Below are 69,107 nucleotides of genomic sequence, written 5' to 3'. Positions count from 1 at the left end.
TTATGTGAGTTTGGCAAGAGAGCTTGCTTTTCACACACATGTTTCAGGGGGTTTTTTAGTCTAGAAATGCTTGTTGTCTGTTTTTTCATGTTATGTTATCTTGGTTCTAAGTGTTGTTGAGGTAATTATATATATATAGAGAGAGATAGATAGATAGATCCCTTTTCTTTACTCACCTTTGTCACTCACTGTGTGTTTGTACACTACTCTGCATAATCATTAGTTATTATTTACCCTTCCTCCCATCACCCCTAATCAGTTGAGGCAAATGGCCGCCCCTCCCTGAGCCTGGTTCTGCTGGAGGTTTCTTCCTGTTAAAAGGGGGTTTTTCCTTCCCACTGTCACCAAGTGCTTGCTCAAATAGGGTTGTTTGATTTAGGGTTTCTCTCTCTTATTGTAGGGGGTTTACCTTACAATATAAAGCACCTTGAGGTGCCTGCTGTTGTGATTTGCTGCTATATAAATAAAACTGAACTGCATTGAAAACTGAATTGAATTTTCCTGCATAAATATAACTGTAGTTTCTTTTAAGCAAGATCACAGTCATTCCCTCACCGAGAGGAGCAAGAGGTTGGGTGGTTAAACTTACTTGTACTTGGACCAAAAGCATCATAAATATGTTAAAGAGTTATCATACATGTTGAGTAAGGCACTGACAAACGCTCATTAAGTGAAATGCATTTTCAAATTTTTGCATAAATATGTAAAAAGCCATTTTGGCTTAAAAACCCATAAAATATAAAAAGTCCCCTTATTTGTCATTTGTCCCCTCAGACTGTCTGTACAAGCCATTCAGATTCAGACGCAGTGTTAGGTGGTTACATCTCCCAGCAGGATTAAGTACACATAGCTCAATATGAGTAGCCAACAGTGTGTAACATAAGAAGCTAAAATGTACAGAATAACTTAATTCTTTTGTCCTAAAGAGGAGTTGGAAATTTGATTTGACTGTAGCTAAAAGTTACAATGGGTGTGACCTTGTCTAATATTTTCTCATCAGTGTTTATAACAGGACTCTTGTTCTTGTTGCAATATATTAGATAAGGATATAAAAACTGTACTAAAATTATGCTCAGTCTTTATTGCTGATGTGCCAAAAAATGATGTGTTTATTTGTAGTGGATGAAACATTTTAGTTTTCAGTGTATCTGAACATGTTCTATGTTTTGGCTCGCTCTCTCTCTCTCTCTCTCTGAGTGTTTTTCAGTGTGTGATGTTAGTCTGAAATTAACGTTTTCTGACCACATAAAAGCCACACCATTGACCGATGAGTGTTCTGACAGCCGTGGGAAGCTTACATTATGTGGTGTCACATTGCGATGCATTTCGCGTGATGTGATTTGATAGCACATTGTGACGAGCTGTCTTCTAGATTTGCATTTTCCTTGTGATCAGAGATCTGCGCCTTTTCTCAGCTGCCACGATTAATATCATTTTTGAATTTTTGCTAAACACAGATGTCATCATGTGCCATATACAAATGTGAAGGGCAAAAAATGCCTTCATGTCATCAAGAGGAACGATTTAAACAGAGAAATTTTAAAAAGATAAAACAAAGATAATTCAGCTTATCTTAAATCTATTGCATTCCTTTTCTTGTGTTAACTTTTTAATTTAATTCAGGTAGTTTTCAAAATTTATACTACTAAACAATTTTTCTTACCAAAGGACATTTATACAATATTTTTGGGGGGTGTGAGTGGGGTTTGCTTTTCTAAGTTGGTCAAACTTAAAGTGATTTGAGGTGTTTAGCTTCCAAACATTTCACAGAAATCAGAAAGCTGTTCATAATGTAATGATGATCGATTGGAATCTCCACTCAACATGTTATATATTTTTTTAATGATGCTTTTTTGGCAAGATAGGCAGATCGCCACATATTTACCTTTACCTTTTCAACCACCGACGTTTTTTTGCATACAGAGCTGAGAAAGCAAGCTTGTTTTGACCTCTGGTTTTTCACTTGTCTGTAGCAGTTTTGTGTCCAGGTGTGACATTTTATCTTTCTCTGACAGAAATCCCCATATTACACATTGTTTAAATATTTGGATATTAATATTAATACGACTTGCCTATGATACAGGATTGTTTAGTCTGTAATTTTAGTCTATTGTTAGCTTGTTGCCTCTTTGTGAGCCAGATTTACTTTTCAAATGGTCAGACAGCATGTACCATAACCCTAACTACTTTTTTATCAAGGATTAGCCAACGTATATTTTCCAGCACAATAGAAGAATTTGGTGAAGCAATTTGTCAGTCTGTCAGCTTCAGACAAGATTTCTGAGACCAGAGGTTTTCTGGCTTCACTTTATAGTCTACTAAAAATAATCTGAGTTCTATCGACCAGTTAGTTTGGTACTATGCTTGTAACAGAATATGTGGAGGGCAGAAGTGAAATTGCATCAGTGATATAACTTAGTACAAACCCTTTTTTTCTAAAATATCTAAGTTCAAATACAACAACTGACCTACACACACATCTGTTATTGGTACTAGCTACTGGAACAACAGGAAGATGCAAAAAATTAGTTGTTGTACCCAGAGGCGCAAAAGGATTCTTAGATTGGTTTAAAACACACCGATATTCATCTCATACGGCTTAAAGCTAAAATCTATTGGTATTGATTACATTCATTTGTTTCATTGATTGACTACAGTGTATTGACTTTGTGTGCATCCAAAGGAAGTTATGGAAAGGAGTACGCCTGTGAATGCTGACTATGTGAGCTTGTCTTGGTTGGTCTGCATAAGGAAATGATTATACGTTGCCTGTACTGGGGAAAAAATGGGATGTATTGGGTTAAGTTTGAATTGATGGATGTGAAGGAATGAAAGTCTGGAAAGAGATAAGAGCATCAGTCAGAAGTGAATTTTTAAAAAAAAGACCAGAAAGAAAAGAAATCTGGTGTGACCTGAGTGGACTTAGAGAGCTACGAGAAGAGCAGAGTCAGAAAACACCTTTATCTAACATACAGTATTAATGAGCCCTTTGGCCTGGGGCTGTGAGTGACAGAACTCATTAGTACAAGTGACACGCATCAGTTCTCACTTCCAAATCAGCCACTGGCTTTCCTCTTGAACCAAGGATATAATCAAGATGAACAATGTGGAGGTCTGCACTGCGGCTGTTTTAGAACAACTATTCAAGTTATTCAAATTTTAAGACTTCCACAGTATGTATTAAATAACACTTCAACATGTCATGAGATCTAGATGCTGAAAGCTATGTTTTTGTCTGCTTTTGACTGACACCTGAAATAGCGTGCCCACATTTTCTGAATTTGGAAAAACTCACGTGATCAAATGGGGAAAAAACACAAATCTTGTATGGAAAACATGCCCATTTTTTTTAAAAACTCATCGATCACACAGCTTCAGAAGTTTGGAAAATATCCTTGAGTAAAGCAGCAAGTTAACACAAACATTGTAGAGTTTAAAAGAAGTACTGCAGGGTGTAATCAATAGATTCCATCAATGAAGAAATGCAGCAGAGCATCCTAATGAAAACAGGCCGAGATGGATGTTGCTGCAAAACTCAACCTGTTCAAAGCATGGCACTCATTGCTCTCACCATTAGACATCATATTCCCAGTAGAATTTCAGTGGGCGCACAATAGGCTGACTAGAAATCAGGGAATTATAAGATGTGGATTAGTAAGAACATGAGCACTGCTGCCACCCAGCTTTTGGCAACAGTGTGTGGGTCTTATTTGGTTAATTAAAGTTTTGAAAGACTCTCGTATATTTGCAAACCCACACATACACACACAATCTGGAATAGAGGCCCAGCAGAGACCCACCAATGACAGTCAAGGACACACTGCCACCAACTCGACATGATTATCCTGTAACTATTCTGCTGTAAGGGAGGACTGCTAATGAACAGAAACACCATGTCTCTGTTTCTCTCCATCTTTGTTTCTCCCTCCTCTTTCTCTCATGCAAATATTGCCTTTTTTCCATGGTCTCACTGACTCGCAGTGGCTATAAATCTTATAAACAAGTTGCACTTGCTCTTTTCAAGCCAAATCCCCAGTTGAATATAGCACATATACCACAGTATATATGCTGTAAATATAGATGTGCTCAATCCTTTTCAACCTCGTTTCTTTTCATTAATAGCCTCATGATTTCTGTTGACTTCTCCATCTTTCTTCTTTCCCCTGATCACCTCCGAAGCCACATTTCACAGCATCCCTATCATCTGGGGCATATACAAGTAATTCTCAACTCCACATTGTGATAAATGATGTGTTTCATTGGGGTTTGATTATCTCAGGCAGTACCAACATATCAGTACTTTGTTTATATGCGTCTCTCTGGGCTGTTTTCACTGTGTTATGAATATCAGAGCTGCAATCTTAAACAAGTTACAAACTCCTCCAAAGATGTTTCAAATGTTTTTAGAGCAACATTCATATCGCTGCAAAGAGAATATCAAATCACGTTGCACCTTAAACTTGAGGCACTTTGGAAGACGACTGCAACCAAGGCAACGAGCGAAGCTAGAGCCAAAGAGGAAGCAGAGCAGTGTGGTTTGATGGCATGTATTTGTGCTGTTCCTCTTCAGCTAGTTATTGTGGAAGTTGATGTGACCTTGTTCTGACTTTGAGCAGGCTCTGAGTTCCTCTCATATGCCGATGTTTGTGTTATGACAGGACCAGACCGTCTGTTAGTAGAAAGAGGTCACCTCCTGCCAGCAGCATCTGGGAGGAGAGCATGAAGCATGAGCTGTTAGACACACACACGCAGCACATTTGGAAGATGCACATATACATTTCGCTTCATACATCCATTGATTTCTGTGTGGACACTGATGCTAAGAAATGCCATGATGCAAGCATGTTGACAGACATGAGTCAGGTATTCAAAACAAGTTGCACAGGCTGTCAGAAAGATTTAATTTTTCACCTTAAACACGTCTTTGTAGTGCAATGTCAACATTTTGTGTGTGTGTGTCCAACACTTTATAACTTGGCCCATGACTACAAGTGTAGTTCCCCTGTAGTTAAATAGAATTTCAGTACATTTCATTTGAAATTATAATGTAATTATACTTACCTACAAATCCTTAAGGTTAGGTACACTAGAATAAGCGGGTAACAAGTCCTTTTTTTTACAGGAAACAAAGAAATAATTATTCTGTTAAGTAGTTTCCAAGGAATTTTATATAACGTGTGAATAACTTTAGCTAGTACATGAGTCATTTTTATTTGTGCAACTTTATGTGTTTTACAGGAAAGAAATGATAATTACATCAGAGGTCATTTTAAGTGGAGGCTAAACTGTAGGTATTTTACAGGGAATGACACAAAAATTATACCCTAAGTAATTTTAAGTACAAAACAAACACATTTCCCACATCTTACATTGTAAGTACGCTGTCCTGTTTGGGGCCCGGGCTCTATTATCGAGTGCATTAACCTTGCCTAGCTTCCAGGCATTTTACATGAAAGGTAACATTTCTTTCCCGTACACTCCTTTTGAAAGTCATGTCTGAACAGTGAAAAGGAAAGAAAAATAACTGAAATAACTTGGCTCCATTATTATAAGGTCACAAGGCTTGTAAATTTTGATGACATTTATTTTTTCTTTTAAGTTGGTAAGGAAAAACAGCCCTCATCACATTGCTAAATAAGGACATTTGAATAATAGAACATTTCACATACACATGGATGCTTGACAGAGACTCAGGCAGGAGTCTACGTTGGATATGATGTTTGCACACTCAACACTGTGACCTGTAGTGAGAGTAGGGAGCAAGCGGAAGAGAGTCTGGAGAGGTGGAGGTATGCACTGGAGAGAAGAATGAATGTCAATAGAAGCAGATGGAAGGAGATGGAAAGGTGAATGATTTGTAGACAAAGTTGGGGAGGCAAGGCTGAAGTGGTTTGTATATGTGCAAAGGAGGTATAGTGAATATATCAGACAAAGGACGCTGAAGACAGAGCTGCGAGGAAGCAAATATAATGTGCAGATGGTTGAAGTTACAGAAGAGGAGAATGTTATGTTGTCACGAGCATCTGAAAAAAGAAGTGTGTGTGTGCACGTCTGGGTCACTTTTATGTGTTTATTTCCAAAAAACTTCTCTTTCTTCATGTTTTTGGGTGATTCTCTCTTTAGTCACTGTAAGGCTGAGGACTGAGCAGACATGTAAAATTGCACAGCCGTTCAGTGTTCTTCTTCCAGTGAGTCAAGAAGAAAGAAGAAACTGTGTTCAGCAAAACCCCAAAACAAGCTTGTGCATGTAAATCATGCATGATGTTGCAACGTAAGCATGGATCTGCTGACCTACGTTCTATGTAAAATAATATCTACAGTATTATACAGAGTTGGAACAAGGATTAACATCAGCTATATGTATAAATATCACCTGTATCTACATTATTTTTCCTATATCCACTAAAAGGTTTGCCAAGATAAACGTTAAATTAAATACTGCATTAAGTGCTATAGCATATATGAATACTTGTGTATGCAATACACATGCACATGCACAAGAGTTGACAAACACAATCGAAATACTAGTTCGCTCAAACAGTTTTTTATTATATTTGAATGATACTAACAAATGCGGCTTAGCATTACTTCAAGCTGACCACAAAGTCAGTCTAAGCTGTCCTCCCAGCATATTGGATAATTTCAGTGCCAGCTAACATCAATTGATTGCTTCCTTGATGCCTTTATGAATCCAAATTCTGCCATATAGAGGTATTACACATTACACTTACACAAATATGTAAGTTGTCAGGCCACAGGAATAGACACAATATGCCCTGGTGAGTAAATATAACATCATTTAAACTCCACAGGGTCATTTTGACATTTGAGATTTTGATTTGATTTGATTTGAGATTTCTTCTGATTAGTAGTATGTATGAAGTAGTACATGAAAACACCTTTTTCTTCCAGGCAGCTCACCATATCTTGTAACTGATAAAATTCTGTTAATGACTGACAGCTATTTATCCAGCTTTAAATACCAGTTTTGTTTGTAGTTATTTTAGTTAAGTGATACTGTTTGGCCTCTCTTCATCGCATTTCCTCATTTTGTGGTGATGTTTCCTCCATGAGGTCAGTTATTTCTACTTTTCTAATACCATGTTGTTGTTGTTTTGCTTGTTTTGGCATTAATTCAAATCATTGCGTACAGGTGGCCATACATCCTTGGCCACCTGTCTGTCTAAAAATTGTTGAATGAAACAGTTTACTGTCCTCCATGTTTTCTCCCTTCCCGTGTCAGAGGTCTCGTCAAAGCTTTGTTCAGCCCATCCTCCCTCACTGTGCCCCCATATCTGAGCCAAAATTTCTTATGATGCTCAAGCGCAGTGTGCAAAACATTTCAGCCCTCTCCACGAACCCCTTTTGCTTTACATGTCACTGTGCAGCTCATGTGTGTATAACTTGGTTCAGTCAGGGATTGACTCTACTAACTCTTTAGATCCAAAGATTCCCTCCCTCTCACCCCCATTTTTGTGACTTTCATCCACAGCTCATGCTTTGTGCTTCCCAGTAGACTTTGATCACCATGCACATTTTTTCCTCCATCGCCAGTTTCTTTCTGTCTTTCTCATTTCTCCTTCATTCTGTTTGTTTAATCAGGTCGCAGATTGCCCTGTGATGTGTGGACTGAATAGAAAAGCTGTCACAAGAACTCAGTTCTGGATCAGTACCTCCTTCTCCCACTCTCTGTTTTTTCCCTCTTTCCTACACAACTATAATTGTACACTCCCACTCCCACAAGCCATAGCATTGCATCACACTTGAAGGCTGAGACACTGGAAAAATAATGATAAGAACCAAAAATCTTTAAACAATTTGCACTGGAATTGTTTTAAATTCAGGAAGACATCTGTAAATAAAACTGAATTGCATAATGTATTCAGGCGGTAGCAAAATTAGGGCTGGGAATAGATAAGGATTTAGCATTCTGATTCCATTATCGATTCTCATAGGGTTGGCTCTACTTAGAGAGTCACGACCATCGCTAAGCAGCATATCAAAGACATTACATTTGTACAAACTAATTGCATGCTGTGTGGCCAAATGTTTATGCCTGTTGGAGGTATCTCCCCTCGTTGTTGTGATCAGAGTTGGGGTCATTACTCAAAAAAGAAATGTATTGCACATATTACACAAAACACATTACATAATGAGAAAACACATGCAATCTTTCTCTTAAGCCAGCAGCTCAGGCCAAAAATAAAACCCCACACAAAGAGACTAAAGTAAATCTACTGTTAAAAAAAAAAAATGTACAGGTACAGAGGTGCAGCCTGACTGCTCATCAGTTTGTTACCTGTTGAAGTTCAGAGTCTGGCTGCTGGACTGAGGTGAGCAAACACTCAACTTTAATGTCACTCTGGGTTCTTGTCTAGCTTAGAGTTAGCATGCTGTCTGTGGAGTTGCTTGCAAAGAGCTGAAGCTGTGTTAGCAGCATAATACAGTTGTTTTCACTTTACCATTGCACTCTGATCCTTTTGTACAATAAAAATAAAGGTAATGTCCATATCCACACTCAAGACTGCACTGAACTGAAATTTACGGAGCCCCTCTGATGACATGGTCCAAAAAACAAATAAATTGTGGCCACAAAATACTACTTAGTAGGCACGAAATGGGTATAATGTGCCCACGAAATACTTATTTGTGCCCACGAAATACTATTTCGAGGGCATGAAATAGGTATAACGTGCGCACGAAATGCTAATTTGTGGGCACGAAACACTTGACCGATAACCGTGATCCTTCCCAGGCCCTTGCAGTTGGTTGACATTAAAATCTATCCCGGCGTCCAGGTCGTACTTACATCTGTAAAGCAACTGGGTTCCCAATATCCTGTTTAAATGTCTCTCCGTAATAGTGGTTCCTTGCATTGCCAGGCTTTTCAAAATGCATTTGTAGCTCATTCCCAGCCTAAAATAAAACTCAATCATTCTGTCTCTGTCCATGGTGTATAGGTTTAGCCTACTCTTATGCTTATGTCTCTACGCAGCTGTCCAGGAATTGTATCAATATGATGTGCGCACGTTATCTATTTCGTTGCCACAAATGCATAATTCGTTGCCACGTTATACCCAATTCGTGCCCACAAATTAGCAGGCACGAAGTAGTATTTTGTGGCCACAATTTATTTATTTTTTTGGACCATGTCATCAGAGGGGCTCCGTAGAAATTTTTTAGCGGAGGAACAAAATTGAACCAATAAGCAAGGAGACAAAAAATTCCAAGAAATTGGTTAACTGGGAACTGGTACTCTGGGGAAAAAAAAAAACAGTTCTCGATTTCTATCCCTCAACAAAATATTACTCTTATAGTGACAACTATAAAATCCAAGCGATCAAAATACAAAATAAGATTCTATTCATCATCTATACATTATTTTCTTCTTACTATGCAAGTATCTCCATGCCATCACTGGAAGAAATGCCAAGCTGCAACACACAATAAATATACTCATTCGAGAGTAATACGCATTAATCTGTCTATTAGATTTAATTGCTCAATATCCAAAGGTGTCCGAACGCCGTTCCAAACAGTTTTGACTCATTTTAACCTGCTGGTACCACATCCTGGTTTTGCACATTATTAAACCTCAGGTTTGCAGTATAACCGCAAGAGAAGTTTTGCACAATCAGTTTCAGCCGGTGTTTTTTTGTCCTCTGTAGCATCACAACATGGCAGTGCAGAAAAAAATGCAATAACCTCAGTGATGACTCAAATATGTTCTCCACATGAGCAAGAAATATAAAAAGGATTTTCCTTGTGATCACTGCCACTTTACTGTGTCAGCATCCAGGTGTCTTTCAACACCAATACTGTGAGGCTTTTGTGGAAGTAAAAGAAAAACGCTTCCCATGTTGAGCAGACCGAATGATGTCTGTGTTCATCTTTAGGCAGATGCAGAGTGCATACACCGGACTCAGTTCAAGCCGTGCACGTTCATACTGTGTGATGTGTTCGGTTTGTTTGCAGCAACTGTAAAGCACCACAAATAGGTGAAAATCACAGTTCTCTTCATGTTTGATGAAAAGTGTGATAGTTAATAAATTAATATTCATGGGTCACTATGGGTTATGGCCTCTCACCTGACCTGATTGCAAATGTGTATTGGTTTGGTTAATTGGCCACAGTAACCTAAAAATAAAAAAGTAACCTAAAAATCTGACATTGTTACAGCACTAGTGTCCATTTAGGGTAAGGACTAAAGCTCAAAGGCTGTTTGTGTTTGTATATCCACTTCTCTTTGTTCTTCTCTTTCCACAGTGTATTTGTATTCCATGACCTTCGCCAATGACTCCTTTCATGGTTCAGTGTTTTTTTCCCCCGTCTGTCAGGCTAATTAGCAGCCATTGTCTAGCTGCATTGTTCCGCTCAGTTCGCACCCTCCCTACCCAGAGTAACCTTTAAAAAGAGGAAGTAAAAACCTCCTATAAACACCAAACATCCTTCTTTTTCTGCTTCTTCTTATTCATTTTTGACCTGCGATTCCACCATGGGCAGTCAGTCAGATCCTTCACTTTGTCTCTCTCTTGCTCGCTTTCCTGTAATCAGACTTGTCTGTATCTCCACCTTCTCCCTTCCTCATTGATTCGTCTGTCTCCCGCTGTCCCAGTGGTGTGGCAGTTTGATAGATGGATGGTCAGGACACGTATTGATCATAAGGATTTGATGTGTTGTCAGTCACCTGTTTGCAGGGCCTACTCAGCATACTGACAGAGTATCAGTGTTAGTTATCACTCACTGATAGGGGGGAAAAAGCAGTGACTTTACTTCACCACAGGTTGCAGCGTGTTATATTTGATACATTTTAAACATCCAGCAGTACCATTTCGCTGCCTTCATGCAGGGATCAGAAATTAGAGCTCGAGGTATGAAACCTTAATTGTGGGGCTTGTTAGATGACTTATAATATTATTCTATGTTAGTTTGCACATAATTGAAAGATAGATGCATTAATCCATCCATGTTTTCTGTACAACATACAAATTTTATCAAACCAAACCAAAGTTTTTCTCTTAAGGTTACCTAACTGCCAGCGTAAACATAACTTTAAAAGTCAAATAAAATCTGCAAAGAAGAAGCAGGAATAGCAGAAAGCAAAAGTTTGCTTCCCCTGTAAGCTTTACTTAACAGTTTTGCATTTTTTACTGAAGGCACTTTAACCTGCAAAATTACATTTTTAGTTGTATAACACTGACAGGACCCTGTGACCTACTGAACCAGGACAAGAAAGAGTTTAATGTCTGTTTCCAGGTAAATGTAAATTAGTGCTTCCACTGCAATGTGCAGTCATTTGCATGGTTGCCACATACACTGTCAAAGTGTGTCTGTGTGTATATGTGCAGTTGCATATCTGCATATCTATCCAGCAAGACAGTAAAAATGACCAACTCCTCACCATTTCCTGAACAGCTTTTAATTTACGGTTTTGTACATTCTGGACGTACACTCAGGTCATCCATCGGCCTGTCAGGCTCCACTGTGCCATGACAAATGGATGAATTCTCGCCATGTAAACAGAAATCAATATATCGAGTTTTCCACAGAGGCAACACTGACCCAGTGACCTGATTTCACTCCTGTAACACGTCTGGGTTATTTTCATAGTATTTTAACTGCAGGATTCCTTGAAAACATTTTCAGCGTTGGCTGATCTTTTCTGTGTAAAAGTAATAAAAGTAAGCTGGTAAATTCCTGGTTGGACGTTCTCTTAATATAAATGTGTGGTTTTCATGACAGGAAATCTTCCCTGCGATTTCCTGTCATTCGTTTCGCAGAAGCTTTTGTGACATCGCCAACTCTTTTTTTCAACCGATTTTCCAAACCTTATGAATTTATTCCACTTTATTATGCAAAAAGTAAAAGAAATCATTTCCAAGAAGATTAAGTCAAGTAATCGATTCATTGTTTCAACTCTTCGTGATTTAGTAAAAAGAAGGGGAAAAATTAAATATCGTGTTGAATAGCGTCTTTTTCCTGGTGTTTGCATGTGTTTCCTGTGCATGCTGGAAAGCCTCCAGGTCGTCTGCTTTCCTCCCACGATTCAAAGACTTCCATGTTGGATTAACTGGTGACTAAAATGGCCACAGGTGTGACTGTGAAACTGAATAGGTGTCTGCCTCTTTTTGTTAGCCTTAAGATATACTGGTGACCTGGCACCTGCCTCCCGACTCATGAAAGCTGGGATAGGCTCCAGCCCACCACAGCTTCGCAGTCCCAGATATGGCCCACGTGTATGTCTCTGTGCTCTTCTTTTCATGGTTTGGCTTGACTTGTCACGCTCATATTCTACATTTTTATTCACATGTATTCATAGCCTCACTGTTTATATCAGCCCTTCGGATAGCACGAAAATGTTGCAGCAGATTTCATCCTTTTCAGTCTACCATTAGCTCACTCACACTCTGCCTGACCCCTTTCTCTCAACACCTTCTCTGCCAGCATTTCCATTATAGTGACTCTCACAAAACTGCACTTAGTGCTTTAATGTTGTCAGACCTCAGGTTTTATATAATGAACTCCTCCTCCTGTATCATGATAGCAGACTGTTGTGTCTGTAGGACAGAATTAAAAAGGTACCTGTAGTTCTGCAGCATGACCTTAAATTATATTAAAGTTTGTAACAGATGAGTTTGTGATCTTGCACAGGCTTATTTAAATTATTATAATTGGGGGAAAGGGGATAATAATGGGACATCCCCTTGACAGTACAGCAGTACTGTAAATGTGACAGTACAGTAAATTTATTTTAGGATGATGCATGAAAACAGGACAACGGGGCCCACTACCACCAAACAGATGGTCCTTTGATAACATTAAGCAGAAAATAGGTGAGCAGGTTTTAGAAAACAACGTCCAGGCTCACAAACCAGAGGGTGGGGCTCATCTGCGACGGGAAAGTAGCAGTGATAACATAGAGAAACTGGGCTGAAACCGTTTTTAGCATGAAACATGAAAACTCAATAAAAAGAAAAGCTCAGTGAAATATCAATCGGCTTCACTCAGTCCTCATTCTATCATTCTGCGATCAAACCAGACCCGATGTCCACCTAAAGGGACAAAAGATTAAAAGAATGATGGAGTATGTTTCTTTGAAATAAAATCTGAATATCAAAAAATGTTTTCTTCTGGTCTTATGAAAATGTGCCACCATGTCCAAAGCTTGTGTTTCTGCACTTAGCAGCAGAGTTATTGGCATTCAAAGCACTCAGCGCAAATAAGCTGCCCACCAACAACCGCCACCCCCCGCCAAACAGTACTGCTGCCTCGTCTACTTTTCGCGAGCTTCTCGTGCTCTCCTTTTCCTCCCTTGTTCTCCGCACCCTCGTACTCCCTCTCTCTATCTTCTCCACCCCCACCCTCTCCCTCTATCATTCATCTGGCTGCACTGCGAATCCCAGCAGCTGGTTGAGAATCCCCACAGAGCTGTTTCAGCTCAACATACACATTTGTTAGGTGTTAGGTTTGTGCTTTTTTTTTTAAAATACCCACAATGTGTTTGTGCATTAGAAATATAATTTGGATCCATACACCACCATATCCCCTTTTCCACCTCCTCTAATTGCTTTACTCTTGCACCTGCTTTCAGTCCATTAAACCCAGTTACAGAAACTAATGTGATGATTTTGAGCTCGATCTTCCCCTTACTAAAAAGTATTACTATAACCATTTGTGAAGGTATGTAGTTGAAACCAACCCTCTTGTCCCTAAGTATGTGCTGCTGAGGCAGGTAGACATGAATAGAATTGTAAATGGCTTCTCTGAAAAGAAGGAAAGGGGCCAACTCTCTAACAAATTGCATGTAAACAAATAGCCACAGACCACTGGCTGAGCAACTGCCAGCATCCTCGAGAAGTAAAGAGGAGAAAGAAGAAGACTATACGGTGCATTCCTTTCCCCATAATCTGATTTATTTGGCTGCTTTAATGTAAATCATATCTATTCTTCTTTTTGCCTCTTTCTGACCACCTCTCCCCTTGTTTTTCATCACTGTGTTATTCTAAGACTACATGCATGGGAGACAGAGAGAGAAGCAAAGTATGAGTCACAAAGCTCACACTGAAACACTGAAAATATGTCAACAAGCAGAAGAGAGAGTCAAAGACAGTGAGGAGGTAATAGGTCCACTGGAATTTCCTTGTAATTTTAGCAGGATTAAGATCTGGCTCAGCTGCCTGCAGCTCATGCCAAGAGCTGCTGAGTCCAGTTACCAGAACAAAACGTGGAGTGGTGAAACTTTAGCAAACACCATACAAACAGAAGCATGCACACAGATACTGTATCACCATTTTATCATTAGAGAATATAGCTTGTCTGTGTAAGGAAATACAGCCACAGGCATTTAAAAATAGAGACACAGAGGACTTGCCATCTTTCTGAAGTTGAATCAGCAGGGGTATTTTTTGTTATAGGTGGCAGTAGAGTATGATTTATGTTTAGGCTGCATGGGGAACTAGTTGGTTATATTTTAGGTAGCCAGCCAGGGAGGTTCTCATGTGTCAATAATAATAATGGTAGTTGTTGATTTGGGCCAAATGAAGCAGCATAATAAAAAAACAGCTCATCTCATCTTTCTTTTTCTTTTTTGTTAAGAAAATGTAGCCAGATAAACTGGTAGTTCAGGCTTTTTTGCTGGATCAGAATAGCACTATGACTTACAACAACAAACACTCAACACATTTTTATTCCAGGCTGTCAAAAACTGCTGTTCTGTCAGTTGCCTCTGACATCTCACAGATTTGGCCAGTGGTGCCTTCACATGCTGGTTATTTCTATATTGCACACCTAGAGATAAAATCTGTTTTAAGAGAGGAAAAAATGATCAGCTTGTTACTTGGTTAGGTTTAAAATAAACCTTGTTTTAAATTGTTAATATGACGCTTAGCCACTGCATTTAAAAATGGACCGCATATGATAATCTGGGAGTGAGAGACCCTTTCAATATTGTCATATCTCTGTGCGTCACAGAAACGACACCTAAGGGTACCTTGATTTTATCTTTGAGACACCAGAAGCTTTGACAAAACAGCAGTATTTGATTCCCTGGGAATGAGAACCGGCTAGATCAGCCCATATACTATAAAGGCTCTGAACTTTGTTATCCTACAGTCAGAAATATATGATTTTTTTCATCATTTGTTAAATATTATGCAATCTGAGCTAATTTCATTACAGTGGTGGTAAGTTTCCTTTAATCTTACTTTGGCATAAGTCCTCTTGGGGACACTGCAAATTCTTCTGTGCAGTCTACAGAGCAGACTATTGAGTTGAGTTTTAATGTAGAATTACTCAACTATTAAGAAATAAGTAACCAAAAGTAAACAACACACCAGTTTGTTTCTGTATTTCTGTCTCTTATAAGAGACTCTGAGGCAGTGGCCGACTCACAATACAAGTAAGGAGTAAAGCATGGAGTGGAAGTTGTGAGAATGATTCAGATATTCTGTGGAGCTAAGCTAATAATGGTCCACGTTATAGAGAGCCCACTCACAGGCCATTTTCCCGACATATATAGAATTTTTGGAAGTTACATAAGAGAGCAGAGGAAATGGCATGACTGGAAAAAAAATTGTTTTGTCAAATGTTAAAGCAAAAATAGTTTTAGCATAGCATCATTTTTGAGAGGATTTTCTGTGCCGCCAAGCTTTATTTCTTCACATCCCATAAATGAAATGCAAACATGTCAGTCGCCTACACTGATTTTTCTGAAGCCCAAGCCATATGAGGTATGTTGCCTACAATGGCTGTTTTGTCTGACCAGCCCCCGAAACATTCTGTTTAACAACACAGAACTGAGTAACTCAGTGAGGGGTTATTTTTCTTAAAAATTAATTTTCTATCATATAATCATTTTATTGTATCTGCTGTCTGCTCCTCTGCTCGAAAAATACATTACAGCCAAGATATTTCCTGACCTCATTAAGTGAAATGAACAACCAGTGCCTCCAGTTTCTTTTCTATCCCCTCTCTCCTTCTCACTCATGCTTCCTGTGTTAAATTTGATCTTCTTTTCCGCTATGACTAACCAGCACATCTTGTATTTTTGACCTATCTCATGCAACCTGCTGCATCACCGAATGCAAACTGTTTCAGTTTTAGTGACAACCGTCACCTTCCTCCCCCTCTTCACAGCCCACACATGCTCTGGCCTCTTCTTCACCGGGAGTCCGACTTTTAGGCAGGCCGGGCTTCATATGCAAATATAGCCTGAGTGGGCGGCAGCCTAGAGCCGAGTGTGCAGCAATGTGAGAACTCTTACAAGCCCCGCCCACAGCAGCCAGTTGCTAAGCGACCACCTGCAAGGAGGCGGGAGCGAGGAGGAGAAGGAGGAGGGGCCATGAATTCAACAACTGTTGCCCGATCTGAGCTCTCGCTGTGTGAATGCGAGTCAGCCGGCGAACAAGTGAGCGAGAGAAAGTGTGTGAGGTGCAGAGAGAGAGTGTGTGTGTGTGTTTGCGCGTGCACGCGTTTGTCAAAAGAGAGAGAGAGAGTCTGCGCTGGTGCGGGGAAAGCCAGTGCAGTGTTTTTAAAGAGAAAGACACAGCCTGCCTCGCTCCTCTGCCTCTCCGTGGACTATACCACTACCGGGGACTCACCCTTTGGACTATTCCGTCGTTTCCGCCTCCTGCCCTCACACTTGCCTTTGAAGGGAACACCTGTGCGCGTGAAAGCCAAGACAACGGACTTAGCCCTGGTAAACAGGGCGACTGGATGACTTCAGTGGAACACGGTTTGGCTGGTGGAAAGAGGGAGACTGCCGATCATGGACTCCCCGCACTAGTTAACGGGGTAAGAGACCAGGGAGTGCAGCAAGCCTGCTGAAATGTGAGGGTGATAAAAGATGACTTGACAGAATGAGAACAAAACACAGAAAGAGGTCTGCAGGGAGAAGCTGCGGTTTAATGGAAGAAAAGCAGTTTACGCGTTGGGGGAAAGACAGCTGAGTTAAAGGGGAGTTAAGGGGGGTGATGCTTCAGCGGCGGTCCATTGTCCCCCGGTTTGTGTGTTTGAATGTGAGTGTTGCACGTAGTTGACCCTGCCTCACAGCTTGCCTGTCTGTGTTGCTCAGCTATTGGTGTCATGCCTGCACACTCCTGTCTCCTCTCTTCTTTTTCCTCTCTCTGCTTTCCTGTCTCCCCCCTCCTCCTGTCATATTCCCTCTGCTTCATTTGCATCCCAGCATCTCTCCCTGAGGGTAATGGGATTAATTGGAAACTAGGGTAGCTGGAAGGAGACACGGAGAATGACAGAGAGAGGGATGAAAAAACATGTGAAGTGAATGTCCAGGTGTAGTTTATTTTAAAAAGAAAGAAAGAAAGAAACGGAAAGAACAGCAGATAAATGTGACAAAGTTTTTTTCTACAGTTGTGTTTATAAATGTATCTATCTAATCATTATCATCATCATTTTGCGGCATTTCATACTTAAAAATTCCCATCAGCTGATATGAGCCAAAGTTCATTAATAACATCCCACAAAACTACAGATTGCCTGTCACATGACCACTGCACATATACAAACTTCTCTTTTTATACATTTAAATTGTTTGCAAATGCTATGATTTATTTAAGCACGCACACTTAAAATACATGGAGAATCCTTCCTGATATTTTTTTGCACACGTTCGTGTTTGCTGTAACTTTTGAGCGTATTTATTCAACTCTCCAAAAATAGAAAGGCAAGGGGAGTTTTATTTCTATTGTCAGTGGCAACATATACATGACGTCAGACTCTGTAGTCACTTTGAATACACCTGCTGCTCTGTGACTGGACGTTACATAATGAGATTTGCCCTCTCTTAGTTGAGCAGGAAAGTTGCTGTCGATTCCACCCGGACCAAAAGAAACGAAAACATTCTCCGAAGATCTTTCTACTGAAAAGACAAATGTGTTTAAGGGCATACACTTTAACACATTTGCTTTTTACAGTAATTTGATGTTTGTTTCCATCACCAAAACCGTCTCATAGCCAAGTATTTGTACCAGTGCACCTGTATTTCTCAGGGACTAGAATAACTAGATTAACATGCAGTTCTGAGCTGTACTCGGTGAATGAAAGCTAATCTCCAGGAGTCACAGTCACTCCTCTTACACAATTTCTTCCGGGCCTTCCAACACACTGCTACTGAGAGAAAAGACACAACAATCGACAGACAAAACGAGCAATTATCTAAACAGGACCATTCATTCTGTAGCTTCTTTGTCACTGAGATCATGTACTCTAGGTTTAAAAATAAATGAAGCTCCCCTGGCTCTCACCATTTAACAGTTATAAGTGTTTTAAAGTTACTTTTTAAAAACAGATAATAGGGTTTTAATGCAACCGCCTATGACAGGGGCTAGACCACCTGCTGAGTGTCTGCCAAACAGCACGCTGAAATGCCTCCGTTCAATAGCCGACAGCAAGTGGGCTCACGAGCTGCCAGTTAAGAGAAAGACAATGCACTATGTTGAAGAAGGATGGTGTCCTTTTCCCCCCTTCTTTTCTTTGGACGCGAGTTTGATGACTCATAAAACACTCTAGACACAACACTCTCAAGCTGTGAAATAACGAACCTGAACAGTAAATTGGACAGCGAGTGTTAAGTGCTTGTGAAACTCCAAATGAGTCAGTTTTTCCTCTTTTCTGGAAAGATAACTAACTTCTCTTTTTGTTGGTGACGATGATAATTCAAGGGAAGCATTAATCAGTGGATTGCAACGCTGAGGACAAAAAGATGAAACAGTCATCAGATTTGATGGTTTATTAATTGTTTAAGTATATAATGGATAAAAATATGATTGAGAGTAATTATTTTCTCCTTTTTTTTCGTGTTTTATATCTCTGGGTTTTAGACTGATAAAGCAGTCGTTTGAATTTGCCGCATCTCTTACAGTCATTGACTGGAGTACTTACAGGAAAGCATGCGTGGTTTTGATATGACTTCTGCCAGCTAATGCCAACTCCTTTGTTTTGTTTGGCAGGAGCACATAGCACATGTCAAACCAAGGGCAAATGAGCTAATTCACAACTACCCACTTTGTGTGACAGCTTCTCATAATTGCACTTCCTCGTAACATATACCTTGGGTTAAACTTAAATGATTGTGACAGATGCTTACACAACTATTTTCATTTTAACAGTTTCATTTTTCAAGATGAAACAGACGGTCACTGGGCTTTAATCACTGCTCAAATTGGACCTGCTTTTTATATCGTTGTCATTATATATAAGATATATTTTTATTATTATTTATCATTATGAAGTGTTTGAAAACCGACACACATGCTTTATTGGTAAATATCAGTGTCACCAGCAACAGTGAGAAACAACATTTAACTAAAACTAAACTGATGTCCTTAGTTTTATGTTTTTTTTCAGTGTAGTGAAATTTATCAACTCTGCAAGCTTCAGGAGGCTTTGGTGCATGTTGAAATGAGGATGTGTACATGAGATGAAGTATTGTTTCTATTATGATATCTTATCTATCTGAACTTGTCCCTGATGCCAAACCCCCACATTATATTAAAAATAGAAAACTAACACAGAAACTGAAGATAAACCAAATTTGCACTTTTCTAGTTTCGAGCTTTGGCTTCAAGGGTCTGCTGGTACCAAGTACTGTAGGTAACCAACATGTACACAAAAGTCTTCCTGTCCAAAAAAAAAAACCCCTGCCTGATGATAAAAAAGGGATGTCAGGATACCAGGAAAGTAGTAGTTTGCACCAATACCAATTAAAACTGCACGATTTTTGATACCCAATTAAATACCGAAACCAAATGATCATTCCACGTATTTAAACATAAACTCATTTATTAATTTTGAACGTGTTGACATGGTGATGGCAGATGTTTATTTAAATTGTTGACATTGTATTTTGTTGAGTTAACACCGAGTCAAATGTTAGGATGGTTGCCGAGTAGCCTGCTGATGTTACTACAAGGTATAACATTAATTAAGTTTCCATAAGAGTTTATATACTGTTGCCCACTGCAAACATTTAAGCCTGTGGCTGTTTTCTCAATGTATCACAGTCACAAGTGTCACATTAAGTAATGTCCATTTTTTTGCCCCAGTGGACCAATTGTTAAAATAAAAGAAAAAAGAAATTTCTATAGAAAATAGTGAAAAAACAGGAACTTTTTTCAGTGTGTTAATTTTTATTGTTTATCTCTAGTTTTGGTGCAGAGTGAATGGCAATCAGGAAGGCCTTTTAAAAGTTGTAAAACTTGTGAAAATACATTGAAGTTCAATATTTGTGCCCTCCTTCACTAAAGCCATCCAGTGAACCAGACTGGAGTCTTTGCCAGACTTAATCTGGCCCCCGGGCCTTATGTTTGACAACCCTACTATATGTAGAATAAAATTGTGTTACATGGCTATAGTAAAAACTTTTCAGTCATGTTGAAACATCTGACTGAAGCTTGAAGTTAAAATGAGAGCATCTGCCAACATAAAAATAAAGTTGAGTCACTTGAAACGTCACCAAACTGCTCCTCCCTTGCTCTTAGCTTCCTTCATGTCATTTAGTCTTTCAAGTCAAAGCGATATTTAATCCAAATATCAGATCAGTGCATCTTCAACAAAAACTAAACCAAAACTAAACATTGTCAACCAAATAAATAAATACACTGAGATAAGCCAAGTCGCTCTAAAACACTTCAAACTCAACTGAATCGAAACTAAAAATTCAAAATTAAAACTAATGACAAATATAACTCTGATCAGAATCATATAGCAGTCGTTTTTACAAGCTGCTTGTCCTCACTGTTTTGTCACTTTACAGACATGCAGTTCTCAAATTTATGAACACAATGAACTCTGGCACATTAATCATGGGATGTATTTCAGGTTCTCCCTGTTTTTATTAACTGAACGTACCTTGAACCGTCTAAACTGAATCTGATTTCATCTTCATTCAGTCAATTCAGAAATACAGAAGCAAATACTGACACGTGCACAGCGTTTTAACTCTAGGGGCGTTCGCGTTTCACTGAACGTACCTCCACAGAGTCTCCAGTGTGCGTCTGCAGTCCCTCCCTACAGTGTCCTTTGTCCAGTGTGGCATTTCTTGTAACTCAAGTAGCTACCTGAAACAAACGTCTTTTTTCCCCCCCATGTTTCAGTTATGGTTATGGCCTGGTGATGAATGCGCAAGAAGACAGTGAGGCTGTAAAGAGTCTCATGGTTTCCTCATGTTTCAGCATTTCAGTTAGACGTGTGTGTATTTGTGTGTTTAATTCACACAGCATTTCAAACAGCGTTGACCTAAACAAACAGAGTTTAAACATGAGTCAGATATGATTCAGGAAGAATAATGCTTACTGTTGAATCTGAGTAAGGCAGTTACACAGGCAGAAACATGCACATTAAACACAACGAGCAGATGTTTAAGGAATACATGTAGGTGTGGCTGCAACTGTCTCTCATCAACTCAAGGAAAACCGAATGGTTATTTGCTTCATAGATTAACCTAGTGATAATTTTGTGCGCCCCCCCCCCCCCCCCCCCAAAATAAATAAATAAATGAGGCTACAAAGACGATCATCAAACAAAGGTTAAAAAAAATTTATTATTTGCTAACAAGTTATTTCACCATTTATTTATTTGTAACTGTAGCCTTTTAAGTTCTTATAAAGCCTTTTTGCACTCCATCTGTACCAGAGCTGCTTCTCTGACAGGATCAGAGGCTCAAGGTAATCAAAGTACCAGACGGCAACAGTCAAAATGCTGCATATCAAAGCGAAAGCTTAACTTTTCAGGTTTTAGGTGAATACTTTTGTGGCGCTAACAAACGAGGAGCAAATAGATGTTTGGAGAATAGAGAGTAAACTGAACAAAGAGCGAGAAATGGGGGGGGGGGGAGCCTCTGCAGAGAAACGCCTCTTATCTCTGTGGCTCAGTCTGACAAACGCAAGCAGGGAGACACTGCAGTTCTCAGTCTGGATTTCCCATCCTGCTCTTCTCCTTCAATCCCATTTTCCATTTTCTCTTCCATCTTGCCCCCTTTCATTCTGCCTCTCACTCTTCTACTTATCCTCCGGTCCTTTTACTGCTGACTCACTCTAAATCAAAGCTTCATCGGTTTGGATCGATCCACTCGACAGCAGTTCGTGCGTCTGCTCATCCAAACCCTCTTCAAAGTGGCGTAGCACTCCATCTTTGTTAAGCCTTCTCTTTGTACCGCACGACACTTGTTTTGCTCAATAAGACAACAAAAAGGTGGTTACTGTCGAACTAGTTATTCCACAAACCTGCAGCTGGAACAACACCTTTTTAAAGCCTTATTGAGACGTATAATCCCTTTAATCTGGCTTTGCTCATATGACATCCCACAAATATGTTCTTTAAATATCCTTAAAGGGTGGTACCCAGAAAAAGATCCTACTCTCTTAAAGTCATTACAAACTGCAATGTCTCCTGAATAAAATTAAACTTCAAATGATTGAAATATGTAAAGCAGTCGACTTGAATCAAGACTTATGTTTAAACCAGTCGTCGCCTTCTTTTAACATCACTTAATTCTTGAAATGCATGGCTGTCAACATAATTCTCCTCTTTACCAGAAGAGCAGATTAATGATTTGTTCAGCACTAAAATGGTATCGACCTTCAGCACTCAGCATAGACTAAATTGGCGCGAGAAGATGTGAATCTCTTTAATTGTGGTCATAATAACGTTGTAGTTGTTTTCCAACCTGCTGAATGAGAGACTGAAGTTGCTGTCACTATTTGTGTGAGTGTTTTGCATATGTGCATTGTGAGCTTTTATTATGCACAAGGATGTATTGTAGCCATGTGTTAATTATACTGAAAAAGACTCATTCAGTGTGCTTACAGCAAACTTTTTTTGGAAGAAATGTATGAGAGTGCACAGCTGCAGATGCAGAGTGAACACGCTTGATTTGGAGAATATTGTTGCCTAAGGCAAAGTGTGAATGCGCTAACGGTTTGTTTAAAATGTAACCAGTCTTTTCTTTTAACATTATAGGCAAAATAGTCCTGAAATTGCTTTAGAAAAAACATCTCAATTTTGCCATCTTGTTAGCACAAACCATCCTTGAAAGCAATTGAAATGGGAAAAGTTGCACTGTGACAGCTCTTTCTGAGGTTTAAAGAAATGTTACTAGGCTGTACACAAATTCTGAAAAGAAGGGTACTCTATCGTTCGCCTTCACTGACGCTGACACTGCTCGGGTTAAAAAGATGTAGAGACCATTCTGTGGGAGTCATCAATTTGTCCTTAATGTTCCCTCAGCTCATAACCCATAATAAGGTACCTGGACTGAGTGGTCACTTAGCAGTCTGGATTTTTGCAAAAACTTGCTAACAGCGCAAAGTCGATAATTTAGTCGATACCTCCTCAGAGAGCCGCACCTCTGCTCATGATCGGCCTGCTTGTTGTTGTTGCCTCAGGGTCCAACATAACAACACTCTGGGGTCCTCTTCAGCTACAGCAGGCATCTTTCTTCTGCTAGGCTTTACTGCCCAGGCAAAGCAAATACAGTACTTGTAGCATACCCCAAGATAGGTTTACCACCACCGGATTCCTCCTTCCTTCTTTTCTAGGACAACACCCAGATTCTGTAAAATCAAGACTGTTCAGATATCCCTATGTTCTTTATGCAAACGAGATACCAATCTCTCCCGTACGTCTTTAAAATCATTTCAAGTTCATAGGTTAAATGTATTTTTAACAAACCTGAGCTCTTTTGATCATAAAGCTTCCGTTTGTACTGGGATCCAAGACTTAGAGCTGTGAGTACATTGTTTTCTCGATAACTGAAACCAAATCATTGATTCACCGCCCGGCGTGTTGAGGTTTTCAAAGGTAAACTTAAACTTTTACTCAGCTCTTTTGCCAGCTTGAATATGTCTTCTGAAGCCTCTCTAGGACTGGGTTTGTGTTTTTTAACACCGTTTGATTGTGTACTTTAATCATGATGATTTACTATAGTTATAATTAATAGAGTTGATCTTTTTGTGCTGTACTCACTCTGTTTTATTGCCTTTATTCCCATTTTACCTGATTGAGTTGCTTTTGCATCTTGTATGTGGATGGGTCTTTTGACTTCATGTCACAACACTGGGAAAATGCTGGGTGTGAATATTAGTAGCAACACTTTGTGTAATTGTATAACAAGAACACATCTGGATGTTTCTCTCCTTTCTTATAATCTGTTACACACCCGCATTTTGTAATGAGAGATTACTGTGCACTGTTTGCCTCCCTGGTAACTAATACTCTAGTATTACAAGGGTAATGGCTGTGCAGTAATATCATTTGTATGTCACTGTTTTTTTTATTGCTTAATCTTCTGAAATGTTGCTCAACAACTCTAGCACAAAAAGCACATGACTCAGTGTTGTGAGTTTCAGGGTTGCGCACTGGCATTATGTCATGCAGTCTCAGCTGAAAAACTAATGTCACTACCAAGCTCAGCTGAAAGTTTATGATTGTAAAATTATTATGTTTATTTAAAAAAAACTCAAAAGTTTTGAAAGGAATAGCAGTGCTTATTTTAGTTGGTTTAATTTACATTTGGTTGCTCTCTATTTTTTTCCCCTTTTGTTTCTCTCAGTTTCTCTCTGCTGTTCATTTTCTGTCTTCTTATCTCTTTACTCCTCGCTGCTTAGATTGTTGCAGTGAATATAAATAATGTCTGATATTAGTGCATTCTCTTCCTTTTCTTATACATGACTGATTCTGCACAATTCTGTCTGTATTTCAAAATGTTTAGTAGCATGTAATGGCATACTTAAAAACACTACTTATTATAAATAAATGACAATCAATCGACTTTATGTTAGCACATCTACAGTGATTTGTAGTTGGCTAGTTTGTTTTCAAACCCTGTATGGTTACTAGACATGGCTTTACTAAGGGATGGCTGGATGATGAGCATACACACAAATACTGTAACACACAGGAAACTATCTTTAGCTTGCAAACAAATACACTTACTGTATAGTCTGCAGTGAACAGAAACCTCAACTAACAAAAGGCCTTGCAGGAAGGTACTGATTGTTCTCTCGCCTTCATCTCTCCATCTTGCTCTGTTGCTGATGTTGGCCTCGCTTGGGAGAAGAGCAGGAAAGGAACGATAGGACGTCTGTATTTTAACTGGGTCAGACCCCTGCAGCAACAGGCTCACGAAGAGATCAGAAAGTATTTTTCCAGTTTGATTTAAATATTGAGATCTGTGTATGACAACGTTCGTGCTGTGCAGTATTACAGCAGAAGCTGGATGCGTACAACATTGTTTAAATTGTTTTTAATGTTTATTTTTGGGGGGAGGTATTGATAATTTATGAATAATATGACTGATTTGGTCAAATCAAACATTTAATATCTGGATTTTAAAAAAGATCCTCTTTTGGCCAAATGTGCCAAATGAGATGTGAAGGCATGCCAGCCTTCAGATCGAACAGCTACATTTAAAAGTACAGCAGATCTTGGCATCCTCAGTTCGTCAGTTCAAAGCCAGTGGCAGTTCAGATGCTGTTTGGCAGGCCAGCTTTATTTTTTTATTTTTTTTTTGCTTCAGGGATTCGAGCAACTCAAAATGCTCGGTAGGCTCATGTTTTGGCAGTTGAAGCCCCCTGGCTGTTCTGGAGCAGGCGGGTATAAACAGAAGCGTTCAGTAAACGCATACAAACATGCACTCATAGGCAAAGCTCCTTCCTTAATCATCACTTTTTTAGCAGTCTCATCAGGGTAGCTCAAAGTGACATGTAGAGTACAAAGTGTTTCTGGTTGAAGAAGCAAACACTGTAGGATGTAACTGTCCAGCAGCATCTTTGTCTCGAGTTTGCAGCCCAAATGATACCACGTGATCTTCCTGGATGAACTGAATGCCGAGGATGCGTTGGCACCAAATTAATTTCATTGTGAATATTATGAATACACTCTTTAGTAGTAATACATCAGAGGGAGAGCTTGGGTTGAGCAGGTTGGAGACATGGTTAGTGAGGCGAGGCTGAGATGGTGGGGGCATGTTGAATATGGAGATGCCAAACATGGGGAAAGGTGGAAGATTGCAGATGACTTTCATGGCTGTGGTGAAGGAGGACATGAAGTCAGATGATCCACTGTTTTGGTGACCCCCCCCCCCCACAAAGATGATCTCTTGGCAAGTTTACGTTTTTCTCCCCGCAAACCAATATTTCATTATTTCATATTTAATTTGACTGTTCTGATTGGACCTTTCTGCACATTAATCAGTTACAGTTAAATCTCCCAAATGTATCCACAACTGTGGCGATGAAGTGAAATTATTTTTTTACATGTCTGTATGGAGATCTGGTGTCGGTTATATGCCGTCTTCATGCACCATATCACCTAATTAAAAGGGCAAGTCATGTGGTTTCTCTTTGTCATTTTGGCAGCTTGTATGTCTCCAAGTTACTTTCATTTCCTCTGGTCTTATCTTTAGGTTTGTATTCAGCGTATAACCCATATTGTCTCACATTTCGGTACCAAAATGAATGTAAATGACACAAAAAAGGCAGCGTGTCAAAATGTTTACTTTGGACAAAGTTTATTATTACGCCTTTATTACCACAACAATGCATGGTGTTCCGAGTAAAGTAAAGCTTTCCAGTTAATGTCAGTATAACACTGTAGTGTTGATGGTATATTCTTTGCATGGGTGTGATTTCTGACATTTCCAGCCTCTGCTGAGGAGCATTTGAAAAACCTTCTCTTGTCTCTTCACAGCAGGTGTCACGTCGCCCACTGTGTTAGCTTGTTCGGTTTTCTGAATTGTTGCAGAACAGAGTACCGAGAGTGGGGCTGCCTGCTTCCTTGCCGCACACTGTTTCTCTTTCTCTGCTGCAGGGAAGGAATGCTAAAGAGACCTTTATCCTTTTTTTTATTCTCTGTGACTCACACCCCATGTTGGCTCTTTGTGATGATGCAGTGCCTCAGTTTGTGTTGTAAATGGATAGGCTACTTTTTTTTATTTACTTCTCCATAAGCATACATGCAAAATCCTTCCTCATAATTTTATAATCATCTGAAACTTTGTTTTCCAGTGGACTTACATGCATAATTAGTCTTTGTTTATTAATGCTTTATAACAGCATTGTAATTTTCACAAGACCTTTTAAGTACAAACAGCATTTATCTTCTGTTATAGAATTGATTTACAGCATTTAAAGGAAAGTTATACAGTATGCAGTGTGATTTTAACTATTTTTCAGCTGTTAAACTCTTTGACCATCAAAATAAAACCGTTAAGCTGCTCTTGCACAGTCCATCCATCCATCCATAACGGTTATTGAGTTAGGGTCAACAGTCCATCACAGGCCTAATTTATACATTAACATAATATGCGTGCCTTTGGACTGTGGAAGAAAGCCAAAGCATCATTGAAGCACTACACAGAAAGGCTTTTGTTTGAACCTGCAGAATGCTTTGTGACAGTTATCACCACTACATCACACTTCATCAAATGAAGCAATGGAGATATTCTGTGGAAACTTTGGGTATACTGTAGCTCCTCACTATTTCTGGTTTGAATCCAAATAAGCACATAGAGTTTTTGAGAGCGAGAGAGGTGCAGAGATTCTTTAATCCTTTGTTTGCAATGTTGTTACAAACTAACCTGACTATCCTCTGCTGTGTTGCCTGTCCTCCTGTCTTGCATCTCTTTTATTCCCATGGCTCATTCTTTGACTAATCTCATCCTCATACACACTGTACTGCTAGCTCCTTTCCAGTCTCTCATTGCATTGTTGCATTATTCCTTCACCTCCCTCGTTAGCTCGTTATTCACTCTCCCACCCACTTTTCCAATTTCCTGACTCTCTAAAACATATTACTTACCCTGCTCTCTCTTCTCGTTATCCACCTCTTCACCTGCCCCTCATTCTTTGTCCTGCTCCTCCATGTTTCAGCTGTTCGGTCATGCTGAGATAAGGCTTTGTTCTCTGTTGCATTAGACCAGATTTTTGGAGGGTGAAACAAGAAGGAGTGAGACCCATGACCTCTGGCCCATCACCCTTTCACCCCCGTAGACCTCCAGACCCCCCTGGTGTGAACTTAGGATGATTCCCACAGTGAAGGAATTTACTAAGTGGGAAATCAAATGACTGAACAGCCCTGCTAAAAACAGTGAACTCAACACGAACTCCACTGTCTAATATATAAAACATTATTCAGATATAAACAACTGCAAAACATTGAATGCCTCTGGTTGCATTTGCTCATTTTTGATTCTTCCTACTTGCAGATTTATGGTATATTATCTAGATACACTATCGTGCTCTGCACTGTAAAGGAGTAAAAATATTTCCATGATTTGCCATAATATAGTCAGTTAAATTGTTTGACCTCTTTATGCCTGAAGGTGAAAATAACTGTGACAGTGGTGGTATTCGTGAGAGTTACAGCTTTAGAAGACCTGAAATGTCAGACGACCCATAAAAGCATTCAATTTTTTACAGTTTTGCCCCCTTGGGCATTGTGGCTACTAAGCAAATAGGTGAGAGCCCTCCACTGGATAATCACTGCAGTGATTCTTATGTTTTGACTGGAAACAGGTTATTTAACCTTCAGTGATGCAGTGAGTAGTTTCTCATTGTAAAGAGACATGGACATGAACATTGTCATGGAAAACCTTTTACTGTGGCTTAGACGGGTCACGTTAGTGGCCTGCGTCAGATAAAAAAAACAACTTAAAGATGTTGCTGAAACTGCATGAATATAGGTTAAGAACTGTCCGATTTAATTTTTTTAATGATCGCAATTGGAGAAAATTTTGTGAGATTAAATCAGAAAATATCAGCAGTACTGTGTTTGAGTGTGAGCATTTTCACACTTACAAAGGGAATAAACAGCTGTTTAGCCTTAAGAAAAGCACTTATCAGTCAAATTAATCAGAAAAAGGCTTCAGTTTGTCAGGGCACATTAAGATTCTACTCTGAAGGGATGGAAAAAGGTCACATGGGCAGATGAGTCCAGATTTACCCTTTTCCAGAGTGATGGGCACATTAGAGTATGACGAGAAGCAGATAATGCCTTGTCCCTGTCCTACAAGCCTGTAGGGGCAGGATTATGATCTGGCATTGTTCAGATCATAATCTAAAGTCTAATGTTATGGCCCCAAATAAACGGAGGTCAGAATACCTGAATATGGTATCACAGATGGCTTGGCCACAACAAAGTCTAGATTTTAACTCCACTGACAGTTTTGGGGATGTAGAAATATATGTTTTGACATTAGATAAGCTTATGGAAATGATGCCGGTGTGTATGCATGCATTGTCTACTTCTGATAGCTTCAAAACACAAAAGTCTCTGATACTGAGGCCTGGAGGTGGTTCAGTTGAGGTCCAAAAATGCTTTAAATTCTCTGGTACAAACTCTAAAGATCATACTTTGATGTTTTAAACTTAAGACATTTGGGATATCATTCAGGGCAAATATTTTGTTTATCTTGTCTTTCGCTACTAATAATTGTGTGGCCTTGTTCAAACTGATGCTAATCTGTGCTTGTCCCCTTCTGGCTTCTGCAGGGTGCTGAGGAGGATCAGGTTTGTCCGGTCATCATGTGCACGCGGGCCTATCCTGACCCCGTCCGTGAGTGCCAGCTGTTCCCAGAAGAGGTGGAGGAGCCTGAGGAGGAGGTGGCAGACGAAGGCAAGGAGAGGGAATCGGACAGAGACAGCGCTGTGGAAAGCACTCAGGGTTCGGAAACCTCAGACGGGCTCACCAGACTGGGAGACAAGGAAGACACGCTAGGGGATCTCTTTTTTCCCGGGGAGAAGTAAGCAGTCTTGGGTCATTTTTAACTTACACATTCTGTTTTTGTCACTGATTCGTGATCACTTCACTTTCAGGTTCATTCAGATGTCTTTTAGTTTGTTTCACAGACTTTGCTCTGTGTTGTTTCTTTGAGCTTGATGCTCCTGTTTTGTTATATTCTCTAAAATTCCTAAGTCTGACAGCCACTGCCAGTTCCTCTATTTAATGCATTTATTCTCATGAGAAATATAAGTTCTAGAGTCAAAGTAAAGTAGGATCTGTTACCATAAAAGTGCCATTATTTGCATTACTTGCATATGAAGCAGTTTTGTTTATTTGGATGCAGTTAGAGCTCCGGCAGCACTTAGCATATACAGAACGACTTTATTACTTGACCCGACTGGAGCTTTACCATCTTCAGACTATAATCTCTTCTCTGTGCACACTGGGAGAAGTGGATGAAGTTGAGCTAGAAACTTCTCCATTTCAATTTATATCGAAAATAAAGACAACTTCAGATTATGGAGCCAACATCTCCCTCTCTTTCTTCAGGTGCGGTCAGACCAGTATCTCTGTGACCTCTGACCTGTCAACACGTTCGTCGGCTTCTCTGTACGAGGAGCAGTTTGAAGACTACGGAGAAGGGGAGGAGCCAGACTACACTCCCAGCAGCCCTTGTCCGGACGACGAGGCTCGTACCAACGGTTATTCCGACCTTGGCTCATCTGTGCCCTCGAGGTGGGAGCGAGCTAAAGAAAAACATTTTTTTTCATGTTGGGGTACTCGTAACTATAAGACTACGTTCTACATTCATAACTATATTCAGTGTTAATGCTGATCCTCAATATAGTGAAAATCGTGACATTAAAAAACATACTTGTACAGTGGGGCAAAAAAGTATTTAGTCAGCCACCGATTGTGCAAGTTCCCCCACCTAAAATGATGACAGAGGTCAGTAATTTGCACCAGAGGTACACTTCAACTGTGAGAGACAGAACGTGAAAAAAAAATCCATGAATCCACATGGTAGGATTTGTAAAGAACTTATTCGTAAATCAGGGTGGAAAATAAGTATTTGGTCAATAACAAAAATACAACTCAATACTTTGTAACATAACCTTTGTTGGCAATAACAGAGGTCAAACGTTTACTATAGGTCTTTACCAGGTTTGCACACACAGTAGCTGGTATTTTGGCCCATTCCTCCATGCAGATCTTCTCGAGAGCAGTGATGTTTTGGGGCTGTCGCCGAGCAACACGGACTTTCAACTCCCGCCACAGATTTTCTATGGGGTTGAGGTCTGGAGACTGGCTAGGCCACTCCAGGACTTTCAGATGCTTCTTACGGAGCCACTCCTTTGTTGCCCGGGCGGTGTGTTTTGGCTCATTGTCATGTTGGAAGACCCAGCCTCGTTTCATCTTCAAAGTTCTCACTGATGGAAGGAGGTTTTGGCTCAAAATCTCACGATACATGGCCCCATTCATTCTGTCCTTAACACGGATCAGTCGTCCTGTCCCCTTGGCAGAAAAACAGCCCCATAGCATGATGTTTCCACCCCCATGCTTCACAGTAGGTATGGTGTTCTTGGGATGCAACTCAGTATTCTTCTTCCTCCAAACACGACGAGTTGAGTTTATACCAAAAAGTTCTACTTTGGTTTCATCTGACCACATGACATTCTCCCAATCCTCTGCTGTATCATCCATGTGCTCTCTGGCAAACTTCAGACGGGCCTGGACATGCACTGGCTGCAGCAGCGGAACACGTCTGGCACTGCGGGATTTGATTCCCTGCCGTTGTAGTGTGTTACTGATGGTGACCTTTGTTACTTTGGTCCCAGCTCTCTGCAGGTCATTCACCAGGTCCCCCCGTGTGGTTCTGGGATCTTTGCTCACCGTTCTCATGATCATTTTGACCCCACGGGATGAGATCTTGCGTGGAGCCCCAGATCGAGGGAGATTATCAGTGGTCTTGTATGTCTTCCATTTTCTGATGATTGCTCCCACAGTTGATTTTTTCACACCAAGCTGCTTGCCTATTGTAGATTCACTCTTCCCAGTCTGGTGCAGGTCTACAATACTTTTCCTGGTGTCCTTCGAAAGCTCTTTGGTCTTGGCCATGGCGGAGTTTGGAGTCTGACTGTTTGAGGCTGTGGACAGGTGTCTTTTATACAGATGATGAGTTCAAACAGGTGCCATTCATACAGGTAACGAGTGGGGGACAGAAAAGCTTCTTACAGAAGACGTTACAGGTCTGTGAGAGCCAGAGATTTTCCTTGTTTGAGGTGACCAAATACTTATTTTCCACCCTGATTTACGAATAAATTCTTTACAAATCCTACCATGTGGATTCATGGATTTTTTTTTTTCACATTCTGTCTCTCACAGTTGAAGTGTACCTCTGGTGCAAATTACTGACCTCTTTCATCATTTTAGGTGGGGGAACTTGCACAATCGGTGGCTGACTAAATACTTTTTTGCCCCACTGTAGCTATTTTGTGGATTCGGGTGTTTTCAGTCCCACTGGGACAGGTATATGAGATCAAGCACCTGACCGTGGAGTCTGCCTTTGCAAACATTTGTGAAAGAATGGGTCATTCTAAAGAGCTCTCTGAGGCATTTTGCTGTAACAGGAATCCACCATTGCTACAAGTTGGTTTGTGAAATTTCCTCCCTTCTACAGATTCCACAATCACTTGTAAGAGATATTTATTCAAAGCTGACACATTTAGGAACCACAGCAACTCGGCCACAAACTGGGAGACCACATAAAGTTACAGAGCAAGGTTGCCAAGTGCTGAGGTGCATAGTGTTTAAAAGTCGCCAACGCTGTGCTGGCTCAATAGCTTAAGAGTTCCAAACCTCCTCTGGCATTAACATCAGCACAAATACTGTGTGCTGGGAGCTTCACGGCATTAGTTTTCATGACAGAGCAGTTCCTGTAGGTGTAACGTGTAGCAGACCCATTTCTTTTATTCATTGTAGTCTATTATTCATCAGGTCCCAGTTGAATCTTATTTCAACAATTGACTGCTTTTATATGGACAGTGTTGTTTTGGACATTCATTGTGGTGGAGTTGTCTGCTAAAAGACCCGACATGTTACAATATTGGTACTGCGGGTGCTGCACAGATCTTTGCAGCGCCAGATATGACAGCACACTCTTGTATGACGCAGTGTCAAAGGTATGCAGCCAGGAACCAGTAATTTGGCTCACTTTTGTTCATGTTTGTGCTGTTGCTGGCTTTTTTAGCTTAGACCCTGTTGTGGAAAGACAACAGTGAAAGTGAAGCAGCAGGGAAAGAAGCATTCTTTTTTTCTTTTTGTGTTTTATTTTCTATTTTTGATGGGGGGTTTTTTCCACTCGTCTTTTTCTTCGTAGTGAAACCTGCCGTGGTTTCCTCTTTCCTGTTCTAGCCATCTTTTTAACCAACAAAATTCAGCTTGCGCGTAGCATGTGGCTCGTTGGCAACTTGATCTTGCTTTGTTTGAGAACTGTGTGCAAACTTGGGGTTGGTTGGATTCCTATAATCTCTGCTTTGCCTAAAATCTGTGGAAATGGGAACAAATGTGGAACCAGAAATCCTGCATCAGTCAAATGCTTGAACATTAAAACATCACAAACACGTGCTCCTGCCTGCATCATCAAAAGAAACTATAAATCTGCAAACATTGAATTAAGTCATTTTATTTGAGCTTTCTTATACTAATTGCTGCACAAACTAAAGGGTTTACCAAAACAGTGATGACAAATTGATAATTTTATGTCCTGATGTGTTTGACATAGAGTGATTCGAAAGAATTAACCCTCTGTAAGTGTCTCATTATTGCTATGATTCAGTATTCCTACTAAATCACTTGGGGCAAAGGGAACCACAGACTGGGAGGGTGCAGTCTCTGTCCTAGAATAGTACCAACTTCATATTATTCAGAGTTTTGACTGTAGCACTGTAGCTTAGGAGTTTTTGCCCTTAAGGCCACATTAATATTCATCAAAAGCCCGTGTTTAATGGGATTACGTCTCCCAGCTGAAAGACTGGCTTTACAGCACCATGCTCCTTTCACACATACCAAGCAGATAAAACTTATCAAATGGAGTTGGCAGGGAGATTTAAATTCAAAATGAGGCCCAGATTTGCAAGAACTTTTAGACAGCTCAGAACAGCAAAGACATTTGAATAACCGTCTGCAAAAAGTACAATTTCTAGTTTCTAGTCAAGATATTGATCTTAAAGTTAAAAAAAAAAAAGAAGAAGATTAGAGGAATGCTTAAAACTTAATGTCGAACTGTTTTGACTTTTTTAGGAGTAACGAACACGATTTCACAAAGTTATTCCGAACTACATGAAGATTGTGCGGTTTATGTTCAGATCAGACCTTAAAAGTGATAATCCAGCAATAGATGGGCAACAATGTTGTTATTTTTTGTTTTCGTGAGAGGTTCAATTTAATTCAGTTTTACTTATATAGCTCCAAATAACAACAACAGTTGTCAAGATGCTTTATATTGTAAGGTAAATAACCTACAATAATCCAAATAATAACTAATGATTAAATGTAAATAAGGTCCAGAGTGCATCATTCGCTATTTCTTGATAAATGGTCTGATTGGTTTCAGTAACTGTGTCTATGTTACTGTGTGTCTTTGTGTTGATAGTGCGGGTCAGACTCCTCGTAAGGTGCGTCACCATTACACCGGAGAAATGACGGATGTCTACTGTTCTCAGTGCAGTAAAAAGGTCAACCTGCTAAATGACCTGGATGCTCGCCTCAAAAACCTGAAAGCAAACAGGTAGGACACGCATAACGCATACACACAGTGATGTCATCTTATAATTTAATAATTTCCAAAAATCCTTCGTAGTCTGCAATTTTCCCAGGCAGAGTACACATTTCCCACTAGCAGAAGCTTCGAAACAAGAGCACACATGCCTTGTTTCTTTGGAAATTAGAGTTATTTATCCTGGCAGGTAATTTGTCTAAACATAGAAGACAATAATTCATTTATACAAGAGACAGGAAGGATCCACCCTACTGTTACGTGAGAAGAAACAGATGCTGTCAGCTCGTAAGTGAACTATCCCGAATTTAAAGTGTATTCATCCACTCACATTGTACTGACCCAGGAGACACTGTTATCTGTGGCTCTTTTTCTTAAACTGTCATTTAATGTGAATGATCTCACATTGTTACAGAGTCTTAAATGATTCCTCGCCTGGTTTCACACATGACTGAACACATCATCTCTCCACATGCTCACACACAAACTCTAATTGATCGTTATGTAAGGCTGTCACTCCTGAGCTTACCTCACCGCCCATTGTAATAGGGAAACTATTATTAGAAACATAATCCGCAGTGACCATTAATAACTGTACAGTCCACCTGGAAACACAAATACACACATGCACAGGCATCCAGACGCACACTTTTTAGAAAATTCAACTAAGAAAAATGTCTTAGAGTACAATTTGAAACATGGATGTTGGACTCTATGGGGGTTAGTCCCTTGTAGATACTGCAATAGAGAAGGCTTAAAAGATTTAAAGAATTACTTGTTTATATTCTTCTCCTATGGTCAGAATTCATTAAGGGTTAACCATTTAAGCACAACATAAAGTTGCTTAGACAATGTTTTATGTTTTGTAAACAGGCTCTTAAATTGTCACCCGGATAGTTTTTTCATTTGGTGTGTCAATCACCGAAGTTTAGCTGCCACGCTGGCGGGTAAATGTTTTTACCAAAATAGAAATGTAATAAAATCCAAAGCTGAAATTCTCGAATGCATTGTGAGACGTGCTGCTTCTGTTCCCTGTCGTCTGTGTCAGCGTTTGAAAAACACACCCACATCCACATACAGTTATTTTTCATGTTTTCGTGTATCCGACCCTGACAAGCACAAGCCAGTCGCAGGCAGAGTAGTGTTAGGTCTTCACAGAAGGGCTGTGTTAATAAAGGGGTATTAATTTAGAGACTGAGTTTGATGAGGTTCAGGATGGTAAAGAATTGAACAGGTTATCCAAACCTTCAGATTTTTGTCTGAGCTCTTATTATATTTAATAGCAAATACATTCAAGTAATTTAAGGCTGTAAAACATATGCTTGGATTGGTGAATGCGTTCATCTATTACCTGCTTATAATGCTATTTTGGGATTCTGTTTTATAAACAATGCTACAGATGATTGTTGTTTATTTTTCAATTTTGTACGTAAGAATGCTGGTAAATTACAGACTGAATGAGCTTTTAGATAAAGTCTCGTACTGTAACATATGTTTGCAATTTGTGTAGATAAAAAATATATAGGGAATAAATTTCAAACCTTTCACATGAATTTACATTTGTTTCTACTGAATGTAAAGTCATGGTAAATGGCCTGTATTTGTATAGCGCTTTACTTAGTCCCTATGGACCCCAAAGCGCTTTACACTACATTCAGTCATTCACCCATTCACACACACATTCACACACTGGTGTATCATGGGGGGAAAAATCTTCAAACCACTCTGTACAGTCCTGTGAAAAACTTATCATACCCTTACTTCTCCCACAGCACCTAAGAGGCAAAGTCACTGCCAGGCGCTGCTTATCAAACACACCTGATTAACTGATCACCAGGAAGTGTGAGCACCTCTGTAAAAGCAGAGGCTTTGGCACTTTGCTAGGCTGGTGCATTCAGGTCTGTGGCAGTGATGCATCTTAGTGACACAATTTTTGCTGCCCATCAATCTGAGAAGGATTTTAAAGCCATTTCCAAATCATGTCAAGTCCATTATTCTGAAAGGAGATGCATTCAAAACAGCTGCCATTCTTCCCAGGAGGGATAAATTCACCCCAAAATAAGAGGAATTGCAAAAAAATTTTTTAAAAAGACCTTAGAGCTACATCTCAGACTCTGAACAAACCACAAACGCCTCAAAACAACTGCCAAGCACAGAGGTAGAGGGATGATGGTCTGGGCTTGTTTTTCTTTTAAGAACTGGGCACCTTGGAGTCATGAGTTGGTGTGAGTTTAACTGAAACATTAGCTGTAAGGAAACAGTGCATCTTGTTCTTAAACTGTTAGCAAGGAGAAACTGTATGACATCATCACACATAAGCCCCATAGTCATACTGTAGAGACAACAGTGATCATTTTTTGCACAGAATAGGCTGTTTTTATAAAAATGGTCGAATTGCACTCTATTCTGCTGCGTTAACTTTGTTTATCCTCCAGCCTTGAAAGCCTAGTGTTTTGTGCCAGGACTTAATGATGATGTTCGCTTTATATCAGTGTCAGCTGTCAACTGGGTAACCCTGCAGTGTGTTTGCTCATTTTTATTAATCTAATGTGAATCCCAGGCACATCATACAGAAACTCTTTGGGCCTTTGTCCCCCCTCTAGAGCTGACAGAAAGCCCTGTTCACCAAGGGCTAAAATAATATTAATAGTGACCTTCAGCGATCATTTTTCCAATGCTTCCTACTCTCTCTCGCACTAAATGGCTAAAATTAGTGGTTACATCCACTGTATTGTTGAGCTATGTGTCTGGACAGATGATGATGATTGACTGAAAAGAATCTGAAATCTTGTTCTTCTCCTTGTAGCCCCAACAGGAAAATCTCCAGCACTGCTTTTGGAAGGTAGGCTTTTCACCTTTGCATTTGTGTCCACATGCATGTGCTTCTGTGCGTTACAGGCAAAGTCACTCAGTTGTCCTCTGCGTGTTTATGCATTATACAGCCCGCCCTACACGTGCTTGTTCGATCTTGTTGACATAGTGACGTACACAGAGCAAGATTATCAACTAGTGCTTCCTGATCTCTCAGCTGTCCTATCACTGCACACACTAAATAGGTTAATTTCTAACTAGTTATTCAAAGAATTATAGAGCCAAGAACACTGTACAAACTTTTGTTTTTTGTCTCAGAGCTGAGGAAACGAGTTTGACATCATCTTTTTTTAGTGGCAGGAGTGGCCCACTACATGGACTGTTGGTCTGTAGTGGGTGAGATGTTTTGTATCTAGGCTTTTGTCCTATTTTCAGCCACAGAAATTGAGTTATAGTGACAGAGTGAAAATGGCCTGTCGGGCCTGATCTATGTATTCAATATAAGGCTTGGCTGTCTCCCTGTTCTTCTTACTTTCTCCTCTGTCTGGTTTGATGGCTGCTTTCACTTTATGGCTCTCTTTAACTGTTCTTCTGCCCTTTCTCCTTTTTGTTTCCTCTCCTCTCTGTTGCTAATCTCAGTAATAGGCCAGCAGCTTGTTTTTCCCACGTTATTCCATCAGTTTACAATGGGGAAGCTAAAAACTACATTATGACATAAATATCACAGCCAGATGTACACACACCTGTGTGGGTGTGAGTGTGAGAATGCTCATGTTAATCCTGTTTGCAGCAGCTTCTTTTCTTTGGCACTGTAGTGTCCTATATCTGGGTTACCTTGCAGCAGCTTCGCTGCAGAAACATAAACACCCAGAACCGGTCATTGCCTGGATCTATTCCGAGCATATTCTCTAAGCTGTTTATCTGTTTGTTCGAGCAGGCAGCTGCTCCACAACAGCAACTTGAGCAGCAGTAACGGCAGCACAGAGGACCTTTTCCGAGACAGCATCGACTCCTGCGACACCGACATCAATGAGAAGGTATGACTTTATGTTTCCTTCTGTTAGTTTGCTCCATGTGGTGATTTGTATGACTGCGTTTTTTTTAAACAAAAGTCGATTCCTCATTGGATGTGATCATGTCAGATCTAGTATTTTCAGTGGAAGTGAAAAACTGAGATACTAAACACTCACCTCCAGCATGTTAAAAATGCAACATTTACTAATTTCTGTCAGTTCTTACATTTGCAAACCTAAGTTAAAAAGAAAACATTATGAATCTGTTTTCAATTACAAACTTGCCCTGTTAACTTTATTACCTAATTTAGATGCATGGGATGCATAGGATTGTAACATTTAATTTAGTTTCTGGTGTAATTTCACAGTTTGTTTTTCTCTCAGGTCACTTCTCTTGAGAAGAAGGTGGCAGAACTGGAGAATGAGATCGTGCTGAACAGTGACCTCAAGTCCAAACTGAAGCAGGAGAACACTCAGCTAGTGCACAGGTAGAGGACTTTGTTTCCCCTTTGTACTAGTCTTATCTTAACATAAGCATAAAATTATGTAACATGCATGTAATTTATACATACACATCTCTTCACTGACAACACTATTTATGCTCATATATGCTATACTCGCTGTACATGCCAACATACTTAAAGTGCTGCTGTATATTTGCATTTGCACTTCTGTATATAGACTGTTCTCTTCCAGCTAACTGCATTTCACTGGCTTTGTACAATCCTCAGCACAGTCTCATTAAAGTTGAATCTAGTCTAATTTATAGCAGCACAAAAGAAAATGAAGGGCAGATAATTTGACTGAAATTACTCATGTAAAATTGCAGCAGCATTTAGTCATTTCCAAAGTAAGCTCGGTTTTTATGCTTTGCAACAAAAAAATAAATCATGTTGTCTGATGCGTTCATCATCCTCATCATCAGGGTTCATGAGCTGGAAGAGCAGCTGAAAGACCAAGAGACCCGGGCAGAGCAAAGTGTGCAGGAGGGCCTGAGACGCCACAGAGAGGCTTACAGCAAGCTGGAGAGAGACAGGAACACACAGATAGAGCTGCTGACCAACCGGTGAGAAACACACAGTTGCACAATTTGCTGAGCACATTTCCCAATTATTTGTGCATTATCTTTTTTTATGTAAATATGTGAAACTCATTATAGTTCAATAATAATCGGAGAGAATTAGACACCGACCATATCTTGGATAATGATGTTTATGTCCCTGCTCGCTTAAGAAAATAAATGCAAAATGGAGAACTAAATGCTTAACAGCTCTGAGAGTCCTCCCAGGGTTTTAGTCATCTGCCTCTGGACAGCTACAGCATGTATTTTACCCAAACCAGTGCCTTAGCTGACTGTGTGCCACACTATAGAAATGCACGCTGACATAAGGGATTTTGTGTCTGTAGAGTTAAGCAGCTGGAGGAGGAGAATAATGAGATGTCCCTTAACATGAACCGACTCAAGTCGCAGACAGAGAAGCTGGATGAGGTAAGTGTTGCTTACGTTTCCGGCTGTATTTCCTGTGTTGGTCATTTAACCTTTTAAAGCCAGATGTATTATAGTTGATACATGGGTCTTTGTGAGTTTTTGAGACTTTTACACCATCAGTATACTTTTTTTTTCTGAAAAACCAAAAGAAATTGCACAATGCATTTTTAATGAACAAATTGCAACAACAAAAAACCACCTTATGTGGAAAATATGATACATGTTAAAACTCATATTTGCAAATTATTATGTAATTTATTTTTTAAAACATTTTGTCAGAAGGTGCAGTAAACACTCTATTTTCCAAAAAATTATTTTTCTGCCATTTATTTCATGGCTTAGGCTTTAAAAGGTTAAGTAGTTGTCTGTCATCGGTTGTGTGTGTGTGAATCTCTGCAGTTTGGTGTCTGTTTCTCTTGCGAACGCGGCGGGTTTTCTCATTTCTATCCACGCCTGTGAGCACAGCGACAACTCCTTCAACATTCACAAAGCCAAAGAGAGACGCCAGTAATTATATCTGTGGAGATAGCATCTTAGTTTTGAACCACACCTCATTTATGAACTTGTATCTATGCAAATGACACCAAACCCGACTCTAGCTTACAAAATGTTGTGCAAGCAATTTATCACAGAATATAAATGCAAACTTTATCTTGGTGCTAAAACTTGTTTGCTCAACAGAAATGCACTCCCATGACCCTGAATACCAAACACACAGATAAATAAAGGAAAATAAAGTTCAAACTATAGCTGTGTGTATATATGGCTATCCTTAGGAGAAGCAAAGGATGACAGATAAGCTGGAGGATACCAGCCTGCGCCTGAAGGATGAGATGGATCTTTACAAGAAAATGATGGACAAACTGAAACAAAATAGACATCAGTTCCAGAAAGAAAAGGATGCCATGCAGGAGGTAGGAGGAAGTATTTTATGTAACCAGACACACACAGCAAGGTGTGATTGTTTGTTATGTTGCTCATTCAGTTTCTCTGTAACCAGTCTCTCGCAGCATTTATGTCAACTCATACACTTACACCTACAATATGCTGCCTCTGCACATTATATAACGTTTTTCATTCGTTCTTTCTGTGCTGCATAGCTGATAGAGGACCTGCGTCGAGAGCTGGAACACTTGCAGGTCTTCAAGCTGGATGCAGAGAGGTCAGGCCGGAGGCCAAGCTCCTCCACGGGGCTCTCAGACTTCAACAACAGGAGCAGGGAGGTGGAGCTAGAGCATGAAGTCAAGAGGCTCAAACAGGTACTGATGAAATGCTCTGTTGGGCATAGGCAGTTCAGCGAGTATTGTTGCTAATGAATGTGCTTTAAGACTGTTTGTTATGAATAATGAACAATAAGAATATGAAACAGTGTTTAAAACTTTCTACAATCCTTCAGTCAATGTATGTAAGCAATCTAAGGATTTTCAAAAATATCTAAATGCTGTTTTGATTTGATCGTATGACAGAAATGAGGAGTTTCTGCTTTTTGAAATGTGTTTATGTGGAGCTTTTCATGCATGTGGAGGTGGTAGATGCACAGAAGTAAGAAGTACAGATTAAGCTGCCACAGACTGAATGTAACGTAATGTATGAATATATATTTACAGATTATTCATGTTTCATTTGATTAGAGTAGCAGTTCATGTACCCTGGCTTCTTAGACTTGATTGATTCAGCGTTGAATGTGAATATTTTTGACTGATTTTATAAGTTATTGGCTCATATGTATATGTTTCCACTGTCTATCACGCTGAATGATGCATTCAGTACAGTAATCGCCCCTAGAAATAGAAATTCAGCTCAAAAAAATACACTGTTATCACATACAGTTTTACAACTTTTCATGAGCACCTTTTGTATTTTAACTTTTTCTGAAGTACACCTCCACAACGTTTAACACAGCTAACTGGCTGCCAGAGGAACATAAACCTTTCTGCTTGTGTACATGAAGCTGTTTTTGTGGCTACAACCAAAAGATGAAAATTGAGCATATAGTGTCACAGACTACATTCAGCCAGAATACATTGTTGTGCATTAGAACTGCTGTGATCCCCCGATGTACTGTGCCGATCTTTTAACCATTAAAGAGAAGTTCAGCATTGCTAAATGCCGTGCCAGCTGCAGAGGATATGTGATCTTTATCTTTTCCTTAAGATCTGTTTGTCTGACATTTTGCCTGCTACAGTTACAAGGCAGATCTTATTGTTGCAGTCCTGTTAAGTGGCCAGACCTGGTGTAAAGCAAACATTAGAGATAAGCAAGTAGATGAAAGTGTTTTTCAGATGTCCTCTCAGATAAGATGCATAAAAGCAGTTGTGCAGAAGCTTTTGTGTGACTTTTTATCACGAGTTCATATGCATTAGAAATGTCGCTTTGATGTTCCTAAGCCAGACAAAGGCACCATAAAAATCTGGAGTTATCAAACCCACGTGGCCTTGAGGTAACTTTTAAATGGCACAGCCGGCCAGAACTGCTGATTCATTCAGTGTCCGTTTTATCAGTGACTTAACATGATACGGTCCATGTCCTCCTGGCTTCGAGCCAAACTTGTCACACCTTGCAAGCAAGCAAGTAAAGGAGTAATAGCAGTAGTTTCATTCTGCCTTTGTGTCCTGTCTTTCTCTAAATCTGCTCCTCCCAGCAGAGTTACCAGCATGTCTTTTGAATTCGGACAAGTAATAAAACTGTCTGTGTTTTATATGTGATGGATCACGGCCTCTGTTCACCCACGAGAAGGATGAATTCACTCTCTTATGCTTGCCTGTGCACCTTTTTGTAAATGTCTGTGTGTGTGTGTGTCCAGCGATTTGTGTCCCAGGACTTTCTTCCCCCTGAATACCAGCACCTGGTGTTGACTGGGGCTCGGCTCCGTCCCGGTCTGATGGTAAAATTGCCTCCGTGACCTCTGACCTACCGATTAACCACTAATCACGACAATGGAGTAGAGTGAAGTTGTCCATGCTGACCGGGCGCTGCAGTTCCCTCACTAATGTTTAAGGATAGACTTAAGGGAAACGCAAACTGACCTCTTGTCAGCAGTTTAAGGCAACTTGATTGTGGAGCTTTCATAACACACCAGAAAAAGCAGGGAAGAGTTTGTTCTGTAACACGCATAACCCATGTTACATCTCGTAGGTGCTGCAAACATAGACGTGCATTGCTGAGTTTGCTGCTACCAACCGCAGTGCTTTGTCAAATGGGTTGAGTGTGGCTTGAGTAGTGGTCTTTTCTTTTTTTTAAAAAGTCATTTTAGTGCACTTTTATGGCCTAGGAACTTATCTTGTCCTTTCTCGCTCTCTGTCCTCCACCTCCTCCCCTGATTTTGCATTTTAGGAGAACCAGAAGCTTAGAGAGCAGAACGAGGACCTGAACGGTCAGATCATCAGCCTCAGCCTGCATGAAGCCAAGAATTTGTTTGCCACACAGACCAAGGCTCAGTCTCTAGCTGCTGAGATCGATAATGCCTCCAGAGACCAGGTAAAATCAGTTATGCAGACTTGTAACAAAGAACATGAACACCCCTGCGGCTACAATGTGATTTTTTTATTTTTTATTTTTTATTTTTTTAATATTCTGAGTCTTACTGACAGCTTCCAGACAGGGTTTTATCTCAGTGCTTACAGGTTCCTTAGTTACAGTGAGAAATAGCTGTTTTTCAGGCCATATCACAGCAGTACGATGTTATGCATCTACCTCTGTTTTACAATTAAATCTATATCTGCATAATGAGGAGAGCATTACTATGAGTTATCATATTTCTGTGCAGTTTTTAAAATGTTATTTTCATTCCTTGTTTTCAGAGGAGTTCAGTGCATTAGTTAGATTTTTTTCAACATTGGCATTACTTTTTTGGTTGGTTGGTTAAAAGTTTTATTTTTTCTAAAATTATAATACAGTCAACAGCCACTTTATTAGGTACACCTTGCTAGTGACATTGAAATTGCCTCGATTCTTCGTGGCACAGATTCAACAAGGTGACAGAAACATTCCTCAGATTTTGGTCCATGTTGAAATGATAGCATCACAAAGCTGATGCAGGTTTTTTGCTACATCAAAAAGTTGCCCTAATGGATGCAGATGTGGTAACTGTGGTGGCCATTTGAGTACAGTGAGCTCATTGTCATGTAACTGAATCATAGTAACATTTTTTTTTTCTAATGAATAAACATGTATTGTACATATTTCTCCCTAGTTAATGGAAGCCCTGAAGGAGCAAGAGGAGATCAATTTACGTCTGCGGCAGTACATGGACAAAATCATCCTGAACATCCTGGACCACAACCCCTCCATTCTAGAGATAAAGAACTAGCAGCGACTCAACTGGAATGAGCAGCGTTCCTGATCTTGGGAGAGTGAGGATCATTCCAGTTGTCTGATCAGAGCAGGGTGACCTGAATCGGGGGGGAAAGTGTACAGAAAAACAGAGCCAGTCTTACGTAAACAGACATGCATCGCCCCCTGCTGTTTGTGCCAAGAAGAGCGTCTCTTCAGGATGGTAGAAGGGGATTCTGTGTTGAACAAAAGGGAGTTTTCTCAGCCAGTGATTGTTCACTGACTGGTTATGCTACTGTGACTGTTCTACTCATTTGATCACATTTTTATTCTGTCTATGCTGTGAGCTGGAGTTGAAGTCACAAGATTGATCTCTTGTGAAAACTCCAGGAATATTCAGTGTCCAACGTGCTTTGAAGATTCACTTGATTTAGTACACTGGACATGAAAACTGGAGGAAAAAAAAAGAAAATGTAAACAGCTTTATCCTGAAGCTGTTTGGCATGGCGTAGAGAGGCACAATAAGACAGTAGAGCAACATGACAAGCAGACTTTAAATCCAGAGTGAGACAGGCCAGGCCACTGTTGCCAGTCTCTGAGTGCGTGTGATGACATATTTGGACAAGTATGTGCTGAAAGAAGGTCAAGAAGCGAGGCACAAGTGGTCAGAGAGAGAAAAAGAGTGATGCCCACATTATAAATTGAAGACGATGAATTAAGGAAGAGCGTTGACCCTAAACAGGTGGGGATGTTACATGATAGGCCAGGTATGCTACCAAAAGAGGCTTTTTGTGAAGTCGATGAAGGTACACTGAAAGTGAAATTTCGTTTTTCGTTCACTCTTGCGCACGTCTTCCACGAAACCACACTTCGTACATCAATCAGTCCTAAAGCGGTGAACAGTTTTCACTGAGAAATGGCCCTTAGTTGGTACAGACGAGTCGCTGAGTGTCGCGTTATGGCGCTGAAGCTGCAACCAAGGAGTGTCTTCAAACTGTAACTTCCATGGCTGCTATTTGCTAGCTAAACTTGAGCTTGATAAAAAGTCACTGTTGCTTTGTAATAGACCCCAAATGATGTTGCACAGAAATATAAAGATGTGAATGTACAGCGTGAGGTGGAGTGACTGGTAGCCATTGTAACGTGGTTTACCAAGTTGTCTTTTCATGTTCAGTGACTTGGATACCGGATGTGAGCGTGCACAGGAGACTCACTTTTTGGTACAAAAGACTTGATTTGTCACATTTGCACCTACAGCAGGTTGCAGATTGTAGTTTAAGCCCCAATGACTCTGAAGCCCTCTTAAACTGTAAATATCACGAATGTACGATTCCTTATTAACTTTCTGTGTGGCCAAAAAAGCAGTTTTCCATTGAAACTGGTTAATACATTTGGCAACATGTGTACAGTATTTAGTACTGTTATATGGAGGGCATTGTTTTCAGAGGGGAAACAATTACAATCTCATGTATTATGTAATTATTCTAAACTTGAGTTTTGCTTCCTTGCACAAAAAAAGGTTTTGTTTCCTTTTGCATGGTCACATTTACTTCTGTCTGTGCCTTTTGAGGACATTTTTCGAGGTAATCTCGCTATAGATTTACGCTGTTTTTGGGAAAGTGCGTTTTCTGTCTATGTATGACATTTTCATGACTTGTAAATGTTGTAATTATCTAGTGATAATTTGTATTTTATGTGCCACTCACCAATCTTTTTTCAGATTGATACTGAGAAAACACTTTTATACAGATTAATCAAGAAACTAATTGTTGTTGCTTAGCTGTCCTGTTTGCAGTATAGCACAAGACTGTGACGTATGCAAGCCAGTTTATCTTCTTTTCTTTCCTTTTTTTATATAAACACAGTGAGCAATGATTTTTGAGGTTTTTTTCAAGGTTTTTGTTAGATTCAGTAAGTCCACTGATTTTCAATCAGTTTCAAAGTGGGTTTTTATATATGGTTGTTTACTGTCTTCCTAACTTAAACGGTGACTATTATGAGCAATATTAACTTATTACCTGTACCTGCTGATCTGTGTCCTGTTTTGCATCTTAAATCTTTTCACTTTTAATCCACTTATGCCATTCTTCAAGTAAAAAAACAAAAATTCAAGACACACTGAGCTGTAAAAACTGTCACAAACTCATGGCTTTTAGCTTTCTGTTATTAGGACGATCCGATTGGATGCAGTCATCTTAAATAGCAATAAAAAATGGCTTTGGCAGTGATGTTGTCTCATGAAATTTCTGTTATTTTCATTTGAATTCAGCTATAGTTTCTAAAACATAAACATTGTGCCTAAAGTGTATGCTGCTGCTGTCTTAGCTGCCATTATGTACTTTGCTGTAAATAAAAGTGTTTGCGCTGGCATGAAAATAGTCATGTCGCCAAATGAGAATGTTTTAACTTTAATGTTTTATTTTATGTGTTTGTGTGTATTGTGTATTCTCATATGGGAAATCTTAAAATGCAAGATTTACAACCTTTTGTAAAAGGGCAGCACTGCGCTGTTTAGTTATGTATGGTCAATACCCATGTAAGCCCAGGCATTGAGGGAAAAAAAACCCCAAAAATAATTATTAAATAAATCTTCCTTACAATATTATTTTGGAGCAACGACAGAAAAAACATTTCTATCTGATTTGACTGTGACTGGTGCTTTTATACATGTAGTTTTACCTAATTTGACTAATTACATTACAGTTAATTTAGGTGTTATTAGAGATTTTGCGGATTATAAATGCCAGTTATTGTTTTATGTATTTATTTCATTCATTTATTTATTTGTATACATTAGTTTTATTTTTAGATTTTATTCTTTATCTTCTTTCATTTATATATTTATTTGTACCTGCTCTCGGAGCAGTATTTGTGTACTCTGGCGCCTCCTATCGGCGAACTGCGCAGCTTCATTTGATCAGCTGGGTGCTGCACGCGGCTGGTGTGCCCGACACAGCGGTGCAGGTAAGAGTTAAATTAAAATTAAGCATAATGTGAGTGATGTTTTAAGGTAAACTTGCATGTGAACGCATAACTTGGTGCTTTCCGTGTATGTTATCTGCTCCCTGTTGTTTTCTTCCCACAGGAAGCTCACAAACTTTTAGCAGCCGGCATGACGATAGCTGTTGATAACGGCGCTAAAGTTGTTAGCCCGCTAACAGAAAACAGGGCGCCTACATTCACTGGGGTTAAAAGAGCACAAAGCTAGCTAAGTGTCAGTATGTTTGGTTATTGTTAAGGTAAAATTGTTTACGATTTAAATTATTTGTTTAGTTTTTTTATTAATACCAATGAAAATAACTATTTAACAAAAAAAGTAAGAAAGGTGTTGACTGAAAAGGTTTAGGCTGAAAGTTTAGCTTAATGGACCGCCATTGTTTTCACAGAGACACAGAGCCATTGTTTTCACAGAGACACACCAACTAAATTTCACCAAAAACAATCATTAGTCAGTATATGCACTAGACAAAAAATGAATTGCACAGTTTTAAGTCCTCATTAAAACCATTCCCCAAGTTTAGACTTTTTATATAGTACTGTGCAAAAGCTTTGAGCCACCCCATCTTTTTTTGGTATTGTAAAAGGAAAAATACGGAGCCCCGCAGGGGACATGGGAGGAAAAAAAATTAAGACGGACTTGCGAGATCTCGCAAAACAAACTCGGGATCTCGCAAAAGTTTTAGCCGCATTCTTCCCGTTAGCTCGAAGCTAACGGGAGGTCGAGACCTACTACAGCCGGGTGGAACACCGCTTTCCCGGCACATCGTGCCTCGACCTCCCGGTTGGCTTCGAGCCGGCGTCCGAAGAATGCGGCTAAAAGATTAACTTATTGATATTATTGGCTAAATTTCATATACATAAGTCGAAATTTTCTAACGCAAAACCATCCTTTCGGTGCTTTTTAAATGAAACCAAACAATATGTTAAAACCATACAACATTCTCAAAATCAAAAAGCTGTCAAAACCGTAAACCTATGTTCCCTGTTCAATATTATGTGATTCTATAATAGACTGTGTCTATTTGGCTTTTTTATACGAACCCCCTGACATTGTGTTTGCTATTTTGTATTTGTATTTTGTGCTTTGTCAATAAAAAAAAAAAAAGAAAAAAAGAATGCGGCTAAAAGTTTTGCGAGATCTCGGAAAAGTCCGTCTTAATTTTTTTTTTTCTCCCATGTCCCCTGCGGGGCTCCGTAGAAAAAGAATGAGATGGGTGCAGAGATGTATTGAGCATGTGCAAACATAAATGGAAAAAACAGTATAAGAGGCAAAAACAGGCTTTTTACAATTAATGAAAGTCAATAATGGTATGGATGTCTCTTTTAGACAGATTTTCTTGTAATTTCTTTAAGTGGTCTTCAGGAGTAGTTTTCCAGGCATCCTGAAGGACACCCAAAAGCTTTTGGATGTTGGCTAGCTTTTGTTCCCTCCTCTGACAAATTGATCGCACATTGTTTCAATACTGTTGAGGTCCAAGCTCTGGGAAGGCCAATCCATGACAGATACTGTTTCACTGTGGGTGGGGGGGATTTTTAGTTCCATGTGGCGTTTACTTCATTGGCAGTGTGTTTGGGATTATTGTCATGCTGAAAAATGAAGCTACTGCTAATCAGACGATATCCAGATTTGTCAGCTCAAAGCTGCCTATTCACACTAAAAGTAAATGTTTGTGAATCAGACTTTAATACAGGAAATATGTTTAGAAACGTCACTAAAACCAACAGTCCTTAGTATAAAGGGAAGGAGACTTGTCAGTAATTTACATTTGAAAGTATTGTGTTCTCAGTGTCAGTCACTGTAAGAATTAGATAATCTCTTTGATATGTAAATAACCTGAGGTCTGTTGGTGCCGTTAATGACATGTTTTCATTATTAACTAAAGTCTCTAAAGAAGTCCAAGTATAACATTTGGGTCACTTTTGGTCTAATCACACTCAACTGACACAAATCATGTAAGAAATTCAGCCAATCTCTTCCATCTGTTTCACAGGTGAAGCGATGCCTCAGGCTTGTATGAACTTTGAGCCTAACAGAAGGGGAACCTATCACAACAGCCGTAAAACCAATGATCTGATCAACAACACAGGTTTGGTTAATGGAGCAGTTGTTTACAATGGATGCTCAGCTTCTGCCAGCAGAATCAGTAGGAGCACACCAGCTGGCACACAGCATGGTCCTAAACCCACATACAGGATTAACGATTATTTTAACTATGGCTACAAAGGCAAGAGTACAAAAGCAGCACCCTCAGGGACCCTCAAGAAACAAGGATGCAAAATTCCAGCTCTCTGTGATGCCCCAGCATCTGATGGAAACGGCAGTGAAGATCTCCTGAGTGGTAACTCAGCCAAAGTTAGTGCTCCACCCAGTAACATTGACCAAAAGGTACCAGATCCCAGCCTATCGGCGTCAGGGAAGAAGAAAAGGTGGAGGAGATCGAGACACAAGAAGAGGTGCATCACTTATCTTAATCTTAAAGTTCTCAAGTCCAGCCTATATATACCTATATGTGTTGATTCTACTTAAAATCAACACGTTTTTTTAATGGTTTTGCAGTGGACCATTAATAACAGCCCTAGAGTAGCAAGATTTACTACTGCAGAGGCCCTGAGACAGATAAGTAATACGTAATGCTCAGCTGATGGAGATGAGTCAAGTTTACTCCCTTCTGCATAAAAACAAATACAAACATTTGTGAAAGAATGGGTTGTTCTAAAGACCTCATTAAATCTGAGTGGGGTACTGTAATAGGATGCCACTTTTGTAATAAATCAGTTAAGTTTGTAAAGTTCTTCCCTCATAAATTACGAACCATTGCAACTCAGCCCTGAAGTACAGAACAAGGTGCATAAAAGTCAACTGTAAAGTTTGATGGAGGAGGGATAATGCTATGGGGTTGTTTTTTAGGGTTAGCCAGGGTCCTTTACTTCAAGCAAGGGGGGTTCTCAATTCTATGCTTCCAGATTTATGGGAACAGCCTAGGGAATGCCATTCCAGTGGGACTGTGCACAGAGCGAGGGGGATTCAGATGTGTCCATAGATTGAATATGTGAAATTATAAAAGCTCCTGTAGTGCAGACAATTTCACACTATAATTTTGTATTGGAAACAGTCATTAAAAGTATTCCTGTACAAAAATTATACTCATGAAGTAGAAGAATAAATGCTTTCAGTCCCAACTTGAGTGAAGTTTCAGATGAGACGACAGAAAATTGAATGCTTTAGTTATTATTTTAGATAACTGCTTATCTTGCTGTGAGTAACATGTGAGAGTGATATCAATATTCTTGTGCATATCTGTCTCTTAAATCTCCAGCCAGCACAGTATGAACACTAAAAACATAATAGTTAGGCTCAAATCTGTCTGTAGATTTACACACAGAGACTTAAGGGATATCATTGTGTCCAGGTAAAAAGCATAAATCATTGTGAATCCATTTCACTTGTTTCGGTGCAAATTAAAGTGATAACAGATGCATCGGAGCGACATAAACATGTACATGAGCAGCCCGCTGGAGGTTAATTCTTTGCACAAAGGAGCAGATAACCGTCCTGCTGCCCTTCTATCACCCTGACCAGCTGCTCTTGTATAAACAGCCCATCTTCCCATAACCCTTTAATGCTTGAGACTGAGTGGAGAGATGCATCAAAGCTTCTTCTGGATGTGAAGAATGAGTTGTGCATATTGTACTGAATTATTATATTCAGTGAAAACGTATGGGAATGGTAAATTATTTTTTTCATCTCATTCACATAATGACAGCAAGAATTAAAGCATAAAAATACTCTATAATACTCATAAATATAACTTTATTTGTATAGCATTTTTTTTAAAGCACACAGTTACAGTAATTCCAACATTAATGCTTTTGTGCACACATCAGATGTAAACTGTGGCGAAAAATACTGCCACTAACAACCAGAAATGTATTTCAAATATGTAATTAAGTTCCCTTCCCTCTGATTATGGAACACTTTAATTCAGCGGTCCCCAACCCTCGGACCGGTACCGGGCCGCGAGAGTTGAGGCTCAGGTGTGAAATGTATAGTTTTCAGGGTTTTTATCGGTTTTCAGCGTTATTTCGTTATCGTTTTTATCGTTTACTCGGTTTTCCTTGGTCTTTTCGCATGTGTTATGAATAAATTTTCTTTTTTTCGGTACCGGTACTAGTTTTAGTTTGTTGTATTTATCCGCGACACCTTAAAGGCCGGTCCGTGAAAATATTGTCGGGCATAAACCGGTCCGTGGCGCAAAAAAGGTTGGGGACCGCTGCTTTAATTAACATGAGCCCTCTTGCAGAGACAAAGAAGTCGTCTACCCGGAAATTCTTTCACCCGCACCCATAGAAGCGGAGGAAGACTGGGGAAAAGAGATCCAGGAGGGCACGCGCTCTGACTGGAAAAACATGTGTTTTGGGGTCAGACCTTATGGTAAAGAAAAAAACATTTTCATGACATCTACTCTCTTTACAGTACTGAATTTAAATGTCTTAGTTATTATATACATGCATATGTAATAAGTTATAAATTTATGTTGCTGTAAGGTTGATTACTGAATATATCTTCACCACTGAGGTCAAACAAGGAAATTTTAAAGTTTACCTGATGTGTATTAATAGTAGTAGTAGTCATTACCTTTTCTGTCATAAAGGAAAACTGCTGAAACCAAAGTCCTTAGAGAAGCGAGTCTTGCCACACAGAGCCACTTTGAAATGGCTCATTGCAGTTATAAAGTGTTATCTACATTTCCTTTCATTTAAATGGTCAAATGTGCATAAAAGTGCCAGGATATATACTAAATTAAAAATGAATATTAGAAACAGCAAGTTTCAGTCCTTCAGCATCCTGTTTTCATTGAAGCTGATGTAGGTGTCAGTACTACTTTTAGGATTCAGGCTATGACGTGTGTTGCTGCCTGTTTCAGGTCCAGAAGACGTCCTCCGTTTTGCTTTGCAGGACCTGACACTGAAGCAAAGGGACACAGCGGCCCTGCCCGTGTCAGCCAGTTACACACCAGCGGTGTACCACCCGCACCCCCTGATATGGTCCCGTCACATCATTCCCACTGAGCCAGACCAATTCGCAGACGCTGACTAGTAAGCTGGGCGTATGCCTATATGTTAGAATAATGGTTGATATGAGAATTAACAACATCTGTTTCTAAAATATTTGTTTCATTCTCATTTGGTTTAGTGGAAAACATTAAATTTAACTTTATTGGTAAAAGATTGTGCGGTGGAGTCTAGGTTACCATCTGGTTGTTTTTTATTGTAGGTTCTATTTTATATTTAAAATTCAGGTTTTATATTTGTTTTATATTACAACAAAATACTTTGGATTTTGTGATCTTAAAGGATGGTTTTATTACAACTACTACTTTTAGTTTCATTGCTGCAGTTAGTGCTGTTTCTCACACAGGTCATGCATTTCCTGTTTCGTTTTCATCTTATATTTCCATTCTTTTTCTTGTCTGTGCTAAAAGAGCAAAATACTAGTTTTAACTGTTTCTTTGTGTTTTAAAATGCCTGAAGTTAATACCATGTTGTTATGAGTTGCTCATTTGAGCTGAAAGATCTGTTTAATCTGTTTATAAACACCCCCTGTTCACAGCAAGTACATGAAGTAACTATTTTATTTTGACACTCATGGAATAGTCGATTTAACCAAGAAAGTATGGTTTGATTATGTAATAAGAACGTGATTTTCTGGTTGTTCATATCATTTTTATTACCATAATAAATCACATTTTCTTCTAACTTGTGCTTAAACCCTGCATTTTTTCATCGCCACTGTCAAAAAATGTTATTAAACAAGAAGGCCCACCTTCTTTTCACCATTTAACCACAAACAAATGGATTTGAAACCTTACCATCTGTTGCTACTTAACGGCTCTTTAGAAGCAATAATGGCTTCTGGCCACTAGATGGCAGAGTGGATATAAGATTTTGCATTCTGCTAGTTATTTCCATACACCTCAGGGAGTTCAATGGGTTCATTCCCAAGGACTTGAGAGACAGAGGCATTTACTTGCATAGTGCTCAGCCCATTTCTCCCTGGTGTTGAATTCAGAATGCAATAAGACACTGAGCTGATTATTGCCATTTAGTTGTACTAAATATGTTTACAGATATTTTTATAATCAAATGGGTCCATTTAAAATGTTTTAATATGAAGTAGCAATTAGTAACAAGTAACAATTTTCATAATGCTTTTTTTCTTTAAACACAATAGTAGATCTGAAATGAATCAATCAAAACCTGTTCAAGTGCAGATTTTCAGCTCTAATTCAAGCAGCTGAACAGAAATACTGCCTCAGGTGTTGAGGAATTACCACCATCTATACCCCGTCCCCTATTTTCGGGGACTCAAATGTATTTAGACAAATTAACTTAACAAATATTTTAGATTTCTTTGTTGAGGATCCTTCACAAGTAGTGACTGCCTGAAATTTGGAATTCATAAACATGACCAAGTAATAGGTTTCCTCCTTTGTGATCCTTTGCCAAACCTATACTGAGGCTGTCTTCAGTGTTTGTTTGAAGGATTTTAGGCCATTATGTTTGCTTTAAGCGAGTGGAATGCTGTTCTGTCAGGTTCAGATCAGACCAAATAACAGGTTTCCTCCTTTGTGATGCTTTGCCAGACCTATACAGTGACTGTGTTCAGATGTTGTTTGAGGAGCTTTAGGCTCTTTATGTTTCCACTCAAAGCATTCTGTCAGGGACAGATCAGGTAATTGATTGCAGAATAATCCACTTCCTGAAGTTTAAAATGTCCTGGGTTGCTTTCACTGTATATTTAGTTTCATTGTACATTGTCTGTCTAGTAAACTTTGCTACATTTGTCTGAATTTTACCAGCAGTTATATCCCTAAACACAGAATTCATCCTGTGTCTTCTGTGTTTTAGTGACCCAGTGAAAGGCATACATGACCATGCATCACACTGCCTCTAGTGTGTGTTACAGAGTATGTGTCAGATCATGAGCTGTTAAAAGCATACTCCATACTTTACTCTGGTACGGGCAGATCTTAGCTTCCTCTCTTACAGATATTGTTGGATAAATGGCCTTTCATTTTTTGGTTGTTTGTTCTGCAAAATTGCAGATCTGGCATTGCTGTTCAAAAACCCGAGGAGTGGTTTAAATCTTGTAGTGTTTGAAGCCTTCCCTTTATCTCTTTGTGTTATGTTGTTCAGCAGAGGATGAAACTTGTGAATTTTTTTTTCCCATGGAAAGGATCCTGTGATCATCCTCATTGTTGTCTTCCATAAACAATCAGACTTTATTATGTTGCGATGTGCGAAGCTCATGTGAGCTCTTAATTTTTGTACCTGAATTATTTCTATTGTTTCTCCACATTTTCTCCATTATCTTTTTGGTGGTTTTGAGTTCTTTTGTTTGTTTGTTTTTCTTGTTTGTTTTTTTTTTAATTCTGAGGATGGCTATTCGACTTGCCTTTTACCTGCCTAATTGATTAAAAAATACAATTAAAATCTCCTTGCCTGTTGATAAACAGCTTTTGAATAAATAGTCCATTACATTTGACCACTTAAAATAGAACACTAATAAAGTAAATATTAAAAAAATATAATAACAATCTTTTTTAACCCCTTGAATTAAAGCTCAAATTCCATAGTTCAATAACATCATGCCAAGTTCTGCCGAAACATTTCAATACTTTACACCATGTTATTGCTGACGGAGACTGACCAGTCATTGAGCACAACCTAAATACCAATGAAATGGTCATAAAAGTTTCAGACAGTGTCGAAAATGGGAGAAAGGTGGCCTCAAGTTCTTCAAAATATAGAGATGATTCAGTCTGGATGTGTCACTGTTTCAAAGGTTATTGTGTTCCATGTCTCAACAGAACGGAAAAATTTGCACGTTGTCTCCGTGTCTGTGTAGGTCTACTGGGGACTGTTTGTTTGCTACCTAGGGTTTGTGGCATAGGTTAGATTATTTACTTTAAATTATTTAGTTTTATCATAGATATTTTTAGTTTTAGGTTTTTTTTTAGTTTTTATTATAGATATATTATTTATTTTATTTTGTAAATCTGTGAGCTAATGCAGATGTTTTTCTCACCGCGTCCCTATGATGGCCTCATAATAGCCCTAGAAACTGCTCGAATAGCTTGTAGCCTGCACACACCTGAACAGGATTAAGCGATACAAATTGGATGGATGATTTCCTGATTGTTCATTTTAATCTGTGCTTGTCTCCATCTGTTTGAAGCATTCGTTTCCAGGAAGCTGACCCATTCTGAAAGTCATTTTTAATTTACTGTAGCGATCATCACTCTTTGTAAACTTGGCTAACCCTACAGTGAAAATCCCCTGCAAAGCAGAATTCACATATGTTATTTGTTTGATCATAGACAGTTGATAAACACTTGTGGTCACGAATAGCTGCCTTCTGCAAAAAGAATCCAAAAATCCCAAAACAAACTTGGTGTCACTTTGACAAGATGCTCCTTTTGACATGAAATATGTCACTTTCACTGACTTTACATATGATCTTCTTTTCTAAAAATGTGTTTCTACATTCAAAGTCAACCTAAACGTGCTGGGTCTGTACCCAAAGACATCTGTTACTCATAGTCGTGGTGCTCACTTTTAGCTCTGAGGTGCTGCTTCACATTTGTAACCACCATTTGGCTTTCAAGGGATTTCCCTGAATGCTGAAGTAAGCTGTAATAGTTTTGCATTACCATTTTGAGGGGGTGGCGATGGGAGCTCTAATGTTAAGAAATGGCATGTTTGATAACATGTTGTAATCTCTATGAGGGATTAATACATCTATATGTCCCAGTGGACCCTTTACCACATCCTGTATTTGGACAAATAAGTAGATACAAAGAACCAGCCCTGCCCTGCTTGCCCTCCTACGTCCTCATTGTTGTTCATAATTCATCTGTTTTCATTGTTTTCCTTCCTAGAGTTCATCTTTCAATTGAAACAAATTAGATTGACGTTCAAACACTGCACTCGCAGTTCACTGGCCAGCTCACGATATGGGATAATGATGAATTCTTGCCAGATATCCTCTAATTGTTGTAAAAATGTTCTCATGCTGACATGACTCTGGGAAATCAGCCTGAGGTCTTAACAGCTACATTTCTCATATGTGAATCACCCCCCAGTTATTTCATCTGGATCCGGTGTGACCAGTAATTTAGCATTCATCGTCTTTATTGATCTGGCAACATAATGGTTTGTTAGGCTGGCACATGAAGAGACCCAGGAGGAGACAGGAAGCAAGAATGTGGTCAGTTCAATCCCCTGCAGCTAACTAAAGCAAACACACTGCGGTAGTGGATGGATGTTTGTCACAGTACTGACCATAATACTAAGTCAGGGGTCTGACTTTGATAACCTTGTGTATTTATATTTTTCAGTTATTTACTATATGGTCTTCCCAATGTAATTATAATCAATCAAAGAAATAAAAGAAAAATATTTTCATAAAAAAAAAAAAAGTAAATTATATCATAAGATGGCTATAGACATATCATCATAATAATAACATATAATAATTTGATTATAAATTCTCAAAAGTACATTTATTCCTTGTTCCTTCTCATAAAAGTTTTATATGCTGTCTTTTTTGTTTTCATATACCAATAATCAGATATAATCTGCCTCTTTAACTGATGTTCAGAGTTAAATGTCTTAAACTAGTATTTCAGCTGAATACAAAGGAGCATTCAGATTTCATCAAATACATGTGTACACATTTTAGTCTTCTAGTACAAAACCTTGCACACATTATGTAGAGCTCACTTATCTAAGGAATGTTTGAATACGGAAGTTGATTTTTTTTGTTTTTTTTAAATAGTCACTTACATACAGATGTGTTCCTGTTTGTAAGTAACATTTTCGTGTGTGTGTCTGAAACATGCTGGTTTTGGCTAACGGACATTATTTATTTGCACATCATCTAACCTGATTGTACTCAATTATTGTCCATGTTAATGCAAGCATCCAGCACATTAGCAACATCTGTAAATGACAGAAAATAAGGAAGAGCATATTGAATCAATTTAAGCAACAAATCTGCCAGTCAAAAATATTCATGGATGTACTAATGTTTGTTAATTTAGGCTTTTTCTGCAGGATGAAAATGGAGTATCAATATTTTACAGTATATTGCATTGTATTTGTGAGGTACCTTCCTAGACAGAGGTACTTTTAACTAAGAAATGGAACCAAATATTAAATGTGCAGCATTTTATAACAACATTAGAATAAGTTTTTCAGCTTGCACATCTTTCTTCCTAATCCAAATATTGTTGTTCCACCAGCTGACACAAATTATTCTGTTCCCGTATATATGGTCCCATGTAAACAATCTGTACTATTTGTTCTATCAATAGGATGCAGACCCGCCTTCCTCTACCTCTAAATTACCTCCCACCATGCATGATAAATTGTACAGCCAGTTCAGAAAGGCATCTAACGCTGTATTCTTCCTTTGTGACTCACCTCCAGTCATTGCTTTTTCATCTCGCTTCAGTGTGTCCGGTCATTTTCTGTGCCTTCTCTTGAGTGATCTTGTAATGATGTGTTGGCAAGTAGAGAACGATGCAGTACCGCCAGAACTAACCACTACAAAAACATAAATCGGCAGTTTTCGGGGTGCAGAGATTCCAGTAAATTTGAACAGATACTAGCAGTCAACTAGTTAAAATTGCTTAAAGATGGAAATTTCAAGACCTGTTGGAAAAATATCCTCAGTTACTTGTGATCTGTGCCAGTTTAATTTAATTTGGGATTTTTATTATTTTGGCAGGATTAAATATAATGACTTGTTGGCATTTTTAAACCTCAACTTTAAGGAAATGGTGGATGGCTTTTATGGTTTGTTTTTGACTGTGAGGATGAGAAGACTCTGTTGAGTTTCCCTGTTGTTAGTTTCTGCAAAGCCACTTGTATCGCTCCCAAAGAAGAAGGCTCATAATTTCCTGTCATTGTGACTTGACCCAGTAGGAAGACAGCCAGAGTGCAGAGATCTGGGTGACAGACCATCAAGAAAAAAACCCACACACAGCCTGTGGAAATAGCTGGCAGTAGTGACTGTAAAGGTTGCAATAGCCTGATGACAAAGCACTCTGTTTCTTAACTTTGTGATGAAATAAAAAGGTTCTGCAATGCTCCAGGCAGTCCTTCCAACTAGGTGAGCTTATTACACACTAAATAATTTCAAAGCTTTAACTCTGAGCAAGGTTATTGATGTTTATATTTCAGAACACGGGCTCTGCAATTAAAGTCTTAGCATGTTAATGTTTATTTTTTGGTGGATTGCTCTGAAAGGAGCCATTGCCACATCTGGTGAGCAGAGGAAAGGCTAATGAATTTTGCTGAGTCAGAGTGATTGGAATTTGCATGGACTGAAATCTTCACCATATGGTGAAACTGGAGCACTGCACAAGTGCTGCAAGCCTGCGTCTGGTAAAATCACTTCCTGAGTGTGAAAGTAATGCTTTTGTAGTCCATTCTTGCGGTAACATGATGACTTTTATTGGAGTACAGTTGAGGAAATACGTATGTTTTAACATTAATCCCTCCTGACATGAATTAAGGCAGCATTTGATGGTTATGATGAGGTCCAGTTTGCTTCAGCGTTATCAAAAAAGTCTGTTTAACATCACACGGCAACACTTTTCCACAAAGAATTCGTAGGACAAAAGGAAAATTTGTCAGTGCCATTCACAAACAATATTAGCTTTGTACTTTGAAATGGTCTCTGCTTATAATACACTATTGTATTCTTGTCATGGCCTGCTCTGCTACATAGCAGTATTTAATCTTAAATTCACCGCATTGTAGTTGTTGCTTCAATAGTCACCTTATACTAAAACTGTAAAAATAAGTGAATACTGTTGTTTGAGTAACAGTCTAAGCAAACTGTGGATGAAAACGTGCACGATAATTATCTCTTCAGCAGCTAGTCGAGCTTTGCTTTCAAGGTGCTGGAAAGCTGAAGCTTTATTTAAACGCCAAATGACGCTGACCTTAATGTTCACTCCATTCCTCTGACCCTTACTACCGGTTTTAGGATGAGGTAACTGAACAGCCTGTAATTAGACTGTTATTCATCACTATGCGGGCATCAGTGATTGCCTGCAGTACCGTGCCAGGCCCAGACAGCGGCAGTGTTTGTCAGCCGTGCACCCACTGGCCCTCTGGCATGTTGGGATGCTGGGCTCGTAGTTTGGCTGGCTGCTACACACCGGCCTGTGGCGACCTGTCTGGCTACTCTGCCTACCTGTTTCTCTTCTACTTGTCTGCCTTTATCTGTCTTCTTACCTGTTTGGTAACCTCTTACTGACAGTCCGTCTTGTCTTTTTGACAGACTACTCTCTTAGCTGTCTCCATGGACATCTGCCGTCCAGTTGCAATTTTTTTGCCTTTCCTCCTGCCTGTCAGTATTGCTGCAGAGGCTGCCCAGCTGTCACTCTTTCCTCCTTGCTGCTCTTCTTTTGTCTGTCTATCTGCCCTGCCGCCTGTCTTGTCGTCTGGCTTCCCAACCGGGGGATGTCTGGAAAGGTGCTGGATAACAAGCACCCTGCAGACCGACCACTCACTAGAACAGAGGCGTGGAGAGAAAGAGAGGGGGTAGGAGGTGGCTGTGGCAGATGAAAGGAGAGATAAATGGAGAAAAAGGAGGAGATGAGTAGGGAGGGAGCACACAGAGTTAAAGAGGGTGTGGAGAGCAATCCTGAGAGGCAGAGAATGAGCGAGCACATGAAGATAGACAAGCGTTAAGGAGGAACAGAGGTAGACGACGAAGGCAGGGTGAAGCAGATGGATAGGTGGGAAAGCAGAGCGCAGTGAGTGAAAGCAGTAGTGAGTCGAGGGATCGGGAGACAGACAGACAAGGCATGCTGCTTATTAAGAGGCTTACACACCACGGCTGTTCTGTTATTGAATTAGTGTGCGAGATGTACTGTTAGTCTGAAGAGCAGAACTGTGACTCTATGGGGATTTTACATGCACAAAAACACACATCCTAGCACTCCGTGTCTCTCACATTTTCTCTCACACTCTCTTTTACACATGCACACCCACACAGGCAGTTATCTAGTGTCAGACTCCTGTGCCTCTGCACACAGGCGTTGTGATGAGGCTTGCATCTGAATTACAGATGAGACCATCTAATGTAAAGTGCTGTAGTCAGAGACTCATTTGTATACATAACTTTGACTCTAGTTAATCCCATCAAGACACCCTGGGCCTGTCTTTCTATATAATGCTGTGGTCAAATGCCCTGCTTAAACCCTCTGAACAAATAAACAGGGATACAGGGCATCATCTGAAGCTGTACTCTGAAATGTAAAAATTAGATATGAATCTGTGTAGGATTCAATTAATCAATAAATTTTTTTCTGTCAAGAAAATGTATTCAACAAGCAAAAATGCCCAAAAAATTCTGCTTTCCTACATTTTATAGAAATATACCTTTTTACAGAGGAAGTTTTGGACCGTCTTCAATGAAGGTCCTCAGTTTTTGTTTACTGAGGTTTCATTTACTTCAGACCATCTGGCCAAAGGACCAGTGAGCTTATGCAATAGCAGGGTGTCCATTGTCCATTCCTCCATCCATCTGTTACTACACAGTTTACAAGAATTGCTTGTCCTTAATCTTAAGTGCGTTGGACCAGTGAAATTTTCCTTGTCTGTCAATGTAAAGAAGCCCACACTGTCCTGTAGTTAAAAAAAAAAAAAAAATTAATTCACAGACATCTCTATAGTTGATAGGTTGCTCTTTTTCTCCATTTAATTATTTACCGATTGCTTAATTACTTTGGTGTAGTCTCAATGGCCATGGGGGAAGTCTTTATCAGTAGAAAAAGTTGAAAACCTTACAGCTAAAACTCCAACAGTGGGGCAGATTAGAGCCTTGCTGGGCCTATTCTGTCAACTTTGTCTTATGTTCGACCCTCCTGTCTTACAATAACCTGCAAATTGCGTTAAGTCTTGACCCAGATGAACTACTGCTTCATTGACATTCTGGTTGTTTATCAAAAAAAAACCCACCTTTTTTTTTGGTTATTTTGTTTTTTGGCAGATAAATGACTACCGCCCAGCAGCACTCACCCCCATCATCACAAAGTACTTAGAGCAGCTGGTCCTAGCACACTTCAAATCCTGTCTCCCCCCCACCCTGGACCCCCACCAATTCGCATACCACCAGAACAGGAGCACAGAGGATGCAGTCTCCATCGCACTGCACTCTGTCCTCTCACACCTGGACAACAACAACACCTAAGTCAGAATGCTGTTTATAGACTTCAGTTCAGCATTCAATACAATCCACCCCTCACAACTCATCAGGAAACTGACAGACCTGGCCATCAGTTCCCTCATATGCAAATGGTTACTGGACTTCCTGACCAACCGCCCCCAACATGTCCGGCTGGATAACCGCTGCTCATCTACAATCACAATGAACACTGGTGTACCACAAGGCTGTGTGATGAGCCCTTTCCTCTACTCCCTCTTCACCCACGAATGCAGACCTGCTGATGGTTCCAACACCATCATTACATTTCCAGCTTCAAGTTCCTGGAAGTTCACATCTCCGGGGATCTCATCTGGACGACCAACTGCTCCAAGCTGGTCAAGAAGGCTCACCAGCGCCTCTTCTTCTTGAGGACTCTGAGGAAGAACCACCTGTCCTCAGACATCCTGGTGAACTTCTATCGCTGCACCATCGAGAGCATTCTGACCAACTGTATAACAGTCTGTATGGGAACTGCTCTGCCTCGGACCGGAAGGCGTTGCAGAGGGTTGTGAAAACTGCCCAACGCATCGCCGGAGCACCACTTCCTGCCATAAAGGACATCTACAGGAAGCGGTGTCTGAAAAGGGCTGGGAAAATCATCAAAGACCCCAGTCACCCATCACATGGACTCTTCACCCTCCTGCCCTCTGGGAGGCGCTACAGGAGCCTCCGGACTAAGACCACCAGGTACCGGAACAGCTTCTTCCCCACAGCTGTCAGACTCCTGAACTCTGCTTCCTGACATCTGACCCACACACACCCACAGCCACCTACACACACAATGGACAACTGTACCCTCATACACACAATAATAACATGGACTGAACAACCACTCTCAACCACTAGCACTTTATATAGCCTCTGTAGAAATTATCCACATATCTCACTTACCTTAACTGCACTACTGTATAATTCTGTGTAAATAATCATTCTGTACAATACGATAATTTTTAAATCTACAACTGTTTATAACCTGCATAGTTCACATTTCTGTATAGCTGTATATCTCATATTTCTGTATAGTTTTTCATATTTATATCCTGTACATAGCTTGTACTCACTACAGCCTGTACATACTTATAGTTATAGCATATTCATAACATACTTCATACCGTGTACATTATAACATACCATAATAGACCCATTTCTGTAATATACTCACATATCTATATTATTGCTAATATATATTTGTAATATATCTATATCATGGCTAAAGCACTTCTGGATGGATGCAAACTGCATTTCGTTGCCTTGTACCTGTGACATGTGCAATGACAATAAAGTTGAATTCTATTCTATTCTATAAATTACTATTTAAAAAATAAAGTAGAGATGAGACAATTCAATTCAATTTTATTTATACAGCACCAAATCACAACAACTGTCGCCTCAAGGTGCTTTGTACAGTACAATAGATCCTACAATAGTACATACAGAGAAAAACCCAACAATCATATGACCCCCTATGTGCAAGCACTTTGGCAAAACTGGGAAAGAAAAACTCCCTTTTAACAGGAAGAAACCTCCGGCAGAACCAGGCTCAGGGAGGGGCGGCCATCTGCTGCGACCGGTTGGGGTGAAGGAAGATAGGATAAAACGAGTAGGAGGAGCAGGATTTTGGATGCAACCCAATTCTGGATTTAACAGGGAGCTGATGAAGAGAAGCCAATATAGGAGAAATACGCTCTCTCTTTCTAGTCCCTGTCAGTACTCTTGCTGTAGCATTTTGGATTAACTGAAGGCTTTTCAGGGAGTTTTTAGGACATCCTGATAATAATGAATTACAGTAGTCCAGCCTAGAAGTAATAAATAATACATGAATACATGTATATGTACTAGTATTTCAGCATCACTCTGGGACAGGATGCTTCTAATTTTAGAGAGATTGCGCAGTGGAAGAAAGCAGTTCTACATATTTGCTTAATATGTGCATTGAAGGACATATCCAGGTCAAAAATGACTCCAAGGTTCCTCACAGTGTTACCGGAGGCAAAGGTAACACTGTGGTTTTAAGACATTCCTGCAGTTTAACTATTTGGTGTGTGTTATCTGGCTTCATGGATAGATAGAGATGGGTGTCATCTGCATAGCAGTGAAAATGTATACTATGTCTTCTAATGATACTGCCTAAGGGAAGCATGTATAATGTAAACAGAATTGGTCCTAGCACTGAACCCTGTGGAACTCCATAATTAACTTCAGCATGTGAAGAAGACTCCATTTACAAACTGGACAAATTGGACTCTATTAGATGGATATGATACAAACCACTGCAGCACAGTACCTGTAATGCACACAGCATGCTCTAATCGTTCTAATAGAATATTATGGTCAACAGTATCAAACGCTGCACTGAGGTGTTTCAGGACAAGCACAGAGATGAGTCCACTGTCAGAGGCCATAAGAAGATCATTTGTAACCTTCACTAAAGCTGCGTCTGTGCTGTGATGAGCTCTGAAACCTGACTGAAACTCTTAAAAATAAAATTTCATTTGTGAAGAAACACCCTTCAACCATCTTATGAGTGTTAATGTTAAATACTTTGTCCACTAGAAAGCACTCTACAACTTTCGTGTTGGCAGCGTATTTGGAATGCCACAAACATGAAAACGTGATCCAAAACAGATTTTGCCAGAACATAAACGAGTAATCCACGACAACAGAAAAATTATTATTTTTAGACTTTCAGAGCACACAAAAAATGTGTGGCATATGTTTTTATCTTTTGTGATTTTAAAAATACAGATCCACTGATACAGAAGCTTTTTACTTCACCAAATATCGGTGTTGGCCTTTAAAATTCTATATCGGTCAGGCTTTGCTTATGATTAAGGAAAAGAGGTTAGCTGCGGGTCACTGACCGGTCTTTTGGATCAGTTGCACAATGACTGCCAGCAATTTTCCTCTACTAGTCAGGGATTACTCATTTCTCGTGAGTTGCTGGCTGTTGCTTGGTGGTCACCAGCTGATGTCTAGACCTGTGGGACTGGGCCCTAAGCTAGTAATTTCATGATGTTTCATGAGTCTTTTATATGAGTGTACAGTAGATGTAGGTAAAAAAACAGGTGGTTTTTTTCATTGAAATTTCTCACAGATATTTAAACTGAACTCCCTCTGCCTTTCAGTGGAGTGATCACTCAAAGTCTTAGCCTACATGCTATTTTGCTGAGCTTGTAATTTTATGTGTGTGCGTGCATCGACGAGTGAACTGGAAAGGAGGGGAGCAGCAGGGGGATTTTGTATCACCGTCTACGTGTCTTTGATCATCAGGGAAGAACCCAAAGTCTTCATTTTCTACATTGCTCTGTGAAGCAGTAAGAGGAGTTGCAACTAGCTAGCTTGCACCTCCCACACCCATTTCTACAATACACAGACTCTGTGCATCATACATCACACAGGAATCTGCCCTTTTAAAGATGAATTACATCCACTTTCCTGTCTCTGCCTCTCCCTTCTTCTAATGCACACAGGAACAGGCTAATACATGATCAGGGCCAAGGTTCTTCAACTTTTCTGCCATCCATTCAGAAAAATAACCCCTGTTTTTTTTGTTCCACCAATCTTACTCCCTCGTCTGTCTCAGGCCATGTGTTCTCTTTCCATGCCTTTTGTAGCTGTGGTCATTGGAGCCATCTTTGCAGCTGTATCTACAGTCATAACCAACTTTCCGAAGGGGAAGGCCCATCAGACAGCACATAACAAAGGAATGTGACCTCACTGTCACAGCTGATAGAGTTATCTGTGGCCTTGTGTGTTGCAGTGGCTGGTGGTGAATTTCAGCTGTTTGCGACTTGATTAGATTTCAGGTAGTCTTTCAATACAAGCTTGGTATACTGTGGAGGTTCTCACATTGAGTGATCCCTCCCCATGACCTACAGTGTAATATATTTCTTTACTCTTGGGCTAAAGTCAAATACTGTGTGGCAGTGTCATGATGGCTACAAAAATGCTTTTATTTGGATATGAGAGGCCACATCCTTCATTTGTACAGGAGCTACAGGATTCCTTTGAAGTTTTAAGAAGTATTAAAGTTTATTTCTTTAGAAAGAACAAAACTAAAATTGAGTATAACATTAGTGCAGACAGGCTGTAAATTCAGTCACAGTCCCTTAAAATCAACTATCTCAGTGCCAGGTGATGGATCAGCTGATGCCCTTTTATTGGCATTTGGCAAATATCATGCAGTGCACACTATTTAACATGCTTCAGCCTGCTGGCAATTGTTCTCTATCTGCAAGCTGCTTTGAGGCCCACCTCCACCCCAGCTCCTCCTCTCTTTGCTATCGGATGATTTGCTATCTGAATTCTTTGCTGGGGTCTTGCTGCTGTGCTCTCTGCCTCTGCCAATCCATGTATCCACATGAAAGTATGGAAAGGTGTGAGAGACTCCTCAAATATAAATGACTGCAAATGGAAATTAATCATGTTTTTTGTCTTTAGTGGCCCAACTGAAGCGAATCAATTGTCTTAAATAGTATACCGGTATGTTACTTTGTGGATTTTGGGTTACATTTGATTTCACATAGCATGTTATTTACACTGTCATAAACAAAAGAGAGCAAAGGAAGCTTGCAAGAATGGGAAATACAAACCTAATGGCACATGACTCCAAGATGAACTATACCAGGAACAGCTCGAGACAACTTCCAAGATGTGCCAAAAGAACATGGGCTTTTCACTGACTGCTACACTGAGGACTGAAGTATTGGGGGTTCTGCAAATGATAACTCTGCACAAGTCAACAGGCATCCTTCACACACTTTTCAAGGCAATGTTTCCTGCCTTAGAACATGTAAGACTTTCCCTGTGACAGAGCTAAAAGACAATGCATTAGGTCTGAAATTGTTTGTCTGTTGTAAAGTAATAGTTGTTCTTAGTTTTAGTCTTTAAATGATTAATTTAATTTTTGAAAAAAGTATATTGCACATATTGAAAGCAGCCGGTTGTTGAGGTGGTCTGGGCATCTGATTAGGATGCCTCCTGGGCGAAGTGTTCTGAGCACGTCTCTCTCGGCCTGCCTGGGGAGGTGGAGGAGGTGACTGGGGAAGGGAGGAAAAAACGGTGGAAAAGGGGTGCTTAGGCTGCTGCCCTTGTGACCCAGCTCTGGATAAGCAGTAGAAAAATGGGTGGACGGATGTATAGCGCTTGCTACTTTTGCTACTACTGTGAATTAAAACAGTGGCTGTTGGCACGCCATGCATGCAAGTTTTAAGTCTGACTTGGTCGCTTCTTTCAGGATCATACACATAGGAGTGTAAAGATGTGATCACGGTTTTATGGTTTATCAAGTCTGTCACTTATGTCTCTTTATGAAGCAATCAGGAAAGTAATTTTGAAGTTAAAGTCCTAATATTGATTCATATGTCATTTTAGCAACATATATTATTGTGCGCTCTCAAGAAATTACTTGTAGTTTCGGCTTGGTGTCCATTAACGTTGTCAAGTGAGGCTTATGTATGACGTTTATATATCTCCTTAGGACAAGCTCCAAAGTTTCCATGTTTCTTCCTTTAGCTCCAGATGCATGATGTCATCCTTTTCAAGTTCTGAGGCACATTAAAAAGTGCTCGCATTAGATCCGGCTCTAAAAGTACCAGATCTTAAAGGGTTAACATACATGCACAACTCTCTAAAGGCTCACTTTGGTTAATCAAAACCATTCTTTCATTATGTGCTGTATAAATCACTTTGTAGCCGTCTGTCAGCAAAGTATACAAAGAGGAATAGGATCCCCCACATAGTAATTAACGTGGATATGGTTTGACATAAACCCCTGTCAAAGATCTCTCTTAACACTGATGGAAAACAGAGCTGTCTGCCTCTGAATTTTTGGCACAGCGTGAGCAGAAAAGTGGGCATCTTGTGGAACGACACCTCTGTGCCTGTGGCATTGTAACCTGGCACCAGCTGCAGAGAGATGGCAGCAGGATGGCAGTGTAGCAGGCAGACAAACAGAGGGAGCGGGCACTGTATCCAGGACAAGCAAGGTCGCCGCCAGGTTGATTGAGTGCTTGTAGGCGTAGGTGACCTCCTTCGCTTCCCCTTAGTGGCAGAAGACAGGAGAATGAGGGGAGGATGAAGCAGGAGAGGAGAGGAGGGAGCTAAGATTTTGTATTGCTGCTGTCTGTCCCACTTTCACCCTCCCCTCTCTCACACTTTCTCTTTCTCTCACCATCTCTGTCCCTGTTGTCACACAGACACACTCTTTATTCCCATACACTTACATATTTACACACTACAACGGAGTATACTCCCATACACACTTTTCAAGGCATTCACGCATACAGCGTTCATGCTTGTTGTACTTTGGTGTGTCTGCCACACCACATATAAACACACTGGACCTTGACCGTGTTCATTGCATAGCATCGAAGCGACGCCCTATAATTTAGAGCTTATGTTAAGTTAATCTGTTACTTTCTCTTTGTGTGTGCCACTACATTCAATGCAGCCAACTGCAGCTTTTATAAAAGCCATATTATTGTGCATTAGCGCAGCCGTGGTTGGCACACAGCATTGATCATTTGACAATCGCTTTGACAGACGAGCAGGTTAGTGAGTCAGCGGGCATGCACGCACGTCCGTGTGTGTCAAGTGGATCTGCCACTGAAATGTAACAGACAGGCTTAAAACCTGGCCGTCATATGCAAACCTGAAAAGCACAGCGGGGCTGAGAAGTCTAGAGCAGAGAGGAAGTGGAGGTGGAAAATGGAGATTTAAAGTAATAGTTTAGGAGATATGCTAATTGGCCCCTACAGCTACACCTGTAGGGTAAATATAAAGAAATAGGTTGCAGCCAATTAGCTCAGCTACACCTCTGTATATATTGATATAATGGTGGTGCTCTTATTAAATATGGCCAAAGTTTTAAATATTGAGGTTGGAGTATGTACAGGTAATTGCCATGAGCCAAAAGCTTAGGCTTCAGACTGCTCTAAACACTCCTTTTTGGACAGTTTTTTTGAGTGGGATGGGATAAACTAAATATATCAGGAACACACCTCTTACTGTGTACAGAGCTCCATTCACCTGCTGTTCAACCTTGTGTTTCCGAGGGGCAGCCAATGATAAGAATGCTGACTTAGAGGGGAAGGGGGAGTGGAGCTAAAATGTCTTGTTTTAGACAGTGTGTACACTTTGGAGCTGCACTGAGGCCCAGTAAATCATGCAAAACTACTCTAGAAGAGTCCAAGAATATGAATATGGTGCTGAAGCATAGTAGGTCCCCTTTAAAGACCTGAAACAACTTGTCCGAAAGTAACATATTCTTGGCTGTGGTGCAGTTAAATTTCACCAGTTTCCCTGAAACCTCACTGTGAAAACGAGACTAGATCTAAGTGCTCATCATCTCATGGTTGAAGCTTCTTATTGGGTTTAAAGATGTCAGTAGCATCAAAGCTACCGTTTGTTCCATGGCAGTAAAGCAAATTGGCATATCTCCCCAAGTTTTTCCTTAAACAGAGCAGCAGTTGTTCACAATGTTTTTTTGTTTTTGCATTGAGTTCTTTACACACACCCCAACCTCCCGGACTCTTTCTTCATTTAACATTTGAATCCTTAGTTGTCTGTCTTTGTGCCTTTGCTCAGGTATGTGTCTCTTCCGTCCATTCCCCTTTTCCACCGTTTTCTCCAGTGTTTGTTCCTTCAGTCTCTAGAATAAGCTTTTTAAAATTCCCCGTGCTCCTCAATGGCCTCCAATACCGTTTAAATGTGTTTTGC

At 39.8% G+C, this 69,107-nt stretch overlaps 2 protein-coding genes across 2 annotated transcripts; both read left to right on the top strand.

The window, feature by feature from the left end:
- The first annotated feature begins 16,344 nt into the window (after nucleotides 1–16,344).
- On the top strand, nucleotides 16,345–46,574 carry rab11fip4b (RAB11 family interacting protein 4 (class II) b). The gene is made up of 13 exons (XM_080880901.1): nucleotides 16,345–16,791; nucleotides 29,505–29,755; nucleotides 30,286–30,471; nucleotides 34,391–34,525; nucleotides 37,320–37,355; nucleotides 38,262–38,361; nucleotides 38,722–38,825; nucleotides 39,263–39,403; nucleotides 39,745–39,826; nucleotides 40,603–40,740; nucleotides 40,927–41,085; nucleotides 43,160–43,303; nucleotides 44,019–46,574. Exons 1-13 carry the CDS (start codon nucleotides 16,384–16,386, stop codon nucleotides 44,133–44,135), a joined length of 2,001 nt encoding a protein of 666 aa, XP_080737027.1. The 5' UTR covers nucleotides 16,345–16,383; the 3' UTR covers nucleotides 44,136–46,574.
- Nucleotides 46,575–47,005: 431 nt separating this feature from the next.
- Nucleotides 47,006–52,855, top strand: LOC308396118 (uncharacterized protein). The gene is made up of 4 exons (XM_080881216.1): nucleotides 47,006–47,062; nucleotides 49,090–49,552; nucleotides 51,400–51,530; nucleotides 52,024–52,855. Exons 2-4 carry the CDS (start codon nucleotides 49,098–49,100, stop codon nucleotides 52,194–52,196), a joined length of 759 nt encoding a protein of 252 aa, XP_080737342.1. The 5' UTR covers nucleotides 47,006–47,062; nucleotides 49,090–49,097; the 3' UTR covers nucleotides 52,197–52,855.
- The last annotated feature ends 16,252 nt before the right edge of the window (nucleotides 52,856–69,107 follow it).

The sequence above is a fragment of the Rhamphochromis sp. 'chilingali' genome, assembly GCF_963969265.1.
Source record: "Rhamphochromis sp. 'chilingali' genome assembly, chromosome: 4".
NCBI classification, from domain to species: Eukaryota; Metazoa; Chordata; class Actinopteri; order Cichliformes; family Cichlidae; genus Rhamphochromis; species Rhamphochromis sp. 'chilingali'.
The sequence above is the reverse complement of the archived record's forward strand: the minus strand, read 5'-3'. Positions and strand labels throughout refer to the sequence as shown.

Excerpts from the sequence above, each read along its gene's own strand:
- LOC308396118 (XM_080881216.1), top strand. The coding sequence starts at position 49,098 with ATGCCTCAGGCTTGTATGAACTTTGAGCCTAACAGAAGGGGAACCTAT. Across the intron at positions 49,553-51,399 it reads AGATCGAGACACAAGAAGAG|AGACAAAGAAGTCGTCTACC; the intron begins GTGCATCACTTA and ends GCCCTCTTGCAG. Across the intron at positions 51,531-52,023 it reads TTTTGGGGTCAGACCTTATG|GTCCAGAAGACGTCCTCCGT; the intron begins GTAAAGAAAAAA and ends TGCCTGTTTCAG.
- rab11fip4b (XM_080880901.1), top strand. The coding sequence starts at position 16,384 with ATGCGAGTCAGCCGGCGAACAAGTGAGCGAGAGAAAGTGTGTGAGGTG. Across the intron at positions 29,756-30,285 it reads CTCTTTTTTCCCGGGGAGAA|GTGCGGTCAGACCAGTATCT; the intron begins GTAAGCAGTCTT and ends CTCTTTCTTCAG. Across the intron at positions 38,362-38,721 it reads ACACCGACATCAATGAGAAG|GTCACTTCTCTTGAGAAGAA; the intron begins GTATGACTTTAT and ends TTTTTCTCTCAG.